Here is a 69,597-nt window from a genome sequence, read left to right as displayed (position 1 = left end):
AGGCCTAGTAGCTGTGAGATATAGAAGACTCCCCACAATGCTTCTGTATAGCTCTTCACTTACTGCTCCACTTCCATCATCTTTAGTTAATTTCTCAGTTGCCACAAGTGGTGTGATCACAGATTTGCACTCATTCAGACCAAACTTGCTTAGTAAAGAACTTGCATAATTTTTCTGATGAATGAAAATGCTAGAATTGGTCTGAATTACTCCCATTCCAAGAAAATGATGGAGAAGACCCAAGTCTGTCATTTCATATTTTCTCTTCATGTCTTCTTTGAATTCATCAAGCATCAGTCTATCACTTCCAGTATAAACTATGTCATCCACGTAAATAGAGACAATCAGAATGTCTTGTCCCCTTGCTTTGATGTACAGTGTTGGTTCACTCAAACTTTTCTCAAAACCACACTGTGAGAAGTATGTATCGATTTCTCCATACCAAGCCCTTGGAGCCTGCTTTAATCCGTACAAGGCTTTATGCAATCGATAGACTTTATCTTCCTTTCCCTTGACTACATATCCTTCAGGCTGATCCACATAAACCTCTTCTTCCAATACACCATTCAGAAAAGCTGATTTTACATCAAGTTGATATAATTTCCAGTTCTTATGTGCTGCCAAGGCTACAAGGGTCCTGATAGTATCCAATCTTGCCACTGGAGCATACGTTTCATTGTAGTCTAGACCTGGCTTTTGAGCATAACCCTTTGCCACTAATCTAGCTTTGTTTTTTAAAACTGATCCATCAAGATTCAACTTGGTCTTATAGACCCATTTAACTCCAATAACAGGCTGTTCAGTTGGTCTATCCACAAGCTTCCAGGTACCATTCTTCTCAATCATGGCTAATTCATCTTCCATTGCCTTTAACCATGATTCATCCTGAGCTGCATCTGCATATCTTTCTGGTTCCAGAATGCATGAGTTGCATTGAGCAAGAACATCATTCAAATTTCTCCATTTTAGAGGTGAGTGATCATAAGCCTCTGAAATTTGTGCAGACTTAGGAGTGCCACTTTCTTGTTCTTGTGTATGAAAAGAAGAACTAGGACTGAGAGAACTTCCTTCAATCACACTCATCTCATATGGATTCTCACAAACTACATTCTCAGGTTGATCCTGAATGTAAGTTGCAGCAGCTGAACTTTGTGAACTTTCTTTCCAATTCCAGGTCATAGATTCATCAAAAACCACATCTCTTGACAAGATTAACTTGTTGGTACATGGATCAAATATTCTGTATCCCTTTTCACATGTAGCATAACCCACAAATACACCTTTAACACTCTTAGCATCTAGCTTCTGTCTTGTCTCAGTAGGTATATGGACATAGCACAGGGAACCAAAAATCTTGAGATGTGCAAGACCTGGTTTTCTGCCACTATAGGCTTCAAAAGGGGTTGTATTTTCTAGTGCTTTTGTAGGACACCTATTTAGAATATATACAGCTGTGTGTACAGCTTCAGCCCAAAGAACATATGGCATACCTCTATCATGAAGCATAGTCTTTGCCATTTCAACCACAGTTCGATTTTTCCTCTCCACTACTCCATTCTGTTGAGGAGTATAAGCCATGGTGAGTTGCCTCTGAATGCCCTCAGTTTCACAGAATTTAGTGAACTCAGAAGATAAAAATTCTCCACCCCTGTCACTCCTTAGACTTTTAATTTTGAAACCACTCTGCAGCTCCACCATTGACTTGAATTTTTTGAAGTAATTGAATGCATCAGATTTGTATCTGAGAAAATACACCCAGATCATCCTTGTACAGTCATCAATGAATAGCATGAAAAATTTGTTTCCAGCCAATGATGCATTCTGCATAGGACCACAGAGATCAACATGTATAAGTTCCAGAGGACAGCTTGCTCTCCAGGCTTGATCTTTTGGAAACCATTCTCTGTGCTGTTTTCCAAATTGACATCCTTGACATACATCCTTGGTTGCTTCTAGGTATGGAAGACCATGCACCATATTCTTCTCACTGAGTTGCTGAAGCCCTTTGAGATTCAAGTGGCCTAGTCTTCTGTGCCAAAACTGAGTAGAATGCTCCAAACTAGCCTTCAAAACTAACTGATTATTTTTTACCAGAGAAAGAGGATAACATCGATTTTCCTTCTTCTTAACCTTGATGATAAGGTTTTCAAGTGAAGGTCCATCATATATGCTGCACAAACCTCCTCCAAACACTAGATAATATCCATGCTCATCCATTTGTCCAACACTCAATAAGTTTTCTTTTAAACCTGGCAGATGCATGACTTCCCTGATATACCTTTTACCTCTGTTAGTGTCAATCTGCAATGAACCCATTCCAGCCACATTCACTAACACACCAGTAGGCATTTGCACCTTTCCAGCAACATTTGTATTTATGTCAACAAGGAGATCAGCATTCCCTGTCATGTGATTACTACAACCACTGTCAACATACCAATTTCCATTGATATTTGTTTCTGAGATTGCACTATTAGCATAGAACAGATTTCCTGACACTTCCACCTGATTTGCAGAGTTTGCCTTTTGCACAATCTTCCCTACAGTGCATTCTCTAGCCCAATGACCAAACTTATCACAATTATAACACTTAGGCTTCCCCTTATATCGACATTCACCAAAATGATACTTAGAACACACTCTACACTGTGGTTTGACAGTCTCTTGACTCATTGACTGTGACTGATATGGATTTGGTGCAGGACTAGTGAAAGGTTTCTGTTGGAATCGAGGTTTCGAATCCCATTTCTTTCCCTTAGCATTCCAATTCTTCTGGAATTTTGATGAGCCAGATTGAACTCCACTTCTATTTTGCCCCTTTGGACTTACTGAGAATGATGCAAAAGCTTTCTCAGTGGTATCAACATTATGCAAGTCAAATCGTTGTTCCTGACCCTTCAAAATCGCAACAACTTCTTGCAGCTCAACAGACTCTAGACACTTTGTGTTTTCTATAACTAAACAGATGGAATCATAAGGCTTACTTAGACTAATCAGAACCTTCTGCACAAGTCTCTCATTAGAAAGGGATTCACCAAATGTTCTCATCTGATTAATTAACTCATTCAATCTTGTAAGATAACTAGACAGAGATTCATCATCTCGCATTCTAGCATACTCAAATTCTCTTCTAAGATTCTGAAGTTTTACGGATCTAACCTGATCACCACCATGATATTCTCCATACAGTAGATCCCATGCCACCTTAGCTGAGTCGGCGTTGGCGATCCTAGGAAAAATTTGATCAGAAACCGCATTTTGTATAATACCTAGAGCCTTTGCATCTTGCATATATGCTGCGACCATTTTCTCATCGTCTTCTTCTTTTGAGCTTCCTTCAGCCTTCTTCTTCTTTGACTCTGAGATCGTAACCCCTTTTTCAACCAATCTCCATAACCCATGAGATTTGAAAATCGTCATCATCTTAATCCTCCAGAACTAGTAGTTCTCACCGGAGAAGATCGGAGTTCTCACCTCAGAACTTCCAGACCCAGCCATCTCTTAGCTTAGACAAGACGAACACAAATCGAAATCGGAATCTATGGAGTTTCGGCAACTTCGCTTGAGCCGGAACGAGCTTAAGTGTAGTTCAAATTCTTCACAGTTTACGCCCAGATCTCAAATGATCAAACCTGGCTCTGAGGCCATGTTAGTGTAACTTGAATTTGATAGATTTTATCCGAGGAGGAAGAGCTGAACAAAAAAAATGAAAACAGAGATGGAAGAAGCTGAAACGAACGTTTTTCTTTCTTGTTTTCTCTTGCAAAATGATGCAGAGGAATATTTTCAATGCTCTAACAAAAACAAAGAGCACTAACTCTCCTTTACATTAATTGGTGGCCTTAGCTTTAGGACCACACAAGACTCAACTTTTAATCTTAGTCACTCATCTATCTAATTACATGGATCACACACCACATGGCTCTCATGGCCTTACAACTTGTAACTTTACACTTGACAGATATGCTCAAGTGAATACACACATTAAACTCAACTTATTTCTAATACTCAATCAGCTAGAGACTTATAATTCAACAAATAATGCCCGCTTCTGTCGCTGAGAAGGAAGAATCGTACAATTGGCGGCTGGAAGTTTGAGTATGGTTGCCATTGTAGCGGAGGGTTCTTTGGGAGTTAGGGTTTTAGGACAGACTACAGAGGACGTCGTCGTCACTCGTTAGGGGATTTGGTTCTATTTATAGAGTAGATTCCTTCTTTTTTTTCTGCCTTCCCCCCATTTCTTATTTAAATGATCACAGTTAAGTTTTGTCAATATTTTATATTAATTTTGTAAAAAATATGTAAAGATAAAATAAAAAATATAAGAAAAGATAATGAAAAAAGAAGGAAGAAAATCTTAATCCTAAAAAAAGATAGAGTCAGAGAAAAGATTGCACAAAAAAATATTAACATAAAGACGTTATAAAATACTTGTAAAACGCATAATAAATATATGGCATTTGCATTTTCAATTCATATAATTTAAGAGAGATGACGGGAAGGGGAAGACGCATAATTTGAAAGAGCCAACAATGCCTGCCTTGGATGCCACTCCATTCCAAAATGCCCAACAGTAAAGTGACGAAACTACCCTTATTAAAAGATATATGTTTTTGGCCAGGACCATGTAATTGAAAAGGGCGTTACTAGTTAGGGTAAGAACGTCATTTGCAGTAGCGTCTTGTCTTAGAATTGGACAAGCTGCTGTTGTTAAATAGCAGAGGTTTTGTTTGTGCAGCTGTTTAAGTAGGAAATGAATAACTTTGAAGTCGGAAAGAACGAGAACAACAATTCAAAAGATTAAAGAGAAAAGGAAGAAGCTTAGAATCAAAGTTATGTATATAAACATAACAACAACACACCACAACACGATGGACAATACACGTCCTTCATGTGATACACGCAAACACACACATATATATATATATATATATATATATATAAATTGTTCATTAGAATTAAAAATGATTGATTCAAATCAGGACTCTGATCACGTTTATGCAATGCTGCTCAGAAACCAAATCCTTGCCTCTAACCCTGCTCTAGCCATGCAAGCAAGATTTGCTCAATAGCCATGAGACGGAAGAAAGCCAAATATTCCCCTTCTTATTCTTTCTATTTAGTCTTAAACCAGTTGGATTTGGGAGACGGAGACAAGCAAAATATTCCTTCAATATAGATTTGCAATTGTACATACATTCATTACTCTTGTCTTGCTGCATCTGTATATCGTGATGGTTATCTTGCAGCGTTGTTTTCCCTCCGTTGTTAGCATCCGAGCAAAGTTCCCCGTTACTGCATCAGATGGTAGTATTCACGAAAACCGTTCCCTCAAGCTTCCTTCTACTACTCTTCCTCCGAGCTTCTTGATATCCAATTCACACCAGTCTCAGACTCCAACTTTGTTGTTTCCTCCAGCCAATCAGGTTTAATTAAATTCCTACTTAAATCATGCCAATCAAGCATAAACTCTGAGTCGATTTAATTACCTCTAAAGGAAATGCTAGTTTGCGTATAGGATAAAATCTTTAATCAATTCTTGTTTGACAATATGGTTAGATGGTTCATGAGCATCAGTTAGATTACATATATCTACATTTATTCATGTCAGAGTGTGGCAGCTGTTGTGTTCGGGGATGGACACGAGTCACAACTTTACCCGCTGACAAAGAGAAGATCAGAAGGGGCGATACCTATTGCAGCAAATTACAGGCTCATTGATTCAGTTGTGAGCAACTGCATTAGCAGCAACATAAGCCATATATACGCTCTAACACAATTTAACTCTACTTCTCTCAATTCCCACCTTTCCAGAGCTTACTCTGGAGTTTGTCTTGGGAATGACGGCTTTGTTCAAGTCATTGCCGCGTATCAGAGCCCTGGCAATAACGGATGGTTTCAGGTCTGAAATCTCTCATGTTTTGATTCTATCCCTGACTTTTTTTACTTCAGTAGTTACACTTCAGAGTCTTGAAATTCTAATAACTTGATATTAGGGAACTGCTGATGCTGTGAGAAGATGTCTGTGGATGCTGGAAGAGTATCCAATGACTGAGTTTTTGGTCCTTCCTGGTCACCATCTCTACAGAATGGACTACCAGAAACTCATCAAGGCCCACCGAGACAACGACGCTGACATTACAATTGCTGTATCTGTTGCCAGGAGACTTCATGATCCGGGATTTGGCTTTCTAAATGTGAATTCTCAAAATCAAGTTGTAGATTTCAGATTGAAGTTGGAGGGAAAGCCATTTAATGTTGCTTCAGTAAGTACTATTCAACAGATTCTTTTTAAGCCTATTGTCTTCCAGAAATGTCTCTTCATATGGTATGATTTCCGGTGTTTTCTGAGTCAGAATGAATCTGAAATTTCAGGCCAAAAGCTCAAGTAACTCCAACGATACTGCTCTAAGTAGCATGGCAAGTATGGGAATCTTTCTCATCAACAGAGGTGCAATGAAAAGGCTACTGGAAGAACATTTTCCCAAGGCAAATGACTTCACAAGTGAAGTAATTCCGGGTGCCATATCTATTGGAATGAAGGTCATACCTACATGCGTAGTGTAATATGTATTTACTCTTCTCTTGTGATATTTTACTTTCAGACCTGTGCTTTTTGTGTGAGAGTTCAGGTTCAAGCTTATGCATTTGATGGATATTGGGAGGACCTGAGGAATATTAAAGCTTTCTACGAAGCAAATATGCAAAGCACAAAGGATGCAGATGTGGGATACAAGTCAGTAACTCGAGCTCATACGTATAAAATATAACACACACACACACAGTAATGTGCAGGAAAGGCTGAAAGGTGCCCTATTACTATTTTGGAGCCCCCAGTCCTCAATGTCATTGGCTAACACACAAACTCGGTGGTTGCATATATATATAGCGCAGCTTCTACGACAGAGAGAGCCCAGTCTACACATTGCCTCGGTATCTGCCTCCAACTCAAATAACAGACTCTGAAATTACAAACAGTGTAATTGGAGATGGTTGCATCCTCAATGTAAGCAGAGCATTGTTCGTGTAGGATTTTGAATTGTTTCTTCCAGTTTTGTCGATTGGATGTCTCCAAAGAAGTAGTACATACTCTACTGATGTAAAACTGAATGCATGGGCGTTTTGGACTTGTACAAGAGTAGGGATGCAGGATCAAAGGCACAGTACTTGGTATGAGGACGAGAATCGGAAATGGGGCTATAGTCGAGGATTCAATTATCATGGGTTCAACTATGTACCAAGTAAGGGCTAAGGAAGGATCCATCTCTTTGACCTTTGTCGTTGTCTTTCTTTTTTCTCTGTATGTTATTATATATTGACGGAGAGAGTGAGAGTCGCAGACAGAAGGGAAGAGGAAAGGCATGGCGGGTGCGATCCCTGGGATGGGAATTGGCGAAGATACTCAAGTAAGGAAGGCTATTATAGACAAGAATGCAAGAATTGGCAACAATGTTATGGTATGTATGAATGTATACTAGTATTTTCCATTATCTTCAAATTTTGATTACAGCATGAGTTTCTATTGGTGAGTCAGGGCTTTGATGATATTATTGTGGACTCACTGGACTGGTGTGTGTTTGATGCAGATCATTAATAAAGATAATGCGAAAGAAGCGGACAGAGAAGGTGATGGATATGTCATCCGTGACGGAATACTAGTCCTTCTTCCGAGTGCAGTGATTCCAGATGGCACCATTCTCTGATCTGATCATTCATTCATTCATTTCATTTCATTTGATTGTCTAGTGTTACAACACCAGTCAGTCTCCAGTAGTGACAGAGAGATAGCTAGTCAGATGAAATAAAAGATATATAAATAAATAAAGGAAGTTGGAATATATTTGCTTAGCCTTCCCTTCCTTCACTCCACTTCTTTATTAGGCCATCTCCAACCGAAGGGTCCAGAGGACCAGAGGACCGAAAATAGCCCTAAAACCGTCTCCAACCGAAGGTTAGGCCAGAGGGCTCGGGAATCTGGGAGGGCCCCACGGGATCGGAGAGGGCTGGAGGGCTGGCTGCTTTCGGCCAGCCAGCCAGCCCCGGGCTGGCTATTTTTTTTTTTAATGTTTCTCATTTCTATCGGTTATAACCGACAGAAATAACAATTTGAATTTAAACTTCCAACGGCTAGCGCCACTAGCCGTTGTAAACCTTTTTTTTTTTTTTATGAATTTAAACCTTTTTTTTTCTTTTTTTTTTCTATAACTTCCTATAACTTCTATTTTACAAAATTTGTTTCAATTTTTTTAATACTATTTTTTTCCTATAACTTATATTTTACAAAATTTGGTTCATATTTTTTTCATATAACTTCTATTTTACAAAATTTGTTTCATATTTTTTTTTAAATTCCATTTTTTTCCTATAACTTCTATTTCACAAAATTTGTTTCATATTTTTTTTAAATTCTATTTTTTTCCTATAACTTCCTAAACCATTATACAACATTAAATTAAATTAAGTAACATGAAACAACATTAAACAATATGAAACAACATTAAATAACATTAACCAACATAAAAATTATACAACACTAACCAACATGATTTTTAAATAAAATTAAGTTGTAGTTTTTAAATAATAAATTATGTTTGGCCCTATGGCCCTTTGGCCCTCGGTTGGAGACGGTTTTTTGTGACAGGGCTAAAACGAGCCCTCTGGCCCTCTGGCCCTCGGTTGGAGACGGAGGCAAATATGGCCCTGTACTGTTCATTAAAATATTAATATCTTGGAGAATCTTGGAGGGCCAGAGGGCTAAAACGAGCCATTTGGCCAACCATCGGTTGAAGATGGCCTTAGTGTGATGCAAATTGTACATAAACTATATATATAAGATTATAATTCGGATGGATATTCTCATTCTTTCCTTGCGTTGTCGAGGATGGCCTGGGCCCTGGCGATTTACTTATTTTTCGTTCAAACGTGTTCTTGGTTGGCGAGATAAAAGTGCTGTTTTGCACTCGCTTGAAGTTGTATATAGAATCAGTGGGGAAGCTACCCCCTCTCAGTTTATTTACGTACCTTTTTTGGCCAAATTAATTACCAAACAGAGTAAAGGAAAAAGATTTTACAAGCAGAGATTAGGTGTGAGATAGTCCACTGCTGTGCTGCTTCTACTTGTACAAGTCGCTCAGCTTCCTCATAAATCATACGGAATATTAATTTATGTATATATGCTACGGAGATTAAATTTTTAAATCAAATTTAAAAATTAAATAATGTATCACTCATAAATGTGATCAGCGGGCCAAAAATATGACATAGTTCGCTGCTGTGCTGCTTCAACTTATACTGGATTGAATTTTCTTTAAATCTTTGCGTCTCCTGCCGTTTGTGTCGTTGAGGTGAGGAGGAGCTTTCACTAACAGTAACAGGTAAGTGTTTCGATGATTAACCTTTAGATCTCATCTCATCTCATCCAAAGACTAGAATTTTAGAATTATTATTTAGATCTCTCATCTGACATGTTCTTCTTTTTCTTAGAAGAGAGAATTGAGTTGATGTAACTGCTTTTCAAGTTGTCGAAAACAACCATATAAGGGAATCAGTTGTAAACTTATCAATACTATAGCGGAATCCATGGCATCGTATTCGTCTGATGGTAAGCCAGAAAATGTGGATCGGGGTGCTAAGGTGAAGAAAGATCACAAGGAGGAGGAGGGGGAGGATGAGGGTGGATTTGTTGACAAGGTGAAGGATTTCATTCATGACATTGGGGAGAAGATAGAGGGTACCATTGGATTCGGCAAGCCAACCGCCGATGTTACTGCCATTCACATCCCTAGCATCAATCTCGAAAAGGCCGAGATCGTGGTGGATGTGCTCATCAAGAACCCTAATCCGGTTCCCATCCCTCTCATCGATATTAACTACTTGATCGAAAGTGATGGAAGGAAACTTGTCTCCGGGCTGATCCCTGATGCTGGGACAATCCATGCCCACGTGGAAAGTTCCAGTACACTTGGTATACGATGACATCAAGAACACCTACGATGACATCCAGCCTGGAAGCAACATTCCATACAGGGTCAAGGTCGACCTCATTGTGGATGTCCCTGTCATCGGCAGAATCACTATCCCCCTTGAAAAAACTGGAGAAATCCCCATCCCTTACAAGCCTGATGTCGATGTTGAGAAGATAAGGTTTCAAACCTTCTCCTTTGAAGAAACCGTTGCTGTCCTTCATTTGAAGCTGGAGAACATGAATGACTTTGACTTAGACCTCAATGTTCTAGACTACGAGATTTGGCTCTGTGATGTCAGCATTGGAGGTGCAGAACTCTCCAAGTTTGCCAATCTTGCTAAAAAGGGCGTCACTTATGTTGACGTTCCCATTACCTTCAGGCCTAAGGATTTTGGGTCAGCACTCTGGGATATGATTCGGGAAAAGGGTACTGGCTACACCATCAAGGGGAATATCAATGTGGACACGCCCTTTGGAGCCATGAAGTTGCCGATCGTCAAGGAGGGTGGTACTACACGCCTTAAGAAGAACAAGGAAGATGGCGACGACGACGATGAGGTAATGTGTATGTATGTAAACTATGTGTGCATTCTGCATGATTCTTCTAGATTAAATAGTGGATCGTTTATAGTTAATATGATATCTCTTGGATCCATTATGTAACCCAAAACCCTGAAACAAGGATCAACTATTAGACTGTGTGTTATATAGTTAATACTAGCATGGCCCATGCGTAAACAATCAATATGATATGGTGCAACTATCAGTGGGCTCTTTGTATGGTGTGTGGGGTATATTAACTATGAGTCATAATGTTTGCAACTTTCCCATTGAGGAAGCATCATATGCCCTGCAGTTGCAAATAGAACTCATGCGAAATAAGTATCATGATGCTTTGTTTGTTTTCCGGTGAACCGAGTCGCAATACTTTTAACTTGATGCACTGCCTTCTTGTGGTTGTAACTAATTTGAAATGTTGTGTTTGCAGGAGTAGAGAGGGATGTTGGGTTGGCAAGTGAAACTAGTGGTTGACGTGGTCTGTTTATCTGTACTGGTGTTTGAGAATAATAGACAAACAGGCACTTGAAGTTGAGGCATTATATTTATTTATAAATTATAGGTTAGCTTCAGAGCTTGTGGTGGTAATGTATAAAGCTGTTTTGAATTGAGGAGAAATTTGTTGCCGTATAATTGCTGTGGTCGGAACTTGGATGGATCATGGAAGCGAAAGTTGTTATTGTAATAGCTAATAAAAATGCAGTTTGCGGTTTGGGGTAAATAAGTGAATCGATTGAGCAGATTCTCGTCTGAGCATTCAGTGATTGTATGATAATATGATTATTAAGGTTGCTGTTTAAGTTGCGGTGGAAAAGTAGAATCGAACTATTGTTATTGTGTAAATGGACTGAAGAGCTGGTTAATGGGCTGAGATCATGTTGTGGATGGATGGATTGTTGGTTCACAAGGTTGCATCATTATCATCATCATCATCATCATCATAATCTGGATTCTGGATTCTGGTATACAGACAAGTTTGTAGCAAATCAACGTTCAGATTTGAGATGGTATGATGATAGAGTCAAAGTCAAACATTGGAAGAGAAACAAACAAAACTTGAATATTTGTAGTTGTTTGTTGAATCAAAATCAAAGGTTGGTGGAATGGGAACTTGGAAGGAATTAATAAATATGGTAACAATGATAATTCGTTAAACTATTAAATAGTACATTTACTATGTATTTATAATAGTGCATCACGTGTAATATAAATAAGAAATAATATAACATTTTACGTATTGGTTTGTGTTCTTGAGAGTTGATGCATTGAAAAAATCTTTTATACATGTAACTTTAATTGGAGATACAAAATCGAGCGCAATGACGTTCTAGGATTCATATAGCCGACCCCACTTAATGAAAAAAAGCTTTATTATTGTTGTTGTATATGTAACTTTAATTGGAGCATTTGCCTACCAATGTCAATATGCAATATTGTAGGTTTGTAGACTTTTTTTTTTCTAATGGTCGTGGTCGTGTGGTTTCCTTGATTTGCCTAAAGGGCTGCGGCTGCTGGTGCGGTGGAGAATGAAACTGGGTGGCGTGACTGGGGAAGTGGATGGAGCGTGGAAAGTGCAAATAATCTAATCTTCTCAACATTCAAACATTTTAAAAAAGAGAGAGACAAGACTGAGAGGAGGGCATGGCAGTAAGGACAAAAAAAGGGGTTGTATTGTATTATACGTGGGAATTAGATCTCTCCTGAACTTGAGCTCAGGAGCCTCATGATCGACGTAAAAGGATCGTTGAATTTTGATCCGACAGTTATAAACAAATTTTTTTTTTTAAATTATAATACTTGTAATCGTTGAATTTTGATCCAACAAATCGATGAAAAGAATCCTGAACCCAAGCTTAGGAGAGGATCCAATTCCTTTTACGTGTACGAGGAAGGAAATCTCTCTCACTCTTTCTCAAGAAATTGTGGTCTCTCAAGTGGGTGAGTCTCCTCTCAAGTATTGAATGTGATGGGATGGGATTATGGGAAATGGGAAGACACAGAATCAATCAGTGAGTGAGAGAGTTGCATTGCATTTGCAAATTGCATTAATTAATTAAAATTAATTGTATGGTGGTAGATGAAAGATGCATTGAATTGGGTAATGAACGTCCACATCACACATGCATGCCCATATGCCATCATCATGATTCGTCCATAATATATGCTTGTGCCTTGGCTTCATATCAAATCTATCTCCCACCACCACTACGCACACTTTCCTTTTAAGCATGGGCGACCTCATTTAAGTGTTTAGGATTAGATTAGATTATAATACATAGATTGGAAAGAAATAATAATGAATGTAATACATTTTCTTCTTGTGACTAAGGATTAGATTAGATTAGATTATAATACATAGATTGGAAAGAAATAAGAATGAATTGTAATACATTTTCTTCCTTGCGACTAATTCACTGTTCTCCAACTTCAACTTTGTTAAAATTTCAAGTTTTAATATCTATTTTTTTATATTAAATATATGTGGAATTTCACAAGTTAACTTGACATTTCATAAGTGTCAGCTTGAAGTCAATGTATATATGTGATATGAATCATGTGATGCGGCTTGATGGTGACACATTTTGACCCCGATGTCCAGTTGATACTAAATTCGAGACATGCTAGGCATCACCCCGATGGGTGATGAAGCCATAATTGGCAGAACTTCCTCGAAAATAGGGATAAGCTCAAATCAAAACACCTACAAGTAATTACATTTATTTTAAACACATCCTCAAAGGGCCACACTTAATGGGTCTTCGACCCTCTGTCACATGCATGAGAATGGGTTTACAGCATAATTACCAAACATGTCCTATTAATATATTGAGTAAATACCATACTCGGTAAAATATGTTAAAGTTGCTGAAAAACACCTTAACGTTGAAAATGATCACTAATACGCCTACTAAATCATGTGTACGTTGATAAATGATAGGTACATATATACTGAGCCGACACTTATGGGTGGCATGACATACAATATCATCCATTAGCCATAGCTATTGGAAGTTGGATAATATAATCATATCATTGATGAGTAATCTCTAAGCAATGACAAGCTGAGAAAATGTCATTGCTGAGTATCTCGAGGTAATGACAAGTTAATAATATAACTGTAATCATGTCATTACTGAGTAATCTCAAGGTAATGACAAACTGAAAATATAACTTTGGTACCCTAATACACATGTAAGCTGATACACACACACACACACACACTAGCCATTTTTGTTTCTTAGTTCATATAAAACAAGATATATACAATATAGAGGAAGATCTAATTATGTTAAAAGAAAAATCTCATAGTAATAATAGTTTTGAGCTAGCCATAACTTTAAATTTTGGTTCGAATCTAATGTGTTAATTTTTTTTATTAAAGCTCGTATACAAGCTCTATTCTTTATGTATAATCATCTAAATACTAAATTTTTAATACAAACTCCATCAATCTTGTTTGATTAAAATTTTCCATGACAATAGAAAACAATATAAAGAACCTTTTATTGTTCACCAATTAATTATACTTGAAACTATTTTTTTTTTAGTTTATTTTATTTTGCTTAAAGGCCCCAGATGAATTTTTGGCTCCTCCTCCGTCAGATTACACGCACACCTATAAGATGCCACTTATTTATTTATTTATTTATGAGCATCAATGTATTGTCATTTTTGTATGTTTGGATTAGAGTTAGAGATGGAGATTAATACTGAGGGAATAGGTTTATCTCCGGATCTTCTTTGTTGGGATTTAAAGAATCAATCAATTATGTTCGTTCATCGTACATCGTATGGTTATAAATTATTTTAAATTTTAAATTAAATATAAATAGTATCAAACGAAAACTGATCATATAATGTACGATGAACGGACACGATTAATTAATCTCTAGATTTTCACAAAAAGGCTCCGAAAGGATACTTGTCCAATATTGAGGATGCTTTAGGCTGTGTATGGTTTGTTTCTTTTAAGACGGTTTGGTTTCTTGAGTCCTGACTATCAAAACTAGTACAAAGAATTTTTCTCATGTTTTGACGGTCGATGATTAGGTAATTAGGAGCAGCGTAATTAGATGAAATGTGTGTGGTCCGTCTGATTGACTGGAATGGGGGGCCCACTGTGTGGACCCATTGCAATTGCAAATGTAATCAAGACTCGAGACTAGCATTCTCCATACATGGAATGGAATGATTCCATTACTTGACCACCACAGATTTGCTATTTGCAATTTTGCAAAGAAAATGAATGAATTGATAGAGTGGACCCAGCCCATCCTCCACTCTACGGGTTGTCCTTCTTGAAAAATAAGATTACTAAAAAAAAAGAAATGAAAAATAATAATAAATAATAGGAAGAGAGAGAAATGACTAATGAGGGGGAGTCCAGGGGTGAAGAACCTTGGGGAACACAGTCCTGATTTTCCAAAACCAGCAACTTGCAACTTGCATGTCAGCAAAGAGAGCCCCACTTGTCTATGTGTACAGTCGAATACACCGAACCAAACCTTCTTTTTCTCTCTCTCTCTCTCTCTCTCTCTCTCTCCATAAACATAATCATAAAACAAACATTGGGAAACCTAATAAAAAAAAGTAAATTACTAGTAAGGGAAAATAGGAGAGGGCAGCAGCAAGAAAGGGAAATACAGGTGCAGTGCATCAAAATTCATTTCGTTCCCTTAACACCTTAACCCTTTTCTTTTGATTCTAACACCAACACTGGAACACATTGTTAATCCAATCCAATCCAACCCATCTTCTCTCTCTCTCCTTGTTTTAGTTTCTCAAAGTAAAAGGGCGAGGGAAAGGCACTCAAACTCAAACTGATGAGATGGTAAAAGCGCACAACAACTCTGTTCCTTGTTGCTGTTGCTGCTGAATCCTCATCCTCATCATTTCAGAAAGATTCACAGGTAGGTAGGTAGGTATGTATGTATGTATGTGTTGTATATATGAATATGAACCTTAATTTTATCCTTGTGGTGCTCAATTTGGTTTTGTGTTTCCGCACGGCATACCCTCAGCTTTTCTACCGTTGATTTATTTGTTTCATCCCCTCTAAAGTCATTTCATTTTATGAACACTTTTTTTTTTCTTCTTTTTTTTTTAAAAATAAAAAATATAAATTGTGGTTCATGTATATCAACATCATCTCTTGAGTCTTGATGGATTACGATTATGGGGACTTTTCTTTGTCGGATGGAATGGAAGATGGATTTTAATTTTGAAGGGTGACGGAGTGAAAATCTTCATCTCTTGAGTCTTCTTGATTTCCCTTTCAAATTATGATTCTAGATTATTCTCTTCTCTATTCTGTTGGATTTTATCTCTTGATTGCTTTGTTAGTGTTTTTGCATTGTATTGCATTCAAGGACTTCAAGGAAGGAAACAAGGAAAGATCAACTAATCCTCTTCTCTTTTTCTTTCTTGCCGTTTGTAGCTGTATCTCAAAGCCAAGTCTGAGCGTCTTACTTTGCAAGTTGAGATCCTCCCAGGACAGCACAAAGCGAGCGAACCAGATCGGGGGAATTGTGGCTTACGTTCTCCATCGCATTGATTGCCTCTAGTTGCTATAGTTGAATAAAACCAGCATTGGTCAAGCATTGGGGATTTTGAGAGATTTTGAGTTTTAGGCTGAAAATTACGTCTGTTCTGTGCGGTGCTGTGCTGTGATTTGATCTAGGGGAGGGGACCAACGCATCAGTAAATGAATTTTGATGTTCCTGAAGCAGATCGGCTAAGACTAGTACTGTCACAGGGTTTTATTCATTTGCCGGATCGCTCTTCAACAAGTTGCGTTATGGATATTAAAACTAGAAAAGTTTCTGGTGCCCATACGCCAGAGCCCTCCCCAACGGATCATGGACAGAAAGTGCAGTATTATCATCAGATCCAGAGACAAGGAAAGGCAACAGAATACCGGCGAACCTTATCTCACGGTAGAGGGACTGGCAGAAGACTGCTGCCGGCCAGCTACTTTAGCTTGGAGTCGTTGCTTTTGCTTGTATGCCTCACAGCGACTCTGCTGATCCTTCCTTTGGTACTTCCGCCACTACCTCCCCCGCCTTTGATGCTGCTGTTGCTTCCCATTGGCATTTTAGCCGTGCTTATGATCTTGGCTTTCATGCCGTCTAATGTGAGGGATTTGACTTATACATACGTCTAGCAAAGTAAAATGAATGAATGCTTGCGTTGCGTTGTCTCCACGACACTTAAGATGTTAACTTTTATCATACAATTTTTGTACTACTAAAATGTTCAATACAAGAAACAACACTCTTTTGTTTTTATTTCTTTGTCCCCTTCTTTAACCAGACACTCAACGCAAGTGAAGAACAAAGACAACTCTAAGCGTCATGCATTACATACGGAAGATTGTCTATGAATGTCGGTTACTAGGGGAGGGCATGGGTTGGTTTGGGTCGGTTATGGACCAAAACCGAAACCAAACCGACATAGTCGGTTGGGCCAAAATTGTAAACCAAAACCAACAAAACCTGTGTTTAAAATTGATCAGGTCGATTAATCGACAATGGATGGTTGGTTTGGATCGGTTCTTGGTTTGTGTGAAAACCAAGTTTTTCTCCTAAAAGTTACATAAAATAGCACTAATATGAGTGATTGCTCAAAGAAAGCATAAATGAAGCAACCCAAGGAGAGCACCAAAGCATCTGCTGCCTTCTCCAAAGCATCTGCTTTTCTCCAATGAGACTCTTAAACTAATTATGAATAAAAAAATTAATTAAACATATGCAAATCGGTTCGGCTAACTGCACCTTAAGAATTTTGAAACCGATTGTCAAACCAATTAAGTCGATCCGGTTTGGTTTAACAACCGAAAACTAAAAACTAAAAAAAGAGCCCAAACTAAACTAAGTCGCCGGTGCGGGTTGGGCAGTTCAACCGGTTTATTTTGTTTTATTAAATGCCTAGCCCTATCGATACATGTAACATTGCGCATTTCATTTCATGGAATCACATCTTAGATCCATCCTAGGGGTGTGTTTGTTTGGTTTTCCTAAGTTTCACCGGACTGGCTTGGTTTAGCTAAGAATGTTAGTTTGTGTTTGTTGTGCACCAGGACTCAATTTAATGAGACTAAGGGATGGTTTGGAAGTGAGGTGTTTAGAAAAAAAAAAACACTCATGAAAAAAAGTTGTAAGAGTTTTAAGTGTTTAGTAAATTTAAAAAAAAAAAGCTTATTTTGGAAGCTACTGTGAGAATAAACTGAAATTAAAGGAAAAAGTTGAAGCTGCTATTTGCAGCTTTGGAAAACTGGGTTTTTTTAAAACACACGAGGCTACAATACTCCTTTAATGAAGAGACCCACTATCAGAATTTTTTTTCCAAAAGTACTTTTACAAAAATGATTATCAAACACTCTGCTGATTTATTTCACAATCGCTTATTCTCACATCACATCCGTTTATTCTCACAGTTTTTTTTCAAAGTACAAAAATACCAAAACAGCCCTAAGTCTAATACCAAAACAGCCCTAAGTCTAAATGCTTCACTGGGAGGTCTTAGCGAGACCCCTTGAAAAGTGGTGGACTAGCGAGGACCTCACGCCCTCATCTGTTGTCTGCTTGGCACCTCATCTGAAACTAACATGCATCTCTCAAAGATACCCAGAAAACCAACCCAACACCAACCCACATGAATCTACATCTCAAAGATGCCAGCAGCATCAGAAATGCTTTAACCGACCAAGGACCTCAAAAATCCTAGAAAGCCAACAAATTTTCATCATCGATTACCTCATAAATTCATGCCGGTTGTCCCCAGAAGCTTCGATATCAGCATCCAAGATGCTCGAATTAATTGCAAAAACCCAGTTCAAAACCTAGATCAACCAAGTTGCCCAAATCAACCTCGTCGCCCAAATCAACCTTTACACTAACTCCGACACAAGATCCTTGGCATTTCTCTAAATCCGGCTACAAAAATGAAGAATTTTGATATGGGTTTTTCACAATAAAGATGATTTGAGCTTTTGAGAGAGATAGGATGTTGGATGGAGTGCTTGCAGTTGTATCATTGAAGAAGAAGACCAGAGGATAATGGAATGGAATAAAACTGGCAAAAGTGGGTTAAAATATCGTAAGAAGAATGACTAGATGATGATGGAATGAATTAAAAAAAAATGGCAATAGTGGATTAAAAATGGTAAAAGTGAATAAAAAATAGCAAAATATTTTAGTCCAGACTTGTTTGGCATTGCATAAAACACTTCATTAATTTTATCCCACTTAGTCAAAGCTAAACTAGTCCAACTTAGTTCCTGAAGCTAATCCAGTTCAAAATAATCTGATGCAACAAACACACCCTGGATGGCTAGGACTTGTCCATATAGTTGCTCTGAAAAATAACTATCCCGACCAAAAGTAATTATGATTTTGTATGCTGTATTATTCTTGTCAAAATCTTTCACGCCAGAGAACCGCGTTTCAAGTTCTCCAATCCCTTCCTTCTCGAAAATATGCCAATAAATCAACTGTAGAATACATCAAAGGTCCTTATTTGTTTCAGGAATAATTCCACTGCCGACTCGCGGTCAAATAAAATACCCCATGTGGAATATCACATCGTTACTTTTCAGTTGGGCTTGAATTAGTTTCAATAAATAATAAAGGCAAGGGAAATATAAGACTCCCAATTCTATTCAATTCCATGTTTTGGTCGGTGGCCCGCTGGCTGGCTCCTACATGCACACGAAAGAAAGGTGGCAAAGAAAAAAAGGGGCCGCAGCTGCTGATGGCATGAGTACCACTTCATCCAGTCCGGTCGTCAAGGTGCAGCGGCATTCCATTCCATTTTGAACTCGGAGCCGTCTTTGACAAATTACTTTTCTACATTCAAACACATTAAGGGCAGCATACAAAAAAAGAAATAAAAGTTAACCCCCCCCCCCTAAAAAAACAACCATACGATACATGGCAAACGAATTAAAAGTACAACTGGAATGGAAGTGTCTAGAACTCATATCAGATAGCCAAATCTAATATACGACAGGTGCATCAGATTTTGACAATAGTTTCTTTGTCTTAAATGATAGATCAACTCAACAACATGCACATTTAGAAACATATATGCGCCACGTACATGAACTAAATTACAGGGTAACAACATATGATGGATAGAAAATTGACAAACCTTGGCTTTGTCACCTGACCCCATCTCTAAACTGTTGTTATCATCCATTACATATTTATCAGATAGCCGAGGACAAATGGAAGCTAAGTCCCAGAACAAATACGAGCAACGCCTTGCTGCACAGAGCTAGGCAGATCAAGTAAAAAATGGAGGGAGATGATGCTCCAGAAGAGCCAATAGCTCTTTGCACTGGCTTGCCCCTTCTAAGACTCCACCACCAAGCCTTCTAACTGCTTCAACAAGCTGTCCTCTCAGCCTTTGTGACAACAAACAGCCACCCGCCCTCACACACTCCCTATACAGTGGCAGGTAACCGATTGCTATCCCTAGAGGGGTTGGAAGATCTCTTAAGCAGATAGGAGATTCACCCCATTTTAAAATCCTCACAATGTTCATGTAATGTTCTTGTCCTTGTCTAATTCCATCCAAGAAGGCTTCCTCTGACCAGTGCCCCCAAAGAAAAGCCTTTAACTCAGGAGCTACACCCTCATCATCAGACAGAGCAATACTGTTGGCAACAGCATAAGTAGCTGCAGGATCACCCAAGAAGTCGGAATGAAGAAGAAATGCAACACCATCAAGAGAACCACCACTTCGTTCACCAGCAGCCTTCAGAATTTCAATGCTTAGTGCAGCAAGGACATGATGAGGAACATGAGGGAGGAGATAGGCAGCAATGTCAACTTGGCTGCTGGAAGTTGCAGCTGTGAGAGCAAGGCAGAGCTCCATGTCTCGGCAACCCCTTTTCACAAACCACTCAACAACCTGCATACAGCCCCTCTCAGCAGCTCTCATCAGAGGGCCCAAAAAAGCTATCGCATTGCCCTCTTCCACAAGACATTCCATAGTACCAATCTTGCAGTAGTGAGAAGCAAAACCCAAAGCCAGGTCAACATCAACATCCAAACTGTTCCTTTGGGCAATCTACCAACACAAAACAAAACCCATATGCCAAAAGAAAATGAGAACAAAGATGCCACACAAACCATCTATCATGAAAGAAAATCTTGGATCACGATCCTCTTCTCAAAATTGTCCTTGTTTGTATACATAACCAAATCATATAACCAAGAATGCATACTAGAAGCATAAAACGAAAAACGTCAATGTCAACAATAATATTGATATTCCAGATTTACATAAATATTAGTAAAAAATAAGAAATGATGTAAATTTACTTTAAACATAAAAAAAGGAAGGTATTCAAATTTTAGGAAATGTTAAACAGACAAAAATGCATTTATTAAGCATGAGAGTGGAAAACAACGTGCACTACTAACAAACATGTGCTTGAAACTTGAATATCAATATACAAAAAGATCTTTGCAATGACAATTCAAAAGAATGATGGTTATAGTCATAGAGCTAACAATAACTATTGTTCTTCCTAATTCTTATTTAGGGTTTAGTAAAATAACTAAGTATTGAACATTGATCATAAACCAAATACAGAAAAATGATATGCAAAAGCTAGGAACGCAACTAAACATTAACATGATGTACAAACGTATTGAAGTCACCTGCAATAAGATGCGCACAAGCTCAGTACTCCCAAAACGAGAGGCTTCAAGGAAACACTGATTGACATTGTCTGCACCTCCCTCCACCAACATACCCAGCAAACCTTGAATTGCAGTTGCCGATATCCCAGATGCCCAGCCAGAATCGAATGAACTAGAGAAGAGAGTTAGGGGGAAGCAAGCAGCATCAAAGGCCTCGGTGAAGTCCTTCCCAGAAAGCTGGTTACCAGCAAGATCTATGAACGCCTTAAATGCTGATAACTGGAGTTGGATCTCAACCAATGAGCTGTTGTTAACTCTATCCTTGCTACCTTGGGAACGAGAATGAAAGCCTATACATTTCAGAGCCCATTCAGTAAACTTTTGAACCTTAGCAGCAGCTTCTGCCTTCAAGACCTCATCTCCATTGCATTCCCGGAGGCGCTCATGCAACCTATAAAAAAAAAGGGTAACCAATAAAGCAAATGGCACATCAATTCCAGGATAAAAGGAAATAGACGGGCAAAGTGCTTAGAAGCCACAGTAAACAATACCACGCTACACTCTCGTAGCTCAAATAAAAAAGGTCGTACCCAGTGCACAAGGCTCCCGCTTTACGCAGGGTCTGGGAGAGGTGAATGTCGGCTAGCCTTACCCCCATTTATGGAGAGGATGCTCCCAAGTCTCGAACCTGAGACCTACCGCTCATGGGCGAAGGCACTTGCCATCGCACCAAGTGCGACCTCTCGTAGCTCAAATAAAATAAATAAAAGGAGGGGACATTCAAGGATTTCAAGGAATGAAATTTGATGCATCTTAAGCTTTCTTGTAGCAAGTAGGGCACTTCCAAACCCACCAAGCTTTCTATTTTACCCAGGGTGTCGCCAAAAGACTAATTCTAATTCGTGTAACACCCAGGTTTTCTACATGTATGTTCATGAAAAGATTTCCGGGTAGCTTATGAGCTGACATGGAAAGACTACATAAAATCAACCTGAGCTTGCTGACATCATTAAGGAACTAGATTAATTTTATTCTATCTTACACATTCATTAAGGAACTAGTTTAATCTTATTCTACTTTGTAAGATAGATAATGCATCCTATTCTGCCTACTCCGCCCCTTTAATTTAAAAGTCTTCATTTTCCATTCTGGAGAAGACTTCAGTAGACTTTATGGACCCATTTACACACACCCATACAATTTATCGCTATAAAATTGTTAAGTTATCAGGAAATACACAGCTTGACCGTACCTTTGGGCCATTACTGTGACTGTATCAGCAAGACTCATTGTTCGACTCTGACAAGCAGAAACACACGAAGCAAGAAATGAAGTGCGCAAGGCAGCTCTCGTGAAGTCATATGCACCATTGATAATGATCTTCTTAATCAATCCCGTTATCCCATAAAGCTCTTCGTGAGTGCTCAAGAACCATATTGAATCCAAAGTCATGCACAAAGCATCATTCAGGGTTTGCGGATCAGCCACCAGGATCAACCTCTCAGCAACTTCCCAATCATGGGAACTCACTGCACCCTGAAACATGCGGCCCAATTCAATCCTATCTTGTCTACTGAGCTTCTTCTCTTGCCCAACTTTATCCTTCCTCTCCGGGTTGGGGTCTGCCGCATCCACCTGAGATTTGAGTTTCTTGGCACTGCAACTACAACTAGTGGGCATTCCCGACTCCTTCCTGACAAGAGGTCCTTCTCTAGAGGATACCACATTACTTCCCTCTCCTTTGTCCGCTGCAAAACCTTGAATGCCATTCTTCGGACTATCAATCACATACTCCTCAGTTTCCATTTCGATATATATGGGGTCTTCGGAATTAGTCTCATTCACCACAATCCAACCATCATTACCCTCAAGAGGTGTTATCCCCTTTTCCATCCTCACCTTTTATATAGACAATGCTATCCCCACCTTCTCCCCTACTTTCCGTAATTCAAAAAATAAGATTAAAGGGGGAAAAAATCTCCAACCAGATAAGATAATCACATATATCGCCCAAACAGCACCATCAAACAGCTTAAAGTAGCAACTACAAATCGCGGAAGAAACCGATTGCTCGCCAGTGGGATTCCTGTTCCAACAAAACCAAATGATTAATGCACGAACGGGTTACAAAATTGCCTTTTATCTTTTTTTGTTTCTCCTCCGCCTTGGATGACTGCTCCGCTCGGAGTTATGCAAACGAATCAAAAAGTAAAGTCCCCATCTCCAACAGGCAACAGGCAGCGAAATTTGAACCAGCCCTCAATTCTCAAATTCCTACGCATGTTGGTGGGAAAAGGCAATCCAAAACAAGCAAACGAGAGAGACAAGTTCAAATCTAGCAACCATACATACCAGTCAAATATCAAATATCAGATAAGACCTCAGTCGCAATTACATAACACTGGAAAACCCTAGACTGGAATTATGGAACCCCCTCCTTCCTTCCTTTCAGCGTATATAAAAGGGATTCCGGCAATAGAATCAAGGATCGAGAAGAGAACCAACCTACAGCACCACCCACAATCTTTTCATCAACAATTTAACAAATTTATAAAAACTGAAAAGAATTCGTTAGGGAAATGAGAAAATAAAGGAAATGGAGTAATAAAATGGAAAATGAGTGCATAAATAGTAACAACCAAAATAAAGAGTGGAGCAAAACTAGAAAAATACATGAAATATAGATATAGCAAACCTCTGATTAATTGTGGTGTGGGAGAGAAAGACTCACCACAGAGCAAACCCCTGTCATATTTATTCATTTTCCTCTCTTTTTTTCCTTTTCTTTTTAATTTATTTGTCTACAAAATTATCACAAGGATTTTTTTTTTTTTTTCAGTTTTCATGACAAATGTTCCCCAAAGTTTCTCTAATTTATTATTTTGATCCCTCACATTTCAATTTGAAAAGTTTTAAATGGAAGTCCATTTAAGTGTAGATGTGTTAGTTAAGGAAATAAATGATGATATTTGTAATTGTAATGATATTATAAAGTATTCATGAGCATTCGTTGACCATCATTTCAAAGTAATTAAAGTCATAATCACTGCATTCCCATTTTCTAAACCCTATTCTTACAACTACTAGAGGATATATCATAAATTCCTAATATTTTAATTTCATTCTCCTCAAATAATTAGGTTTGTCTTATTAAGAACTATTCATGGTGTTTCACCAGTTTATAAATCTCTATTTAGAGCACAAATTTACAGACCACCAAGTTCGAGCATCAACCCACAAAAATAATGTAATTAAACTTATGTTTTGAGGATATTTGAGACTATTCAAGTACATTTTTGCTATATATGAAATTTTTTATAAGAAAAAATTAAGTTTTAGGTATTAATGATAAAAACTCATCCAAAATATAGAGAATAAAAAAGTCTTTAAGCTTTTCCTAGTTGACACACAAGTATCCATCTTGTAGGCTGTAGAATATAGCAATCAGACCAAAAAGAAAAATAAATAAAATAAATAAAGAAAAGAAAAGTAGCAGGGGTAATATATTAGTTAGTGCAGTTCAGAGACATAGATAGACATGCGTGAGACAGTGAGGAGCGTTGTGACTAAAACCCTAGAATTGTGTGAGAAGTCTGATCCGTTGCGTTGAGATCATAGGATAGGATAGGAGGAGCGACTGAGCGAGGAGGAAATGGACGAAGAGTATGACGTCATAGTGTTGGGAACGGGTCTGAAAGAATGCATCCTCAGCGGTCTTCTCTCCGTCGACGGCCTCAAGGTCTCTTATTCCACCACTCTCCACTCCCCCCTACTCTTTCTACTATTTCTTCTCTCCTGACCTTTTCAATTTCAACATCAAATCTCATCACCAATGGACTTTTTTTCTGTACATTTCCTCTGTGATTTCATTTCGTTTGATTTGTATGGGTGATTGATTTGCCAATTGGGCCGACGGGATCTATTTGCAGTTGGAACCGGAGGGATGTAGCTTCAATGTTTCAAACCACCTTCGCCTTCTTTTCTATTTTCATTGGATGTTATATTTGATATTTCATGTAATCTAAATGCATCAACTGATTTTGATCTCAACACATGAATCCAACGCTCACGCTCCTTAACCTTCAACCTACTATCAATCTTATTAGACCATAACAAAAAGGAAAGTTTAAAAAAATAATAATAATCTTACTTGTAATGATGAATATTCATCTGATTAGTAATAGGTTTGGTGGCTGCGTTTGAAACTTGGAATTTGGAATTTCATCTGATTGCTTAGCGACTACATTATTATCAAGTGTATGCCATGATTGCTATCATTTAAAACCAATGCTTTGTATATTTATCATTTCTTTATTTTCCGTTGAATATGACAGAATGTTGATCAAAACACTTGGGTACTTTTATTGTTGATACTTGTATTCTGTGAACCAGGTTCTGCACATGGATCGGAACGATTATTATGGTGGAGAGTGTGCATCACTTAATCTTGTCCAGGTCCCCTTCTGCCGTCTACTTGAAAGCCTCCGATGAAGTATCACATCTGTACTTATGTTGCACTGTCTCTCTCTCTCCCCCCCCCCCCCCCCCCCCCCCAATCTTCTCGTGCCCACTCGGTCGGTCTCTCAAACTTTATACTCTATTATTAATTTTGATCTTTAAATTATCATTAACTTGCAGCTATGGAAGAGGTTCAGGGGAGATGATAAGCCCCCTGCACATTTGGGATCTAGTAGGGATTATAACGTGGACATGGTCCCTAAGGTATGTTTGTGTGTTTCCTTAATTTTTGCATTGTTTTTGGCCCATTATTATTTTGTTTGTTTTTCTTTTAAATATTTGTTTTCATGTTTTCCTAATTTGTTGTATTTTTCCTTGTCTAGTTTATGATGGCCAATGGCACTCTAGTGCGTGTCCTCATTCACACAGATGTCACCAAGTATTTGTACTTCAAAGCTGTGGATGGTAGTTTTGTCTATAATAAAGGAAAGGTAGTTCTGCTAACTCTTTGGAAAACTGCATTTAGTAACTACACTCACAAAGACACTCACACACTGTCCTGTATAAATTTCATCTTAAAACTTATGGGTGGGATCTCAATTGTTGCAACAGGTTCACAAGGTTCCAGCAACTGACATGGAGGCCCTTAAATCTCCACTCATGGGTCTGTTTGAAAAGCGCCGTGCACGCAAGTTCATCCTATATGTTCAAGATTATAGTGAAACTGATCCTAAAACACATGAGGGAATGGACTTAACAAGAGTGACAACTAGAGATTTGATCGCGTAAGTGCTAGGGCAATAACCTTTTTGCAAATGAACTCTATAATTATTCTAAGAAGAATCATAACTTGCGGTCTTTACAGTCTCATTGGTACCAATGCTGTGTCTCTGTTTTCTATTGTATAGGGTTCCTTGTAGAAAAGAAAGGTGGTCTTATTTTGATAAAGTAACAATCCAAGAACATTTGTTTATATTTTTGTGTGGTTGATGTTTTGACAGAAAATATGGTCTCGATGACAACACTGTTGACTTCATTGGGCATGCTTTGGCACTTCATAGGGATGATCGCTACCTGAATGAGCCTGCTCTAGATACCGTGAAGAGAATGAAGGTAAATACTGGTCGAGGTTCATAGATGATATTTTTATGTCTTGTTTTTAAATTCTCATGTATTAATGTTCATTTTTGTAATTGAGTTTAACACGTGGTTGTGTCATAGCTTTATGCGGAGTCATTTGCACGTTTTCAAGGAGGATCACCATACATATATCCTCTGTATGGATTAGGAGAGCTTCCCCAGGTATCTTTCTCTCTATTTAATTACAGTATTGTATTTCATCTCAAAGTTGGTAAAGATATTCAATTTTGTTTGGGGTGCTTCATTTAGGCATTTGCACGACTTAGTGCAGTTTATGGTGGGACTTATATGTTGAATAAGCCTGAGTGCAAGGTAATCCTTACACATTTTTCTTGGTTTTAACACTCTTTCATTTTGCATTAGTTTGTGTTTAATTCCTGTCTAGACACTGAGTTTGATGCATGATGCCAGGTAGAGTTCAACGAGGAAGGGAAAGTTATCGGTGTCACATCTGAAGGGGAAACTGCTAAGTGCAAAAAAGTTGTCTGTGATCCTTCTTACTTGCCTAACAAGGTAAACCTTTATGAGTAAAGTATTTAAAGGTGGTGGGATGTTAATATTAGTTTTCTGTTCATCTTGTGCCTTACAAGTACGCATATGGTCGTTTTTATTTATAGGTCTGCAAGGGACACAATATCTTCTCTGTTCTTCTGTATCTTGCTTGAAGGGTGAAGAAAAATGCTTATTCCCAAACACTTACTGAAAATTTATGCATTTTGACAGGTTAGGAAGGTTGGTAAGGTTGCAAGAGCTATTGCCATCATGAGCCACCCAATTCCAAACACCAATGAGTCTCACTCAGTGCAGGTTATCCTGCCACAGAAGCAGTTGGGTCGCAGATCAGATATGTGAGTTCTCTTATCTTTTGTTTGGGACCAATATTTATTTTGCAATGAATGCCGTGTGCATATTTAAGAAGATCCTTTGTAACTGTTGCTTTAGAAAAAACAATCCCATGACTAGGTTGTTTTATGCTATGGCAAGGAAATGGGTTTTCTTTAATAGGAAGAAAGGAATGGTATAGTTTATATGCATACAATGTCTAACCACAATTTTTAAATTCTGTTGTGTAATTGGATATGCAATTGCAATGTTATATCGGGTGGAGGGTATAATAAGTTATATTATTCTATAACTGTTGGAAGGGTTTTGTGGTAACACTTGCTTGATGCATATAAATATTATCCTACTATCATTTCGACCCCAAACTACTACCAAAAGGAGAAGACAGTGGTATTTAGAGCAGGCCTCTGGGGAACTCGTGTATACTTTGAACCAATAGCTTGTTGGTGGATATTTATTCATCCCGAGTTATCCCTGTTTCTTTTTTGTTGTATTTTCTTATTACTGGAGGCCAATTCTTTGGTGCTTTATTGACTGAACAGGTATCTTTTCTGTTGCTCCTACTCTCACAATGTTGCTCCAAAGGGAAAATTTATTGCATTTGTATCAACAGATGCAGAGACTGATCATCCCGAGACTGAGCTAAAGCCAGGGATTGACCTTTTAGGGCCTGTTGACGAGATTTTTTTTGAGACTTATGATAGATATGAGCCTGTTAATGAACCCGCTTTGGACAATTGCTTTATATTAACCGTAAGTCTTATTCAAGCATTGACCTGTACTGGGCACTCTTCAATATAATTTATGCGCACTTGACAAAAGGCTTCTTCTTATGTTTAACAGAGTTATGATGCCACAACACACTTTGAGTCCACCGTCTTGGATGTACTCAACATGTACACCTTGATAACAGGGAAGGTAAGAAATACAATTTTATGCATCGCCCAATTAGTTTGGTTCTGTTGTTTTCGATTTCATGTCGTCCTTAAAGTCGATGGACATTTCCTTGATTAACTAACTTGCCTTTGTTTCTGTTTACTGTTTCATAGAACCATGTCTTTCATTTAAGGTTTCACCAAATTTCCTGGAATGTTTGAGCAGGTTCTTGACCTCAGTGTGGACCTAAGTGCTGCTAGTGCTGCAGAAGAATGAATAGCAAAGCTTCATGTGGTGCTTGTAGTGATAATTGTGCTTTGTTCCAAATACACTGAGCTGCTTAAGTTACCTTACCCGTGGCGATGGTAATCCTCATACTGTGGAGGATTCTATGAGTTATAACTCATTTTTAGTCATAGACTTGATATGTTATATATAGTCATTTAAATGTAGTTCAAGTTTCAAACGTCGTTTCAAATGAAAACTATATGTCTAGATTTCGGCCATGCCCTTGTGTTGGTTCAATGTATTTTCAGGTTGCAAGCATGCGTGGAAAGCATGTAAACAAAATGATAACTTGTCAGAGAACTATTTCTTTCAAGTTAATGATGTGTGGGGTGGATTTGGTTCTAATCTTTGCCCCTTGGGAAAGGCTTCTGGTGGACTGGTACTGGTAAACCATGCTTTAGGGCAAGGGCAAGGCTCTTTTTAGCCCCTCAACCTCAAAAAGGGGCTCCAACGGTCCAAATTCAAGAGGGCAGTTAGTGGGCCATGCCAAGCCTGTCCAAATACCCCAGCGATATAAGCCCAGCCTTGTGCCACACATTTTATGATGCAGAACGAATTAAAGTCAAATGAGAAATGAAATATAGAGTCCACTCTCTTTCTGTGAGGAGAGAGCTGAAAATCCGAAAGAGCCTATTCTAGTACTAATCTTACAAGGCTACAAAACTGTTGAACTAGAAAACAAAAACTGTCAATCTCACAATAGAGGCATGATAGAGAGAGAAAACTCTGATAATTTATTTCATAAAAAACGTCCAAATCTGTCACACCAGAAGTGGGTTTAATGGGAAAGAGATCATCTCTAGAACCTAATCATCTTTATTAAACAATTTGGACATTTGAAATTTGATCCAACAACTAAAGTTATTATAACTGTTAAAGTGGGCCTATATTTTTAGCCGTTGGATCAAATTTCAAGGGTTCGGATTGTTTGATGAGGAGGATTAGGTGAAAGGGATCCTCTTCGGATCCCTTTCTGGTTTAATGAGACAAGGATCCTCTTTGTAGGGATTCAGAGATCAATCAATCATGTTCGTTCATCGTACATCGTACGGTTAGAAATTATTTTAAATTTTAAATTGAATATAAATAGTATCTAATGAAAACTGGTCACACAATGTATGATGAATGGACACGATTGATTGATCATACGAATCCCCACAAAGAGAATCCAAGGAGGATCCTATTCCGGTTTAATGAGCACTTGTAACTCAGAAATTGAAAAGACAACAAAATTAAAATGATAAAAAAAAAAGTAGGATTCTCTCCCCTCTTTTTTTCCCTCCCCTTAATCGAACGGTCACAGTTAAGCCGCGTCAACATCTTATATTATTTTTTTATAGCAAGAGAAAAACAAAATAAAAGAATATGAGAGGAGGGGATGGAAGGGGATGGAAAGAGGAGGGGAGAGAATCCTAATCCAAAAAAAACAGAAAAAGTATGTAAAAAAATGGTAATAAGATCGGTTTATCTCTGAACGCTCCATAGATGCACTGACCAACTAGTGATTTAGATTCCTTAGAACATTTTCAAGGGAAATGTCAAATCCTAGTTGAAAATGTTATTGTGCATATTTGACATAAAAATTCTTCCAACCGAAGTGTTATTTGCTGACTAGATTTGAAGCTTTTGTGATTAAGAGTCAAATTTAACATTAACATCAAACTTATTTTTAATTAATTTTAGGGAGTTTTAACAAAACACTCTCGGTACTGTTCACTTTTAATGAAAAACCACATTTTTACCTTTAACTGGCACTATTCATTATACATTTAAAAAATACTTTTCGTTAAAAGAGAAGTTTTTTTTTTACTTTTCGTTAGTTTTCCTTTAATTTTAATGGTGGATTACTTATTCCACTAACATTTTAACCAATAAAAATTTTGTTTCAACGGTTTTTTTAATAAATACAATCATTTAAAGTTCTATATTAATAAGAAAATAACATTTAATAATTCAGTTGAAAAAATACAAATTTTAATGGTTATAATAATTTGACATTTCTTTTGTAGATGGGTCTTATTATCCCAAGAAGAACTGCTCAAGCTTGCTCTTGCATCGCGACTCTTCTAAATGTAATGCACATGGTGGGTTGACAGGAGGAGTGCTTCCAGGCGATATTTGGCAATTGGCACCATCTTCTTAATAACATACAGTTAATTTAGAAGCAATACACTGAACAATAACACATAGGCTATGTTCAACTACCAATTCTGCTTCTTTGTTGACTCCTCCGATTTCATCTCTCTTTTAAGGTCATTAGTCTATGGTGTTGGCTATGTATCCTCTGTAACTCCTGACGCCTGAGGTTATGGGAAGAAAAAAGGTTGGGGATAAAGGTCCCCTCTAGTTTGTTAATTCTTTCTTTCTCTCAGGTTCAACATGACTTTTCAAGAATGCAGAGATGATGTGATGGAACAGATACAGAGGTAGACACAGATGAAGGCGGAAGGCCTTCTTTTTCTTCAATAGCCAAGGATGCCCCTTTTTCTGGACAAGGAACTTGCTGCCAGTGGGTTTACTAGGAAGGATCAGGAACACATTGAGAAGGTATCGTATCGTTGTGAAGCATGGTAGATTCATGCTACATGCTTGATGTATACTTGTGGAGCCTACATGATACACCCATTTAAATTTCTTTACTTTTGCATATAGTATGTTCCACCCTTCTGTAAAAAACACTTCCCTGGGTTATCAAGTGTATATTGCATGTTGTGGTTACAGTATGCCTTGTCCAATTATTTGTGATCAATTTCATTTAACCAAAAATTCTTTTTCAATCATATGCAAGACATCTGTGAGTCCAATATTTGTTCACTTTGGCTTTTTTTGTATGTTATAATGTTCTCAATATCATGTTGTTACATGCAGTTCATTGAAGGAGGTTTTGATAGGGATGCTAGTTCTTGTGATGAAGAAACTGAAGATGACACACACCTCTGTGTTAAATGAAACGAACATAGAGGGTGTTGATTCATTGCGTTTGCTAGATCAGGTACATTGTTTACTTGCTGTCATGTCATGAAGAAATGGAAGTGTCTAGATCAGGTACATCGTTTACTTGCTGTCATGTCATGAAGAAATGGAAGCGTCTGAGCAACAATCTGAGGTTGAAAGTGATTATTTATGTACAAAATGAAGATTAGTGAAATCATCACTGATATTTGCAGAGTAAATTGGAAAGTTCTTGTGTTCGTATAATAATAATGAACGGCTTGTGATAAAAATGACTCTTACAGTCTGTCTTGTATAATCTTATCTTACTTGGAGAGGCATTCTGACAAATTCACTTCGACCGAAAAAAGGGTTCTTTGTTTATGCAGTCCTTGTTTACTTGGAGATGCATTCTTGCATCATGCATTGCATTTGCAAGTTCGTACTTACAATTTTGCAATATATCAGGATCAGACTTCAAATTTAAATCATGAAGAGAAAGGAGTGGATGACGGTCTAAGAAACTGTGAAGCAGGCCCAAGCAATAAACCTGAATGTGAAGATGTGAGTGACAAGGTAGGTCTTGAAATTGTTTTTATATTGTGCTTCCTACATGGACTTGAAGTTAGGATCTATCTAGGCCTGGTAGTGTGCTGTCTATCATGGCGTAGCAGATGTTAGGTAGCTTATGTTTACGACCTCATGCGTAAAGATCTTGTGGATCCATACCTTATTGCAGTTGTAATAGGCTAATAGCAGTTGTCTTCCCTTGTGTTCCTGGGGTTATATGTGGAGTGGTCTGTACTAAGGTTACCGTGGGAGTAAGGTCCTTAGGTTTGGTGTCTACAGGATGAGGACATATAACAAGGGACTTTATCTATTGTTTGAGACCCTTCTGCTCGTTTTTGTACGCTACACTCCAATGGTATGGGTTTTGCTTCCGCAGGAGGGAGATAATGACACCGAAAATGACTGATGCTGAGCTGATAAAGTGCTTAAACAAGCAGGCACGAGGTGCCATAACAGCAGCGCGTGGAGGCCGGAAGAGTCTTTCCTCCAGAAATACCTACAAAGATAAGGGCGATAGATCCTCTTAACAATTCCCAAATCCAGAAACAATTCAGCAGCTGGAAGAATATATGAAGTCCCAGCACAAAATCCAAGATGTCCGTACAATCTGTGTGCCAAATCAATTAGATTTGCACGCCATGGAGGCTACCTGCATTCGTATGAATGAGAAGATTGTTTATGTTCATTAATCAATATTGAACATCGGCTTTGAAACTGGTTATGAAATTCAGCTTTGAAACTGGTTATGAAATTTCTTGCCAATGGAGGCTGCCTGCATTCGTATGAATGAGAAGATTGTTTATGTTCATTAATCAATATTGAACACCGGCTTTGAAACTGGTTATGAAATTTCTTGCCAGTATTTATATAGCAAGATCGTGCATAACGTATGTATATATTTGAATCTATGAAAATTGGGGCATGATTGAAAGTTAAATTTACAAGAAACACTAGATGACAAGTCAAATCTAGGTAAGTTATGGATAACAATTTAGGCTTTTACTGTTAAATAAATATTGGGACTGTCAAGGGCCAAGTCTTTTATTTTCACCTAAAATGAGCGATGCGTATTTATTTTTACAGAGATGAACAGTGCACACGTCCAAAGATTTTTAAAGTGCTTTATATGTGGCATTGTCGGTGGCAAACCTTCTTTCACATTGTACGTTTAATCCAATCGGTTTTTACCTATAAAAAGCTACTTTATGATGGCATTTTTGATAGTTTTGAGAGGATGAAAGCTCAAGTAATGTAAATTCTTATTTTTTATCAGTAGTCACATCAACAACCGGAAGTAGAAAGAATTATTCTGAGAGTAAAAGGCTTAAACAAGAAGAATGTTTGTTTTTTATAAAGCATCATAAAAGAATGAAAAAAATGACACTCAACCAATAAAACAAAAAAACTTTAAAGCTTTGCAAGCTTACCTTTTTTTTTTTATTTAAATTTCTTTTGTAATCCAGTTTCTTTGTACTTGTATTTATGTTTAAAGCTTTGCTACATTGCCTGTAGTATCCATTCTCTTTAAGAAATTTTTTTTAAAGCACTTCAGAAGCATGCAAATTAGCCCGACTAGCAAGAAAGTTTGCCTGACCAGGTCTAATCTATGTGAGAATTGCATACTAAGTTAAGCCAAGAGTTAACCAATTTGTAGTTATCACTAGAAAGTTTTGCATGCGCGTTGCTGTGGGATTAAAAATTGTAAGAAAAATCATGTTTCAAAGATGTAAAGACTACACCATAGAAGATTAAAACTACTTATATTGAAAATGTTGGGAAGTTTTCAGAATAACAAAAATATGACAAAAGTTGCTTATACTGCACCACTATAAGTTTTCCTCTGGTAGTGTTGATTGTCAAGGAAGCATCCTAGGCAAGGAAAAAAAATTGAAAAATATGAAATAAATTTATATGACAATAGAATTACATCATAAACAAAATAAGGATAAAGTATGGTTACCTAGTGTTTTTATGCATGGAAAGGAATGCGGTTTGCATGAATTGGAGATGACCTTTTTCCGGCAATTTTATAGCACCTTATCAAACTTTTGTGCGTTTGCTTTGTTTCAGCATCTTAAATGTATAACAAAGATTGAAAAAGATAAATGTATATTAGATAAAAGCTGGATAAAACATAGGAAAAAATATTGTTTAGTAGGGTGCTACCGCAAAGTTATATTCCTGTCCATCAATTAGGGTAGCAAAAGTTGTAAACTGAGATTTCAATTTAAGCATTCTATATCACTGTGCATCATTCCTTTCCTAGTTTCTTTTAGGTCAATCTAAACCAATCAAAACAAATTATATATTAAATATGGTTTATTATCTCTCTTTGGAATTAAAAAAATATGGTGTTATGCTAAATTCAATGAGAAAAAGAAACGAAAATGTTGAAGTTTATGATAGAAATTCAATTAGCAAAGCCAAGCCAGTGATTGTATGCATTTATAAATTAGATGTACTCACAGATAAATAATGATCTTGGTATTTGCAAATGTGCGTATGCTGATCTTGAAGTAGAACTTGTAGTATTAGTCATGAAACCTGTAAATTACCAACAATTTGTTAGGGAAATATTATTTTGTTTCTTCTGTTAATCCAGATGAGGCAAACACATGCATAGGTTTAACAAATCAAAGACAAATCTACCTCATATTAGATCAAGGTTTAAAACTAAAACATGTCAAAAGTTTTGTGTCTTTGAAGAAAACCAAAGAGTTTTATGGACCGTGAAAAAAGATTTTACACGATTGGATATCACAACCAGTTAGGACAATAGTGATACAGAATTTGCACAACATTGAGTGGCATATCAAAAGAAAGACAACATCGAAACCAACAAAATAATGTTCCATAGCAAGAACAACATATCCTAGTATCCTACCTAATCAACGCACATGGCTCGCTCTTCGAAAGGTGAGAATCTCTTGCCATTTTGGTGAGTTGAAGCTACAATAGTTGCTCAGAGCATAACAATTTCGATTACTTAAAAATTAAAACGTAGTAATAATGTATTAATAAGTAGTCAATCATAAACTTGAGAACTTTGTGGCACATGTTTGGTTGCTGAGAAAAAAAAAAAAGGAAAATCTGAACAATCAACTAAAACTGACAAAGAAAGCTATCTAACCAATTTGAATCGGGATTCGGGCACTCATTTCTGAAGCGATTAATGAGAATCTCCAAAGACCGTCCATTGCTAAGATCTTCAACCATAGCTCAAGTTAATTTTGGACACCCAAATAAATTAACGAAAAATAGGAAATGGAAAATTAGAAATTAGTGTCTACTCAAAGAAATTGAATTCTGTTTTCAAAATTTGGATAAAATTGGAATTATCTAACCTCTGATTTTTCTTGGTAGGGCGTGCCTGTAAGCTTCATCTCAAGTTCCTCCCCTCCATAATGCATGCGTTTTGTAAAATGGAAGTTTTGAAAATAATATGGCATTGGACATATTTATAAGCTGCTAAACCAAACTGTTACGGTTTCGTTCAAATGAACACAAATTGAAAATAAAAACTCATATATAGTTGTTGTAGAATGTACAACCATAAAGTCTAAGATAACCTAGAATTTGAATACTGAAATCTTCAATTTTCTCAGACTTTGGCAGATTTTCCATCACTGATTTCAATAACCCCAAATTATTATTATTTTTTAATATAAAGGGTAAGTATGTATATTTAATAACTCTGCAATAATAAAAAAAAATTAACTATTTATTGATCCTTATTCATAAATCTGAAAGATAAAAAAAAACATAAATATGTACTAATCTTAGAACTTGAAAAAACGGAAAGAATTAAAAGGTGGTGATTGTAAATATTGCAGCTTTATTACCATGAACCTAAAGCATTAGACAAAAACACAACTTAGCAAAAGACCGAAACTCGAAGGTATACAAAGATTTAACAAATGAATATCAAGAGCTCTTTTAGCTGAATAACCAAGCAACCTCAATAAATTCTTATAGTGGACATGGCCAATCGCTTCCATGGTTGGCTGGTTTGGTATTGCTGTGCTTTTAAAAAAAGCTGATGTGAGAATAAGCGGCTGTGCTGTGAGAATAAGCGGCTGTGAAATAAAGCCAGTAGAGTGTTTGGTAAACTTTTTTGTGAAAGTGCTTTTGGAAAAAAAAGTAGGATGATAGTGTGTCTTTTCATTAAAGGAGCACTGTAGCTTCGTGTGCTTTGAAAAAACTGGCTTTTTTTCAAAGCAGCAAATAGCAGCTTCAGCTTTTCCTTTGATTTTCAGCTTATTCTCACAGCAGCTTCCAAAATAAGCCCCTTTTTTTCAGTTTACCAAACACAAAAATGACCCTCAGCTTTTTTTCACAGTGGTTTTTTTTTAAAATCACCTCAATCCCAAACGGGGCCTTAATACGCTGAACTCCAGCACAATTTCTAATGGTAGAGTTAGACCTAGTTTGGGAGTGAGGTGCTTAAAAAAAAACACACATGAAAAAAAGCTGTGAGGGTTTTAGGTGTTTGGTAAACTGAAAAAAAAGAGCTTATTTTGGAAGCTGCTGTGAGAATAAGCTGAAATCAAAGGAAAAAGCTGAAGCTGCTATTTGCAGCTTTGGAAAACTGGTTTTTTTTCAAAGCACACGAAGCTATAGTGCTTCTTTAATGAAAAGACCCACTATTAGACTGCTTTTTTTTTTTTTTTCCAAAAACACTTTTACAAAAAAGTTTACTAAACACTTTGCTGATTTATTTCACAGCCGCTTATTCTCACAGCACAACCGCTTATTCTCACAGCAGCTTTTTTTCAAAGCACATCAATACCAAACCAGCCCTTAGGCTGCTTAGCTTCAATACCACTGCATTATTAAGCATCCAAATATGGTAATAGTCATGTCTACATTTTTCCTCATATCGACTACTTGTACATTCACATGGTGTTGAGAGAATAACCTTGAAAATAAAGCACTACATATACACAAAATATGTTCAGTAATAAAAGCAATAAGAAACTAATGTAGTTTTCATGAAACTATTGTAATTTTTAGTTTCTAACTTATTCATTTGATCAATATCATCCGAATCAGTGTAATTTCGTCAAATTCTAATCCATAGGTTACTTGTGTGCCTAAAAACTGATCGACTGTAACATCCCACATCGCCCAGGGGAGTGATCCTTAAATGTATATTCCCATCCCTACCTAGCACGAGGCCTTTTGGGAGCTCACTGACTTCGGGTTCAATCGGAACTCCGAAGTTAAGCGAGTAGCGCGCGAGAGCAATCCTATGATGGGTGACTCACTGGGAAGTTCTCATGTGAGTTCCTAGAAACAAAACCGTGAGGGCGTAGTCGGGGTCCAAAGCGAAAAATATCGTGCTACGGTGGTGGAGCGGGCCCAGGACGTAGACCCCGGACCGGATGTGACAAATGGTATCAGAGCCAAATCCTGACTGGAAGTGTGCTGACGAGGACGTCGGACCCCTAAGGGGGTGAATTGTAACATCCCACATCCCTCAAGGGAGTGATCCTTAAATGTATATTCTCATCCCTACCTAGCACGAGACCTTTTAGGAGCTCACTGGCTTTGGATTCAATCGAAACTCCGAAGTTAAGCGAGTAGCGCGCGAGAGCAATCCCATGATGGGTGACCCACTGAGAAATTCTCGTGCGAGTTCCCAGAAACAAAACCATGAGGGCGTAATCGGGGCCCAAAACGGACAATATCGTGCTACGGTGGTGGAGCGAACCCGGAACGTGGTGGACCTCGGGTCGGGATGTGACATCGATTCTTGACAGCAGCACATAAAAAATAGGGTAAAAGACTGTTTACCACCCTCATGTTTCGTGGTTTTCAACATTTAGTACATCAAGTTTTTTTCGTCCCAGAGTCATACCTAAAGTGTAAATTTTGGGACAGTCTCATACATCTGTTAGTCAAACTGTTAGTTCTCCCGTTAAGTGATGACGTGGCGCCCTGATTGGACGCCACGTGTCATTAAAAAAAATTTATTTAAATAAAAATAATATTAAAAAATATTTAAATAAATATTTAAATAATAAAAAAAAAAAATTCCTTCTTCTCTTCTTCTTCTTCTTCTTCTTCTGGGTTCGGTTCTCTCTCTTTTTTTTTTTTTTTCTTCTTCCTCCTCCTCCTTCTTCTTCTTATTCCTTCTCCTTCCTCCTCATTCTTCTTCTCCTTCTTCTTCCTTCTTAAGAAGGAAGGAGGAGAAGGAAAAAAACAGAAAAAAAAAAAAACCGAACCCAGAAAAGAAGAGGAAGAAGAAGGAGAGAAGAAGAATGAGGAGGAAGGAGAAGGAAGAAGAAGAAGGAGAAGGAAGAAGGAGGAGGAAGGAGAAGGAAGAAGAAGAAGAAGGAGAAGGAGGAGGAAGAAGGAAAAAAAAAAAGAAAGAGAAACCGAACCCAGAAGAAGAAGAAGGAGGAGGAAAGACAAGGAAGAAGAAGGAGAAAGAAGAGGAAGAAGAAGAAGAAAAAAAAAAAAAAAAGAGAAACCGAACCCAGAAGAAGAAGAAGGAGTAAGGAGAAAGAAGAAGGAGGAGGAGGAGGAAGAAGGAAAAAAAAAAAAAAAAAAAAAGGAAACCGAACCCAGAAGAAGAAAAAGAAAAAAAAAAAAGAGAAGAAGAAAAAAAAATATTTTATTATTATTTTAATATTTAAATATTTAAATATTTTTTAATATTATTTTTATTTAAATAAATTTTTTATTTTTTTAATGACACGTGACGTTCAATCAGGGTGCTACGTCATCACTTAACGGGAGAACTAACAGTTTGACTAACAGATGTATGAGATTGTCCCAACATTTACATTTTAGGTATGACTCTGGGACGAAAAAAACTTGATGTACTAAATGTTGAAAATCACGAAACATGAGGGTGGTAAACAGTCTTTTACCCTAAAAAATACTTGGAAAAACGAAGTTGTGTGCCTAAAAGCTTCGTTTTAAATGACGGAGAAGAGCAGAGGAACTTTACCTTAGGAATTTTCCTGCCTACGCTCAACCTTTTTACCCACTCTAAAAAATGCTTGAAATCCGATCCCCCTACTAAAACACACCCCCCACAAAAAAAAAAAAAGCTACCTAATAAACTTAATTATATATGATCATTTCACCACATAATTCAAATTAATTGGTGAAAAAAAATTAATTAATTAAACTGAGTTAAAAATTAAATATAAAACCAATAATAATTGTGATTGTCCATTTTCTGCTCCTTGGGCTTTCCACTTGGAGTTCAAGATAGCACGAAACCACCAAAAAAAAAAACTATTCAATTTCTAAGACCAGAGCACAAAACCAAGCAAACACCGCCACCTGCAACAAAAACAACATAGTAAAACAGAGTTCTAGAGAGAAAAAAAAAACAGAGGACTTTAATTTTACAGCGATCAAGCAATCGATCTAGACGAAAACCTTAAACCTCGAAGACCAAGATTTCCTATAATGAAAAATCGAATTAGATGGAACAGCCACACACAAATCATTGAAAAAAAAAATAAGAAGAGATTTGAAAGAAAAAATTCACAGACCTTAATCAGAAGGGGTTTGCAAGGTTGTACACAAAAAAAACCCTAAAATTCGCACACCAATTTTCCTGAAACAAAAAAACCCAATCAGATTAAACAACCACATTGAAAACACAAATTTTCTTCCCAATCAAAGAAAAGACAAAAAAAAAAAATCCGAGAAACCACCTAAAACAGTGCAATCAGCCGGAAAAAGAAACTCTTCACACGACACATGATCGACGCAGAGAGAGAAGCAGGGAAACACAAAGGGTTGAAAAGCACATAAACAGAGAGGAAAGAAAGGGAGAAGCGACGTAAGAAAATGGAAGAGCCTTCGAGCACATTCCCCACCAAAAACGAAAAGGAACGGTGGAGAACTCTTCGAATCAGACTAACGTGTCAACATCGCTTAGAAGCAAACAGGCAACAGGCACGTGTAGCACGTATGATGAAGGGCAAAATAGACAATTTACTGCACAATCCCACTAAAGCTGAAGAATCATGAAGAAAATGAGGGACGAAACCGGAACGGCACTGTTAATAAACAGTACCAATCCCCTGAGTTTTAGTAGATATAGAATTTGGCAGACATAAAGAAAATATTTAAAGTCCTTTCCAAAACATTGCATTAAAAAAAAATTAAAATAATAAAAAAAAAACCTAACATGGATCTTAACCTCATTCATGGCACGATCGTTTTTATTAAAAACTCAGTTTACTTATGGTGCGGTTTACATTCAAATAACATTACAATTCAACATTTAAGTTGGTATATGCCAACAGTGGCGCGCTTGATATAACAAATCACTTGTTTAGAAGACCCTCATGCCTACTTAAAGTGTTGCAAGCATTTTAAACTGATAAGAGTTAAAAACACTCGCAGGGAGAATTGTATCAACAACATCCACTTTGATAGCATAATGCAGTGTATGCCGCAGCATATGATCCAATCGCAATGCTTGATTTCTCCGGCAGGTTTATTGAAGTTTACTTTGCTGTATGAGTGGCTGTTGGGGCTCAATTTCTCCGGCAGTCACAGCCGCAGCCGCACCTGTAGAAGTAGTGTCATGACGTTGGAGAGAAGATCCCTCCTTGTTTCCAACTTTCAGTTTTTGAGCCAATTCAAGTGTCGCTGAAGCCTCTTTCTCTTTCTCTTTGAGACCTACACCTACACCTACTTGAGTAGAACCAGCACCAGCACCAGAACCAGAACCATTCGCATTAGCTGCGTTTCTCAACGCCTTATTCTTTTTGGCCGACCGAGCCCACCCAACAAGCCCCTCTTGTATATGTTCTTCAAATATAGCCTTCTTGAACGAACTTCCCATCTTGATTTCATTACAAGCAGTAGACATAAGATGGATAGAGCAACAAAGGAAGGAGTGCAATTGCAGCAATAACTCTTCTATGTGTGTGTGTGTGTTTGCCCGCAATGCAACTCACCTGTGTGACAATTGCGTAAAGTGGCAAGGTACTGTAACTGCAGACGAACTGAACGAATACTCTTGAGACATTGGCATTCGGACGAGAGAGAAGAAAGAAAACATGTTAGCAGGTTTATGAACATGTGTTGGAATACGAATATATCAAACATTTATAGTTAATGAACATGGTTTTATACCCAATTACAAGCCTTGGGATAACATAACCAAGTTCCCCCATCATGCAGGAATGAAATTTATACTGAACCTGCAAGAGATTGAAGCACCAAATGTGAAATATGAGAAAGTAATCTACTAGCACTCGCATTTTGACCTTCAATTTGATGATTTTGAAGAAAAATGTTACCAATATCCAGAAGAAAAATGCGAGTTCAAACGAATTTTGGAACAAGATGATATGAACGAGTAAGAGAACGAGTCTGGGCCGGTGGAACCAAAAATGATCATCTGAAGGCTGAACAACCAAGTCACCTTCGATTGCAATGTGTTTCTCAGCAACCTCATGGGCCAGTTGACTTATTACATGCTCCAACTTGGTCCCAACCGCAAGTAAAAGCTGCACACCAATTCATAGACAATCAATAAAATTAAGAAATAATCACAACAGATGAAACAACCTTAGATTAAGTTACCTGCTTAGCCTGTAGATTTGGGGAGACAAAACGAGAACTAGTGCATTAATTTTACGAAGTATAAATTTGTCAAACTTACGATGAATGGAATGAATGCTATCCAGAAATAGGCATGCCAACCTGCATACAATTAAACATCACAAGTATGTGTGAGGTGTCGGTAATGATCTTCATGCGATGCAGCAGGTTCAAATTCTTGCCAATAAAACTAATACAATCCCAAAATTGTAACAGCTTACCCGACACATTCAGCAACAAGAAGATGACCACAAAGATCCAAAGATACCAGCTGTCATTGCAAATAAAAACAAAAAGTTAATAGAATCCTCAAAGTAAGAATGCCTTGTGACAGCAGAGGGAACATTCCAAGGACGATATATTCCAATATAAAATCTCATGATCCTCCAAGTCCACGAGTATGGAAGTGAGCTAATTAAACAGCTAGCAAGAAGATGCAGCTAATGGAACTATGAACATGATACTTGTGAATCTATGATGTTATCGGTTGTAAGTGTAACTAACCTTATCCCAACGACTCTTTTAAAGTCTGCTTCAAGGGCACGAATCATGTACTTGTGGAAATTAAAATTTGGATTTGCCTTGCAATGGGTCTACAGAAGAAAGAATTACTCTGAATTTCGAAACAGCAAGTGTAATTTGAGTGGAAACATTCAAAATGTGCAATATCGAGCACCACAAAGAGAAAAGAAAATAATAAACGAAATCAACTTACGCTGATGAAGCCTAGTCGCATTGTCATATAATCTGTTTTGGTCACAGAGCCATAAAATTGCTTGAAAAATGCATGCTGAAAAAGAAGGGATCCCTTTAACTCAGAATTTGATATTATGATGTAGCACTAGCACTAGCAGGCAGATGCAGATGTAGACGCAGACGTAGAGAGAGTAAGTTGATGAAGCTTAGCTAATTAAAGGAAAAAGGATTGTCGATACCCTGGATGCGCATTTAATTTACTCCTCAAAAAAAGGAAAAAGGATTGTTCATATTGATATGATGACTCACCAACCAGCCAAGAATAGCTGAATTCTTTCCAATACCACGAAAGCGGCCCCTAATAAAATCATGATCGTGGACGTGGGTGAACTTCATTGTCAAAACTGCACACATAATATTTCATTAGTGAGGAACAATTATCCATCTGAATCCTGATCAGTGGTGTAAACATTACATTAACTGTGTTACTTGTTAGTTAACCAGCAGTACCAACAGTATGTATTAGTGTTACCTTCTTGTGGGTTGTACTCCTTTTTGGTGATAGAATCCTCCCAAAGTTTCCATTGACGTATCTGCTCCATCGACAGTAATATAATTGATGGTATATCCGTAGAATGATTAGTGAATTAGATGGAGAACAGGAAGAAGACAATTAAGAATAAGAAATCAATTAAAGATGACAGTTAGTTAATTAATATTACCTTTGCTCCTCCAAAAAGAATGGTTAGAACACAGAAAGTCACATGCACCACAGCCAGCACAAAAATGAAGATGTGAAGATGATGCAATGCCGTGGTGGATAACAGAGGGACCTTCCCCTGGAAAAGAATTAGTTAGATTAATTAGATATACATACATATATTATAGAGTCGGTTAGATTGGTTGAGTTTTGATTGTCATGTCAAATCATCAGGTGGAACAACTCCAACATGTGAAAGTAGAGGTAGCTAGGTACCTCTGAACAGGAGCCGGACGTGGTGGAAGCAGAGTCTTCAGCAAGAAGACGACGGGCAGCACTGCTCCAGGGAAAGAACACGGTCTGGAAATGGGCACTGGTACTAGTACTGGTGGTCTCTTTCTTGCAAGGCAGCCATTGACCGGCCTGTTTTTCGGTTATACAGATTTTGGCTATACGTCCTTGGAACACCGTCAGCAGCAGTGATATAAACCCCAAAAGCATCAACTCTGCATGCATGGCGCACCACCAATTGGATTCATCATATAAATAATTCAATAGTATCGATTCATGAATGAATAAAATGGAATTTGACCGACCTTCTTTGATCTTCTGCAAGGCCTGAAAGAGAGGTTTCTGGTTGTGTTTCTTGAGATACTGAAGCAAGCAAACAATCAAGGAGGGTTAACTTGATTAGTTGTAGTCTCTTCTCTTATTCAAAATTGACATCATTGCTACTGATGGATAGGATTGGATTGGCTTGCCTTGCCAGTGTAGTGAAGGGTTCTCTCGAGGAAAAGTGATAGGATGACTATGACACTAGACACCAAAGCCACCACCCAAGTCGGAGTGTACTCCAAGGTTGTTCCTCCTTCTGCCATGACGGATTGGAATGGATTGGATTACGTGCAGCCTGCTGGAGATCACAGCGGAATGGAATGCGTGCCGGCCGGCAGAGGCAGCCTACTACCTCTATACGCGGTTTGTCCTGTGGCGGCTATATCTGTCTGTTGACTGAGTAGTGCCGTGTCGTCCCATGAATTAAGCGCGTCGCATTAAAAATGGGATTGGTACTAATTAGTCCGTTAAATTATTATTAGGAACAATGTCCAATTCAAAGCCAGGGAGACTAGTCATTAAAAATATAAAATTTATAAAAGTAAGGTTAGGCTAGGCTTTAAGCCTGTAAGGATGGATGTAAGGCTGTAATCGTATTTACATGCGCAGAGTGAGAGTGACGATAAAGAGGAGAATAATTGAGGAATTAGGTTTTGGAAGCTGTTAAAGCAAAAAGCAGCTAGAGGTTTCGAATGCTATTAATTAGCAGATGATTAATTCCCTTTTGGCCTACCTGCTTCTCCGTTCTTTCTTGTGAATTGCGTTTCTAGAGAATATATTATAAGTGATGATAAACTCACTGCACTGTCTTATTTTTCAATCTACATTTTAATACTAATGTTATCCTTTGTAAAATGACATCTAAGACCAAAGAAAAAAAAAAAAAAAAAACCCATTGGCAGGTACGTTCTTCAAGGCTTGTCTATCTACAATCCATATATAGATTGAGTTCGATTCAAACAAAACAAAATCCAACCACTTTGTAGATGAAGTGGTAGAGGTTCGAGTCGATATTGTGAAACCCCTCTCAAATTTAGGGTATTTTCATATTGTTGTACTTTTGAAATTACTTTTTTACCCTTGAGTTGACATTGTTGACCGTCTCGTTGAAACGCGTAGGTTTAATTTAATTAAGTTATTCTTGTCGTACTCATCGGCACAAACGCGTAGGTGCGAACGGTTTCAAATTCGGATTTATAACGAAGATTCTACGTTCGAACATCGAATGTTTTTCGGATATTTTCATGTTTCGTCTTTAGTGACCTTGTTTTGTGAGCCACTAGGGCCCACATGTTTCCTTCTTTTTTCCCTTCCCCGTGACTCTTCTCATTCTTTCTGAAAAGCAACTCACTCCCTCTCTCTCATAACACTCTCACTTCTGTCCTTCTCGCATATATCTCTCTTTCACTATTCTCTCATTCTTGAGGACCAACACACTCACCCACCCACTCATCACGACGGCAACACCCCTACTAGTGTCGACCTTCTCCATCCCCCTCTCTGAAGCATAGAGAACCCAACAAACCTCTCCGGCGAGGTCCGACGGCTTCGAGCCCATTTCCCGACCACTTCCAGGCCACGATTGGACTTGAAAAAGGTATAATCTTAATCTACGTTCTTTAAGCTTCATTTTGGTGGGTGGATCGAGTCCTATGTTTGTGTATTAGAGTTGAACGGAGCTCGGAAGGCTTCGGCTTCCTCTTCGCGAAATTGGCCTGAAAGCTGGGTTGACCCAACTCGGTAACCCTAAACCCGGGTCTTTAGGCTGTGTAAACCTGGGCATTCGGCCCACTAAACCTAGCCCAAGTCCAATAGCCCTAAAGCCCAAACCCAAGGCTTTTGGTCCTATCTGAACCCAAACCCAAACCTTTGGCCCAGACCCATTGAACCTTTGGCCCAACCCATGTGGAACCAACCCAAATCCCATGCCACGTGTGAGCCTATGTGTAGGGGCGCATGGGTGCCTGCTTATGTTGGTGCGTGGAGCACACACGCCTCCACTAGAGGCACTGTGCTCTGTCATCCACTGTCGGCGGCGCCGATAACTTTTTAGGCAACCCATCTCAGCGTGTTGCCATTGGGGGAGGGGTACCTGAGGTACCCTTATGTTTTTCAACATCCTAAATCCATTTATGATGTCCGTTTTTTGAAATTCAATCGTTATGGTAGAGATTTATTAATTGGACCCTTTATGTGCTTAGGTACGATTATTAACGGCGTTTTTGTCCCTCCTTGTTTGCACGGCTATTCGACGACGAAGTATCAGTGAGTGGACCCCTTCTAAAATGCATGTTTTTACTATTAGAGAATGCATACATGAAAAGCATGATTTAATGGTTATGTTTTATGAAATGTTTATGAGTAAATTAGATTTACACTTTATGAGATAACATGCTTTATTGAGAATATTTTGGAATACCATACCTTATCGATTTTTACGTTCTTTGTAGTATATATGATTGATAACTATATACTATGAAGAGGTTTTAAGATATGATGTTTGAGCTACTGAGCTCCGTTGAGACATATGTATTATGTTTGGAAATATTATATTCAATGATTTTTGTGCTTCTCTGATGGTCACTGTTCTGCCTACGAGAGATGATATTTATATTGGCTTCGGCTGTAAGATACTGATATATGATACCACTATTAAGCACACTATATGATATATGTTTTTCGAAAACCTATTACATATTATATTATTGAGTTTTCATAAAATTTGGGGATTAGTACGTTGTTGAATAACTATGTTAGTACTACTTATATATCAACTTCGTCCAATCATGTTTGTTTTGCACCCCCTCAGGACCTAGGAACGAGGCATTCCCCTACCAGTGATATCGTGTCATCCTCTTTGCTTTTGACATCACTTGTAATAGCACTTTCTGTCACACATTTCACTTGTATTCTGAATTAGATGTATACTCTGAACATGTCATGCATTATCACTATCATTTTATGGTCGAATGAATATTATTATATTATTTTGGTAAGGTTTGTATTAGAATATTACATTATATAGTTCGTGCGAAATTTATATGCATGTTTCACATGTTCTCGACATATGCATTCACAAAATGGCTTGCGTCACCCTCGGGTGTCGGCCAGCATGTGGCCATCCCGCTGTCCCCTGGACATCGGGATCAGGGCGTGTCAGATATGGTAGCGGCAGTTGCAGTGGGAGGCGCCGATGAAGTGGAAGACAATGTTCTTAGTGTGGATGGTGTGCTGGAGGACGAAGAAGACGCATGAATTGTGTAAAATGTAATTTACGCAATAATTTTTTTTTTGAGTACATTGATATTTTTACACTATAGGGAGGCGAAGTTCGGCTAAACCACACAATGGGCAACCTAATTTGGTATCGAAATTGTCATCCACGAGATTCGAACCTAAGACTTTTCACTTCCAAGTGAAGAGGAATACCACAAGACTGCAGTACTGAGTGGCTTTATGCAATAAAAATTAAAAAAAAAATTGAATATTCTAGAGGTTATTTTAGGAATAATAGAGGTGAAAAACTAACATTTTAATTTTTTAACTTATTGTGGTGGGTGGAGAAATAAGACATTGGGATGAGTATAGTAGCACTTTATATTATAGGAAAGAGAAATTGCCAAAACTGAACCATTTTCTTAGTAAAAAGGCTTAACCAAACTTTTTCTTAATAAAAAACCACTTAATAATTTTATTTAATGAAAAAAAAACATAAATTTAATAAAAAAATGAAAGTTTAATGTAAAGAAAAATAAACTACGTATTAATAAAACACTCAACCAAAATTCTATGAAATTACCAGTATAATTATATAACGCTCTAATTAAAACTGAACATAAATAAGTAATATGGACATAAATATAATTTCACACAACCAAATTTTGTTGTTCTTTTTCAAAGCCTCACCTAAATGTAATCCTAAAATATTTCTAATTAAAAAAAAAATCTTTTCACTCTCACATTCTCTATCACTCTCTTCCTATCTTGTTCTACTTCAAAAAATAAAAATAAAAATTTTTCACACACTTTGTGTGTGCCCATTATAAAGAAAAACAACCTAAAAAAATTGGCAGCGAGTCAAGCCTCCTCCATTTCCATAATACATATCAGCCAACTTAATTAACAAGAACCCCATTGACATCTTAATCATATAATTAATTTTATAGATCATACAGTAAATCTGGGCTGGTGTGAAAAAAGTAGACGAGTGAGTAGAGGAAAGAAAAATACAGGATCAAGTGTTTCCAGTTTGCCGCCTGTGCGTAAGTGCATGTGCGTGTAGGGTCTGAAATATAGCATTTGTTCTCGTCATTAAATAAACTTGTTATATTGGCATATTATTTTGGTTAAAAACTAAAGTCTTGAAGTCCTTGTCATCACGTTTTTTTATATTATATAGATATTTTGGTTAAAATTGTTCTTGTGACGAGCATAACTTCTCAATGTGATTTCTGAAATTTGAAATTAATAGTAGTGGTTCCTAAATTTGTCCAGTCAATCATTTAAGTATTTTCGTAAAAATTTCTGTTAAATAAAGACCAAAATAACAAAGATATCCCCAATTTAATAAACAATAAGCCAAAATGATTTGACAAAAATTAAAATATTTTTGTCATTTTATTCTTATTTAACAGAATTGTTTTGTAGAATTACCAAAATAATTGATATTGGACAACTCAGCACTAGTTCTATTAATTTAAATCTTATAAACCAAAATAAGAAGTTATATCGATATTTGAGATTATTTTGACTAACAAGCCTAGGATATATAACTAATTACTTATTAATTAGCAGATGCAGATGATTAATTCCGCGGAGGAGGCGACCTGTGGAGATGCGGCTGGCCATTGGCTAGCCTGCTTTGTCTTCACTCTTTCTTGTTGACAATAATCTTCATGGGTTTTCACGCGGAAGACGCGGGCAGTGGGCACCACCACCTCCCAAAAGAAAAGAAAACAAAGAATTAACCGTCAGTTAAGACTGAAGACCAAGACCGATAAAAGCAGAGAGAACAGAACGTGTTGACTGTTGTATTTTAGGTAAGATCCCTAATGATACGTAATTCCGTGTATTCTCATGTAGTCACTTGTAATTAGTTATCTTTCCATTTATGTTAGGGTTGTACACTTATAAGTACCTCTTATTGAAAAGAATATATAACTATTCAAAGCATTCTCTTCTTGGCACCAGAGCCAGGTTAAGAAAAAATTTAAAAAATTACTATCGCAATTTGTCCGAAGAACCCAGCACCAGAAATCCCTGTGCAGCTAGTTGTGCTGCACACTGTGAAACCAGAGAGCGACGCTATCGTTCCTGATCCAAGTCCATTGAAGACCACCGCGCATCCAGTTGTGTAGCGTGCCCGTCCGACCAACGAGTGACACCGTTGTTGCTGATCAGAGTTCACCGAACCGATCCCTGCATCCACTCGCCATGACCCAGTACTGCATCACGTACCCACGAATTAAGACCCAACCCAGAAATCTTGCCGCTGTAAGAGACAAAACTTGCTAATTCGTCGTCGAACCAACCCATATTTTTTACCCATCATTGTTGAGTCGCTCCAACTGAAATCGTTCTCAGCAGCACAGGTTTTGCGATCATCACCCATCCTTGTCATGCAGAATCCCGTAGTCCCCGTCTGCCAAAAGACCCAATTTCGTTGAACCTGGTTGAAGCCCATCTCCGAGGATTCTTTGCTTATTCCTCGTTGCTATTGTTGTGGCTGCATAATTGCTATCTTTTCTGCAGTGCAACCCTGCACCTTGTTTTTATTATTAAAAAAAATGAAAGAAAGAAAAGAAAACAAGAAAAGAAAAAAAGGAAAAGAAGAAAAGAAAAATAAAAAGGTCGTTTGTTGTTTTTTGGCTACTATTCTATTTTAGCCCACGTTACATATTTTTTTGTTGGCCTAAGAATTTGGGCCATATCTTTTCTCACTCAAATTACTTGGAGCAGTGGCATTTTGGGCTCATACCACTATGCATCGATCTGATCAAACTGAACAGGAAAGTAGGACCAATCGTGACCAGTTCAAGTTGTGTGCATTGGTTGCTGAAACTAAGGTAGATTCTGACCATACAGATAATGATGGTAAGGCTTTTAAAGTTTCTGCATCTGTTATGAATAGTACATGGATAATTGATTCTGGTGGTACTGAACATATGACTTGTGATTCTAGACAGGTACAAACGTTAAAACCATCCACCAATACTATAGTTAGTGTTGCCAATGGTAATGTTGTCCCCATTATTGAGGAAGGTGATGTCTCCCTCTCTGATACCCTGAATCTTGACTATGTACTTGTTGTTCCTTCCCTTGACTATAATTTATTATCTGTTGCTCAAATAACTGTCGCCCTACATTGCCTTATTATTTTTTGGCCTTCCTTTTGTGTTTTAAATGACATTCAGACTCGTAAGACAATTGGTTATGGTATTCGGATGGGAAAGCTCTATTACTTGGAGTTTACATCGAACAGTTCTCGAAATTTGACTCAAGCTCTTGCCGTGGAAGGATCTCATAGGGAGAGGGATAAAGCTTCGGAGGTTTGGATGTGGCATCGTCGACTTGAACATGCTTCTTTCGGCTATTTACGAAGGTTGCTTCCTAGCCTATTTGTTAAGCATGACGTTTCTAGCTTTAAATGCGGTGTTTGTGAAATGGCTAAAAGTCATCGTACTTCGTTTATGCCTAGTTTGAATAAAAGTTCAATCTTGTTTATGATAATTCATTTTGATGTTTGGGGACCATCTAAAACTACTACACTTGGTGGTGCTTATTAGTTTGTCTTTTATTGATGACTGCACACGTATGACTTGGGTTTGTTTGATGAAGTCAAAAAGTGAAGTTACTTCTTTGTTTTAGCGGTTTTACAAAATGGTACAAGTACAATATAAGTCACAAATACAGGTTCTTAGGAGTGACAATGGCGGCGAATATGTAAACTCTGAACTTCGTGCCTTCCTTGATCATCATGGTATTGTTCATCAGACTATATGTCCATATACTCCACAACAAAATGGTGTTGCAGAACGCAAGAATCGTCAGCTTCTAGAGGTTGTTCGTGCTTCTTTGCTCGAGGCGCGTCTCCCATTATCTTTTTGGGGAGAAGCTCTCACCTCAGCTGCGTATCTCATGAATCGTGTTCCATCTCGATCAGTCGACTTTCAGACACCGCTACAGACCATATCTTCATATGTTGATGCTCCTACAGTTCCTAATCTTCCACCTCACGTGTTTGGCTGTGTGGCCTTCGTTCATCTTCATAAACAGCAGAGAAGTAAGCTTGAGCCTCAGGCCTTACGATGTGTGTTTGTGGGGTATACCTCAAATCAGAAGGGGTATCGTTGTTATCACCATCTGACGAAAAAATTGTTTGTCACTGTGGATGTTGCATTTCATGAGAATGATATGTACTTTGCCAATCCTGAGTCTTCACTTCAAGGTGAGAATCAGACAAAAGTTTAAACTCTTAATTATACTATTCTAGATATAGATAGTGTGAATGATTTGGATTTAAGTGGTGATGTCTTGGAAATAAGTAGTGATCATTCACATGAAAACAATGATGTGAATGAATTGGAACTAAGTGGTAATGTCTTGGAGACAAGTGGTGATCATTCACATGGAAACAATGTTGAAAACCTTGAAAGGGACGAGTCGACATTGCCAGATAGCTCACTGCCAGTTTCCTCACCACCGGACAATCCTATGTCGCCAATTATCTCACAGTCGATCTCGAGTCCTAATAACCATAATCAATCGTCTTCAATCCCGGATGCACCACCACCACGTCGTCTCCCTGATCGCGTTAATCGAGGTATTCCTAAACTTACTTATGAAGCCGACCCTAAATGCAAAACTAGGTATTCGATGAGTAAGCCCAACCCTGAGTCTAATGTGTTATACCCGTTAAGAAATGATGTGTCTACCAGTCACCTGTCAGAATCAAATAAGTCATTTGTGCATCAATTATCTATTGTATTTATTCCTAACCGTGTGCAGAAGGCTTTAGCTGATCCACGTTGGTAAGCAGCAATGAATGAAGAGTTGAAGTCTTTGAAGAAGAATGCTACCTGGGAGATCGTAGACTTGCCAGTCGGTAAGAAACCTGTGGGATGTAAATGGGTTTATATTGTGAAGTATAAAGCTGATGGGACGGTTGATCGCTTCAAGGCAAGACTGGTAGCAAAATGATACACTAAAAAAATTTGGAATTGACTATACAAATACATTTTCTCATTTGGCCAAGATCAACACAGTTCGTGTTTTGTTGTCTTTGGTTGTAAATCTTTATTGGCCTTTACAGCAGTTCGATGTGAAAAATGCCTTCTTGCATGGAGATTTGACATAAGAGATTTATATGGATCTTCCACCTAGATGTAATGCTCTAGATAAATACAAAAGAAAGGTGTGCAGATTGAAGAAATCCTTGTATGGCTTGAAGCAGTCCCCTCGAGCATGGTTTTGAAGATTCACAAAATCTATGAGAGCATTTGGTTACAGACAAAGTGACTCTGATCATACTTTGTTCCTGAAAAGATAGAATGGGAAGCTTACTGCACTTATTATGTATATAGATGATATGGTGGTAACAGGTAATGATCTGGAAGAACGTGCGGCCTTGCAAAGATACCTGTCTATAGAATTTGAAATGAAGGACCTTAGATCCTTGAAATATTTTTTAGGGATTGAGGTGTTGAGAAGCAGTTCTGGAATTTTCTTGTCTCAAAGGAAGTATATTATTGATTTGTTGCACGAAACTGGCATGTCAGCTTGTCAGCCAGTAGCTACACCATTAGAAGAAGGATTGAAGCTTAATTTTGATCCTAATCAAGTACCAGTTGACAAAGGAAGATACCAAAGGTTAGTAGGCCATTTGATATTTTTTGGCACACACAGGACTGGACCTTGCTTATGCCTTGAGTGTAGTGAGTCAATACATGCATGATCTTGGAGAACAACATATGAATGCCATGATGAGAATATTGTGATATTTGAAGGGAAGTCCAGGCAAAGGAATTTTGTTTAAAAGGAATAATCACTTTAGTGTTGAAGGTTATACTGATGCAGACTGTGGATGCAAATTTCTTCCTCTTTGATCTTGGACAAAATTGCACCTACAAAACAATTAACACCTTAGGTTAAGGCCAAGAGCCTCACGCACCCACGATGAATAGGGTGGGGCTTTGGCTGAAGAACCTTCGATGCCAAAGTTAGAATTTAGAGAGAAAAAATGTTTGAGAATTCTAGAGAATTTTAGCAAGAGTTTGAAGTCCTTTTTGGGAGAGAATGGTGAGCTATATATAGGGATATGGCCGGCCCTATTAGGAGAATAGGGACTGGCCGTTTATGTATTTTTTTTTTGGTGTAAATTGTGGTTAATTAGCCATTAATAGATTAATCAGGTAATAAATTTATTAATTGACTAATTAACATATTTTGAAAGAAATTATTTGGGGAGTTATGGAATGATTAAGATAATTAGCTAAAAGAGGGAAAATGAGGTAAAAAATATATGGAATGAAATAGGTTTTGGGAGTTACCTTGTAGAAGGGATTTGATAAGATAGGTTTTGAATTGTTACCTATTTTGGGCACTTTTGACTTGGTTGAGGGATGATTACCCGCTGCTCGCGCGTAGGAATCCTGTTATGCCTTAAGGGTATTTTTGTCCTCTTCTGTCTAAAAATCCACGTGTCGCCTTGTGATTATTTTTGTCTCCACAAATGCCCCCACACTTGTTGAGCTGCTTGTAAGAAAGGTCAACAGATGTAGATATCTTCTTGCTTTAGGGAACGTATGACTGCTTCCTATTTTGATGTAGATCCTATCTTTAATAGGTAATTAGATCATTCTAGGAAAAGGAAATAAATTTCTCTCAAAGCCTATTTAAGTCCACCTTAAGTGGGTTATTAAATCAACTTTGGAGAACGATTTATTCTACCCTACAAGAGATAGATAGCTTAGAGGATATTTGTTCCCCCTCATCTAGCAATCTTCTACATCTTGCCCGTGCAAAAGACCGTATTTCGTTGATTTCTTCGTCTTCTCTATGCCGCGCCGATGTAAAAAATTTAATTTTTCTTGTTTTCTTCTTGGATAGTGCTATCGCGGGGCAGCCGTCGGGGTGGTGCGGCACGTCGGTTGGTAGGGGCTAGGAGTTGGCTCGGCATAGGCTAAGGATGTGTTGTGGCAGGGACCATTGCTTTAGGCTGCTCAACTTAGCTAGAGCCATAGACAGCTTGTGCGGCTAGGGCCGCGGATTGAAGTGCTGGGATGTAGTGCTAGACGGGCTGCATGACTCATGTCTTTTGGGCTCTTGGTCCTGACACGAGCTAGGCCGATGATTGAAAGAAAGAAAAAGGTCGCGGGCCTCATGAGCGGCTGGAATGCTAGACATGTAGGCCTCTTGCTTGCTGGAATGCTAGGTTGAGCTCCCTTGCTGAGTACCATGAATGACGTTGGTTGCTTAGTTATCTTCACCGGGAGAAATGTGGACTGCTCCGGAAAGATGAGGTAAAAAGGATCAAGGCGGATGCATTAGCTCGTCTGATCACTGTCGTGGAGCCTACTATGAATGAAGGTGGAAAGAAGAGATCTTCCACGCCTGCTCAAGAGATGTCGGTTGAGAAAAACTAAAGACTTCATCCACTGCTCATGAGGGCCTGCCTGCTGCCGAGATGCATGTGATTGACATAACTTCTTCCAATGGGAAGAAAAACTGAGGCTGCTAGATCTTAGCCTGTGGCGCCTGCCATGTCGAGAATGGCTAGTACGATTGCTGATAGGATTGCTTAGCGTAAAGGTTCTGTCATGCCCCAAATGCCGAAGTCTATACCAAGATGTCTGTTGGGAGCTAAGTCTGGTTCACCTTTGGAGAGGCTTGCTACTATGAATAGCGATAAGGTGGACTCTGCTGCTAAAATGGTGCTAAGGCTCACTCCCTTTGCTGCTGAGACTGATTCGCCTGCTAGGAAGGAAGAGACTGCTCGCGTGGGCAGCTATGAAAAATCCATTAAGCCTGCTTCTGGGGAGGCTGCTGAGATCTGTGTGCTTTTGAAACTAGATTTGCTTGAAGACATGGACGCTTGTGCCAATTTTGTTGATGGCGGTAGAAAGGTTGTTTGCCCAAGTTCCTTTGCGAAGCATATGACCCAATATAGAAGGATTGCTCTGCTTGCTATGATGCATATATAGCAAGGCTGCCAATGAGGTAGTGAAAACTATGGCAGCTGAAACTTATTCTTTAGCCGAAGAGATCAAGAGGTTGGATTCTGAGCTTGTTGCTTTGAATGGGTCTAATATTTCTACCCCCACTTCTCTACAGTTTGAGACCGCTCGCCACGAGATCGTTGACTTGAAGACTAGGCTTGACGCGATACAAGTTAAGTATGAAAGTGCAGAGAATGAGATTGGATGTTACATACCTTAGATTCAAGATCTTGAGTTTGCAGTTTCTGAGCTTCGTTTCGTTGCTTATGCAAATGATGAAGAGTTGATTACTGCTTATAATCAAGTGATCCACTTCAAGAGAATCGTCAATAGGCTTGAACCCCAAGTGTTAGAACTTCAAGGTGTATTGAAGATCAACGAAAGTTTGAAGAAGGAAGTGGATGTGTTGCAGCGCGTCCGTGTTGGTCTGCTTGAGAAGAATGAGCAGCTGAAGGGTGAGAAGGATGGGCTTGAGGTTTCAAGACCTTATCTATTTCTCCGGAAGACTTGCTTGCTTTTACTTTTGAGGCTTCCATTGGTGAAGTAGTTGGAGAAGTTAGTGCCCAGGCTGAGGCAGCCAGGGGAGAAGCACCGGATGATGCCGCTGCTAAGAGCGTCGCGGCTGCTGAAGGTGTGGCGACCAAGTAGTCGTGGGATGTATAAGTTGTTGTAATCTTCTAGGTAGCCTTTATAATTTTATTTGTTTTTCCTTGTAGCTCTTGTTTTGCTTGAATTTCTTCGGCCTTTGCTAATTGTTTATAAACATGCTTCCTTCGCTTTTCTTCATCTTCGCTTCTTTTGTTCATGCCCTAATCTTTAGACTTGATAGACCAGTGGTAGGCATGATACTTTTTTAGAAGTAGAAAAGCTCGTGTAGCCTATGCAGCCGTAGGTGTTGGTGTAGAACTTTGCAAAGTTGTTAGCTATAGGGTTGGCAACCAGATGCCTTACTTACAGAAGTAGACAAGTCCGCGTAACCACGAGGCTGTTAACCTTGGCTTTCTCCAATTCCATAGGTTGCGTAGCAAGTATCACAACACTTTAGGACTTGGTGTAGGTTGTTCCGCGCTTGGCAGAGGTAAAGCTTATCGACTACGTAGCATGTTGGCAGTGGATAAAACTTCGTATATGCATGCTAGCTTGTTTAACCTTTCACAAGAATGTGCGGTTGTATAAGTCTAGCGTGGCTTTACTGCTTGAATGGCAAACCGTAGGCAGTCTTCCGGAAACCCTAAGCTACCTTAGTGCACTCGGTAGCAGCTTTAGGGTTCCAGGGCAGCCGTCTGTAGGGCATACTGCATAATGTGCCCCTTCGTCTCTAGGGCCCGGTTCCCCACGGATTAGGCCAGAGACCCAAAATCCTTCAGCTAACTAAGCTTTGAAAAAGACCATTGTGGCTACTTCTAGGAATCCCGACGCAAGCCATCGTGCATCTAGTTATACTAGGGCAGCCAGGCTCATCCATGTCTGGATATTCGGAGTGTAAAGTTTATCCTCCCGTCTTGGAGAGCTGACCCATGTGGGTGTCCGGGAATTGGTTTACCCTATCGCACTGGAGAGCAATTAGTTTACCCTCTCGCACTGGAGAGCATAGTTGGTCAATCGGGGGGGGTATAATTCCTGCGATGAGTCCCTAAGAAGGGCGCAGTCTTCTTTTGAAGTGCATGAGTGATCAATTGTTGTAAGCATACAGCCAAGCCAAGTTGTGATTACTTCTGAATTCCTCATTGAAAAACGAATGAAACGAACGAGAACTTAGTTGTAAGGTATGAACTGCATAACAACTGGATAGTCATCGACTTGTGAGGTGGTGCATGTTGAGCTTCTTGAGTCTTCGGGCTTTGATGTAGCGGGAGGTCACACATGGTACTTCTTCAGATTGTAGACGCTCTACTGGTTTTTTATCTTTTTATCGTTTCATGGTGGCGATGGTGTAATTACTCTTGCCGCCTACTCTGCTGATCTTGTAAGGACCTTCCCAGATGGGATCCATCTTTTTGGAGCCTTCTCTGCGGGCAGTGATGAAGGTTTTTCTTAGGATTAGATCTTCAGGCTGGAACTGTCGGATCTTAGCCCTTTTGTTGTAGTTAGAAATGAGTTGTTACTGGTAGGCTGCGATGCAGGTGATGGTCTGCTCGCGCTTGTCCTCTACCAGATCTAAGTTTGTGGTCATCTTCTTACTGTTCTGCTCAATGCTTAGTACTAGTGCGATGATACTTGGCTTGATGACATTAGGATGAATGATTGCTTCTGAGCCAAATGCCAAAGGGAAATAAGTTTCACCGGTTGCTCGTCTTTTGGTGGTGCGATATGCCCATAGACATCCGGGGAGTTCATCTGGCCATTTTCCCTTCTTGTTGGTAAGGATTTCTTGAGGTAGTCGAGGATCATCATGTTGGATGCTTCGGCCCGCCACTGCCTTGAGGTTATCTTGGTATGGACATATGCTGCTTGATGCTATACTTTGGGAAGAACTTTGCCACATCTTGGCCCACGAATTGCGAGCCGTTGTAGGTGATAATAGACTAAGGGATGTCAAATCGGCAATTGATGTTCCTCCATATGAAGTGCTATATGTTCGTCTGAGTCGTGGTCATCTTGGGCTCTGCTTCTACCCATTTGGTGAAGTAGTCGGTTGCCACGACCATCATGCCTATGTCCTCAGTAGCACGTGACATAGTTTTTACCAGGTTGATTGCCTACTACATGAACGGCTAAGGACTCGTCTACGGGTGTAGCTCGCTGGCAAGCCGTGCTGGTACCAGCTTGTAACGTTGGCAACGGTCGTACTTTTGTACTAACTCCTTAGCGTCTTGGTGCATGTTAGGCTAGTAGTAGCCTGCGTTAAGAGCCTTCTGTGCTAAGGGTCGACCTCCGGAGTGATTTCCACAAACGCCTTCGTGGATTGAGCTTAGAACCTTTAAGTCATCGGGAAGCGTTAGGCAGCAGATATGTGGTCCGGTGTAGGATTTTCGGATGAGAATGCCGTTCCACATGTAGTAGCGTGTTGCCTTGATTTGGAGCTTTCTAGACTCCAATCTTTTCGTGGGGAATATGCCATTGACCAGGTAGTCTACGATGAAATCTTGTCAGTTTGGAGTTGTACTAACCTGTGACACCTCGGCTGCTGGCTTCGCCTCTGTGGTCGGCTCGTCTAGATACTCCACCGGAATAAAACCTTTGAGTTGGTGGTCAAGGGTGGAGCCTAGGCTGGCTAGTGCGTCCACGTGAGCGTTGTCTGCCTGTGGAACTTGAGTGAGGGTGTAAGTCTGAAACACTTCAAGCAGTTTTGCTAGCGATTGGCTAGGAATCAGAATGAATTGCGAGCTTTTTCACTGCTAAGTTTTTTGCCATTTGGAAGCCTGCTAGTAGGGTCTCGTATTCTGCTTCGTTGTTGGATACTTTGAAACCTAGGCATCTAACTGTCTGGATGACAAGGACTACGCCTACTCTTGAACCTTTGTAGTTGGATGCGCCGTGGACATGTAAATGCTAGAAGTCTCTATCGGGTGGAGCAAGTGCAGCTAGGGCGCGCTTGGCTACCTTCGGGGTGTCGTTAGGCAGCTTTGTTGCGTCATGAATGCGTGGTAAGGAGCCGTGGAGCTGGGGTCATGTTACACGCAACATGAGATGCTCAACTGCTGGTATTGGACCACTTTAAAGTTGAATTATGAAGTAAGGGTCAGCTAGGACCGTGTGATACGTAGTAGGAAGTGGTGCTGAACTGCCGGTACATATTGCTCTATGTAGAATCTTTAAGGCGACAAGGACAAAACTTGCTTTCGAGTGTGTCTTTCCAGTGTTCGTCTGCCCTTGGCGCGTCTGTTGGGCCGAGTTGTTGCGTTCGTCAGAAAACTTTGCATTCGCCAGGGTCTTACGTCTTTATCGTCACGTGTCTGGATTAGGCGAAATAGTGCGTCATGAGGATGACTGCATGCGTTTGAAAGTAAAACTTGAGCTTCTAGGTTACAACAACTATCGTCAAAGTTAGCTTTTGAATTTTTAATAGCATCGATGAGAGCTTTTGAACTGTAGAATACAGGTAGTCGGGCCCCCAGCTCTTCTCGTATAATGGTAGAGCTTATTGCTGCTTTAGATATCATCAAACATGCGAATAAGTCATTCGCTGCTTCCGGTTTGGATAGTAGAGAGGTGATGTCGGGTATTTCTTCAAGTCCTTGAATGTGCATTGGCGAGCTTCGTCCCAAAGTGCTTGCTTCTCTGCCAGAGCGAAAGAGTCTGTCAGAGTTAGATCTTCTTTCATGATTAATTTTCCGAATAGCGGGTGGTATGCTGGAAATCCTTTTTAGAATGCTGCTCTAGCTATCGAGTCGTTGCATCCGACTATCCTTGCCTTTTCTGCTTTAAACCTTCTCACATAGTCGCGAAGCGACTCTTTTGGGTTTTTCTTGACGTCGAACAAATGGTCGGACTTCTTTTTGATCGAGCGATATGATGAATATTCTTTGGTGAAAACCAAAGAAAGTTCATTGAAATTCCAGATGGATTGTGGCAGCAGGGTATAGAACCAATCTTGCGCCTCACCTTGTAGAGTGGTGGCGAATATCTTGCACATGAGATCATCGTTGTTTCGATAGAGGATTATTGCGCTTCGGTAGTGTTTTAAGTGTCTCTCCGGGTCTTCATCCCCCTTTGAAAGATGTGAAATGTGGCATGCTGAACTCCCGTGGAGGCTGTGCCTGCTCGATCTCATCCGTGAAGGGTGACCTGCTTATGTTGGTCATGTTCCGTCGTAGTGCCTCGTTGGTGACCTCGTTGCGTTGGAAATTGCACAATCGCTTGGTCAAAAGTCTTTATACTTTTTCCTGAATTTACCTTTGTTGAGGTAGTGGAGCTTTCGGCTACCTCCAACCGTGACTTGCTAGTCTAAGTTGCTCTTCTATGTGTTTAGCTCATCTATGCCGCTGATGCGATGCGTGTAGCGCGTTCCTAGCAAGCGAGCGAGTTCTTCGCAGGCTGCTGATTGAACTTGAGCCGGATTAAATGACTGCTTCTCTCTGTCCGTCCTGCTGCCTACTCCAATGTAAGGTGGATGATGGTCCTTACGGGTTAGCCGCGAATGAACACTTCGCCTGGAAGGTTGCTCATGTTGACTATCAGAGTGTGACCCCAACTGTGAATGTATGCTCGTCTGTAGGCCTAGTCGAGAGTGCACACTCATCCGCGCTCTAAGATGGGAGTATACGCTATCTCGGGGGCTTAATCGGGAGTGTACACTACCTGAACGCTCAGTTCGTGGCTGGTCGAGTGACTGTTTACAGGGACGCTGCTGGAGAGGTTCTTTGTCTGCCCTTGTCCTACTTCGGGACACCTCGTCTGGGGCACGTTGCATCTCGGTGCTCTGCAAGAGCTGGTTCACCAAGGTCGTCTGTTGTGCGAGGGCGCTCGTCAACTCTATGACTTGTCGAGACAAGTGTTGTTCTCCATTTGGGTTGGAATAACTTGGAATGAATGCGTCTTCTTGAGCAGTGGAAGTGTGGTAGACTCCGGGCCCGAGATTTGAGTTGGGAAATGCCAAATCTACATAACAATATGGTGAAAATGCTCTTGGTTCGATCGTTAGTCTGGCAATTTAGAGCCGGGATAATTAAACTAATCTTGGATCGATTTGGGCTACTTGGAAGGCCACGAGAGCAGACTGGGCCGTGGAAACAGGTTGGGCCATGTGAATAGGCTACTCGGCTGGAGCAGGCTGGGCCACGGGAGCAGGCTGTGTCACGAGAGTGAACTGCTCGGCGGAAGCAGGCTGGGCCACGAGAGTGAGCTGCTCAGTTAGAGTAAGCTGGGCCATGAGAATGGGCTGCCCAGCGGGAGCAGGCTGGGCCACGAGAGTAGGCTGCTCGAAGTGTGATGCACATGGGTGCGAGGCTTGGGCGAGGCTTGGCAACGCGTTGGGCTTGGAGTGACATGGCTTGGGCCGTGGCCTTGGTGATGTGAGCCTTGGATGGCACTGCTCGGGCCGTGGTGAAGGCACCATGGATCTCGCCACGGGTGGCTACCGAGGTAGCCACCGCGGTGGTTCCCGTGGTGGAAACTCGTGGTGGTGGTGCCGTTCCACTTATTGTCGCATTTAGCCTCGTGGATCGCCGTGGTCCCATTCCTTGGTTATTGGAATTTTCTAAATTTCTAGCCATTGTATTCTTCTTTTACATTTTATCAAAGAATCTTTGCAAATAAAAAATTCTAATAATAAGAACGTACGAAAAAATACAAGTAGACTAGAAAATAGAGAAAAACCTTTTTTATGCGAGAGTCTTCTACGAGTGTAGATTTCTTCTCTCAATGAAAACACCAATTTGTGGATGCAATTTTCTTCCTCCTTGATCTTGGATAAAATTGCACCTACAAAACAATTAACACCTTAGGTTAAGGCCATGAGCCTCACGCGCCCACGATGAATTGGGGGGGGCTTTGGCCGAAGAACCTCCGATGCCAAAGTTAGAATTTAGAGAGAAAAAGTGTTTGAGAATTCTAGAGAATTTTAGCAAGAGTTGGAAGTCCTTTTTGGGAGAGAACGGTGAGCTATATATAGGGATATGGCCGGCCCTATTAGGAGAATAGGGACCGACCATTTAGGTATTTTTTTGTGTGTAAATTGTGGTTAATTAGGTAATAAATCTAATTTGGACCCGGCACGACCCTTGCCCATCCCTAATGCCATCGCCATTTGGAGGCAATTGCAATTGCCACACATTATTAGTAGTTACTCCTTTTGGGCAAATGGTCCGTCCCTTGATTTGCAAATCGGGATCTAAAATCTGAAAGAAATTTTAGAATCTAGTTACATACATGATACATACTACAACACGAGAAATTATCGTTTATATCCAAAATTTATGTCTTAAATTCAAAATTGTCAGTTTTTATAAAAACTATCATTTATAGCCAAAACCTCACATCAATATACCAAATTACCCTCAAAATGGAAAACAAACGCCAAAGAGATTCTCTTTGTGTTCTTTTTCATTTTAGGGTTTAATTATTTTCATATCTCAATTCGAATCCAAAAAGATAGAAAGAGGAGCCTGATGAAATTAAACATTTAATAAAGAGGTATTTATTCTAATGGAAATTAAGTCAATCAAATTATCAAATTTCATTTCTTAATTTACAAGCCTACAACGAAGATCATGATAAAAATTTCACATAACTACAATTTTTGAATATTCTTGTGTGATAATTAATTGATATTTCTTAGAAAATTTTGTTAGAACCATTAACTTCTGGATATTTTTAAAATTGTATTCGGCAGGTAATTTTTTTTTATGAAACTGCGATTGCATGTTCTTATGCATTCTGCATATGATCTCTTTTAAGTAGAGGGTTACCCAAATTAGGCATTTAATTAAGGGAAATTGAGCATAATATGCACAACCGGTGAATCAATTTTAATATGGATCTGTAAAAGGCAAAAAGAAAAAGAGGGAGGCAGGGGAAGGTCTTTGCAGCAAATCACTCCAGACAAGTGCATTGGAAGATGAGAATATTTTAGATTGATTTTATGGTGACGAGGAGAATCATATATATGACGATTCAAATCCAAAGTCTAAGAAAATTGATGTTGTTGCCTCTGGATCCCAATATGGCAGCAATGTTACTGGGGAATAACGATGCTTAATTAGGTTTTGGTTTTAGGTGTAATTAAGTTTTAATTTTGAGGGTAGTTGGGTCTATTCAAGTGAACTTTTGGCTATATTTGAATTGTTTTATAAAAACTGACATTGATGAATTTGTGTGCTAAATTTTGGCTATAAATTATAAATACCCCTACAACACTTCTGCCGTGTGTCGGTGACTCCCTCACTTTCTCTCCAGACTCGCGGACTCAGAGACTTGCCAGTGGGAGGTGGTGGGTCTCTACTCTATTCTATCATAGATTACAGGTCTGAGTAATCTTCTCATCGACAAGACAAGACGCAAGCAAGAGAAGGAAGGATGAAGGTGATAGAGAAGATCCAGGAGTCATTGGTGGATGAGAAGAAGGTGGTCTTCTCCTTCGAGTTCTTCCCGCCAAAGACGGAGGATGGCGTGGAGAACCTGTTGGAGAGGTTGGATCGGATGGTGGCCCACGGCCCGGCCTTCTGCGACATAACCTGGGGTGCCGGTGGCTCCACGGCGGATCTGACGCTGGACATTGCCAACAAGATGCAGAACCTCATCTGCGTGGAGACCATGATGCACCTCACCTGCACCAACATGCCCGTCGACAAGATCGACCACGCCCTCCAAACCATCAAGTTCAACGGCCTCCAGAACGTTCTTGCTCTCCGGGGCGACCCGCCCCATGGCCAGGACAAGTTTGTTCAGATCCAAGGAGGCTTTGCCTGTGCCCTGGACCTGGTTCGTACCTTCTTTATTAGTTGATCATCTCTTCTTCTTAATCTTACTGAAATTCTCGATGACGATGATGATGATGCCATAATTCCCCAGATATGTCTGACACATTCATTCATCTATTGCTTGCGAATTGCACATTGCAAATTCACTGTAAATTCCAAAATCAGTAAATCACCCATTGCAATTGCAGGTCACCCATATCAGAGCCAAATATGGTGACTACTTTGGCGTCACTGTTGCTGGTTATCCAGAGGCTCACCCAGACGCCATTGCAGCTGATGGCCTCGCCTCTCCAGAAGCATATCAGAGTGATCTATTTTATTTGAAGAGAAAGGTTGATGCTGGCGCCGATTTCATTGTTACTCAGTTATTCTACGACACTGATGTTTTCCTCAAATTCGTGAATGACTGTCGCCAAATTGGAATTACTTGTCCCATTGTTCCTGGAATTATGCCCATTAATAACTACAAGGGTTTCATACGCATGACTGGCTTCTGCAAAACAAAGGTATTATTAGTCGCCTTTTTGCTCTTCACTTTTCTTCCTCATCACCCCACTTTACAAACAAGAAAATGGCACACTGTAGATACCAGCTGAGGTTACTGCTGCCTTGGAGCCTATCAAAGACAATGAAGAAGCTGTGAGATTATACGGAATTCACCTTGGAACCGAGATGTGCAAGAAGATTTTGGCTCATGGGATTAGGACATTGCATCTTTATACTCTCAACATGGAGAAATCTGCATTGGCTATATTAACGGTTTTCTCTTTATATCTTTCTTATTCTTCTGACTTGATTTCAGATGTACATCAGAATAATATGAGTTGCTTGATTAAAACTTACCACCAAATATGTCCCCCTTACAATTGTACTAACTACTTTGGCAGAATCTTGGTCTGATTGAAGAGTCCAAAATATCAAGGCCCTTACCTTGGAGACGCCCTGCAAATGTTTTCCGTGTTAAAGAAGATGTTCGTCCAATTTTCTGGTATGCAACCCAACTGCTCCCCCAAATACACACACCCCCCAAAGAAAATATCTAATCGTCCTGGCAATTGATGGTAGGGCTAATCGTCCCAAGAGCTACATATCAAGAACCGTAGGCTGGGACATGTACCCACATGGGCGGTGGGGTGATTCCGGTAACCCTTCATATGGAGCACTGACTGATTATCAGGTACAGTAAACACACAAATTTGGTCTTGGGGCCTATAATTTCGGGATGGATTTGGGTGGATTAGTCAACATTGTTAAATACTTGAGCATTCCAATGGTGTTCTCTCAGAGAAAATTTTACTTTTATTCCTAATCCAGTTTATTTCATGTGATTAAAGTTTTTCACAACCACATGTTCTTTCTTACTTTATATTTTGCCTTTGCACTAGAGTTGGGTATGCATGACTTTAAGTCATAATTTTTCAACAGTTCATGCGGCCACGTGCACGTGACAAGAAACTTGTTGAGGAATGGGTTGTCCCATTGAAGAGCATTGAAGATATCTACGAGGTGAAGTTTCCATCTCACTCTGTTTTTTCTTAGCTTTGTCAGCAAACTACCTATGAACTGACGTACTGGAATTGCAATCATATCAGAAATTTAAGAAGTTATGCCTTGGAAAATTGAGAAGCAGCCCTTGGTCTGAACTAGATGGGCTTCAGCCAGAGACGAGGATCATAAACGAGTTGCTAGGAAAAATTAACACTAAAGGTTTCCTTACCATCAACAGCCAACCAGCGGTAAATGGGGAAAGATCTGACTCGCCGTCTGTTGGTAAGCAATAAGGACAAGTATGTTTGTCTGTTTGCGATTATGATAACCATTCGAAGATTCAATTTGTATCTCATTTTTTGCAAGTGAGGCTTTATCTTAATTAACTTGATTTTTATCATCAAGAGTTTTTATCAGGATCACTGAAATCACTTGATAATTACAGGATCGCAAGTCTAGGTTCAGCGGAAAACTAGCTTGAACTTGATAATATGACACATTATTTTATTTTTCAATCATGAAGATCGGATTGAATTACTTTTTCAAAACTACAGCACAACTAAGAGATTTATTATTTTTTGTTTCTCTTCTTTTCCTTGAAACTAATATTTATATTTGATGATTATCCTCGTATGAGATCTTGAAAATTGCATATTTATCTAGACTCTAACATTTCTACCTTGTTTCTCAGGGTGGGGTGGCCCTGGAGGATATGTTTATCAGAAAGCCTATCTAGAGTTTTTCTGTTCGAAGGAGAAGTTGGATGCTCTTGTTGAAAAATGCAAGGCTCTTCCATCTCTAACTTACATGGCCGTGAACAAAGACGGGAGCTGGATATCTAATATTGGCCAGACTGATGTGAATGCAGTAACATGGGGCGTCTTTCCAGCAAGGGAGATAATCCAACCAACTGTCGTGGATCCTACGAGTTTTATAGTTTGGAAGGACGAGGCATTTGAAATCTGGTCAAGAGGATGGGCCCGCTTATACTCTGAGGGTGACTCATCTAGGAAATTGCTCGAAGAGGTTTGTGTTTTTCATTAATGTCTCTTCTTGCCTGTTAACATATTTATGATTTGATTGTTGAAATGTACCCCACAACCCCAACCCCCAAGACACCTTTCCACTCGATCTTTTGATGGAAATTGAGTTGGTAATATTGACACGATCTTGTTCTCAACTTTTGCAGGTGCAGAGCAGCTACTTTTTGGTCAGTTTGGTAGATAATGACTACATCCACGGTGATGTTTTTGCTGTTTTTGCTGATTTCTGAATGAGCTGTTTCGTCAACTCTTCCATTTCTTAAATCCCTTAAAAGCGGTGCTTTCGTTGCAAGTTTTGTCATTAAGTTGTGTAATAATACCTCATTGGGATTTTTGATATCCACCCTGTTTCATGCTGCAAATTGCATCTGCATTCGCGATTGATCACCGCACCGGCGTATATCATACTCTGTCAGTGTGTGGCTTAATGGATACGATCTGGTTTTTTTGTTGATCCGCTTCTCGTATGTAGTTGTGACAATGTAATCCACATTATATGATTTATACATGATGTTATCTCTTTATTAATATATTTTGTATCCGCTTCCTACATTGTTCTACTCGAAAGGATCGTCCAATCCTTTATTATTATTATTATTATTATTATTATTATTTGGAGAAATCCAATCCTTCATTATTAAAAAAGAAAAATTGCTTTGAACCGTGTGGTGGGAGGAAGAATGCACAATGGGATGACATAAAATGTTAACCCAGACAAGAAAAAGACAACCTGGTTAAAATTGTTTAGTTTTTGGTTTTCATGTTGTGTACGATTCCATGTGCATTTGTTCCGCGTCTTACCCATCACCTTTCCTATATCCTTTATCCTTATTCATCCCTCCTGTTTGTTGTAAACATCTATTTCTAGCAAGAAAATAAAAGCCAAAAACCAAAAATGCAAAATAGTTATCGATGGACCCTAAGCTAACCTCCATAGAATAAAGTCTCTGTTTTAGATTTATGGGAAAAAAATCCTATGCCCTCGATCTCACTAATTTAGTCGGCTGCCCAACTAGTGACTATCACCCAGAAGAACTTGTGGATGCAAATTTCTTCCTCCTCGATCTTGGACGATTTTGCACCTACAAAACAATTAACACCTTAGGTTAAGGCCAAGAGCCTCACGCGCCCACGATGAATGGGGGGGGGGGGTTTTGGCCGAAGAACCTCCGATGCCAAAGTTAGAATTTAGAGAGAAAGAGTGTTTAGAGAATTTTGGGATTTTTGCCAAAGTGTTGGAATTAGCTTTTTGGTGAGAATGGGAGTATATTTATAGGGATAGGAGGTGGCTAGGGTTTTTAGGTTTAATTTAGGTTTAATTAGCCAATTTATTTGGCTATTAAACATAAGATGAATGTTTTGGTGGTTTTTGAATTTATTGGGTAATAAAAAGGAAGAAATGGTGAAAAAGGTAGAAAAAAGTGATGGATTAGGTTTTGAAATGGGGATAGCCGGCCATGTGGTGTTTTAGGGTTGAATTGGATGTATTTTGTAGTTATTTGGATATAATGGATGATTTAATTGACAATTAATGGGTTAATTAGGCAATAAACCCATTAATTAGCCAATTAACATAATTTAAAAGGAATGTGTTTGGGAATTACCTTGTAGAAAGGATTTGATGAGATGGACTTTGAATTGTTACCTATTTTGGGCACTTCTGTCTTGGTTGAAAGAGGGTTGCCCGCTGCTTGCGCGTAGGAACCTCGTTGTACTGCAAGGGTATTTTTGTCATTTTTGTCCAAAAATCCACGTGTCGCCCTGTGAATATTTTTGGCTCCACAAATGCCCCCACACATGTTGGGCTGCTCGCAGAAAAGGGTAGCAGGTGTAGAGATCTTCTTGCTTTAGGAAACTTAGGACTGCTTCCTATTTTGATGTAGATTCTCTCTTTAATAGGAAATTAGATCCTTCTAGGAAAGGGAAATAAATTTCTCTCAAAGCCTATTTAAATCCACCTTAAGTGGGTTATTAAATCAACTTTGGAGAGCGATTTATTCTACCCTACAAGAGAGAGATAGCTTAGAGGATATTTGTTCCCCCTCTTCTAGCAATCTTCTACATCTTGCCCGTGCAAAGGACCGTCTTTCGTTGATTTCTTCGTCTTCTTTGTGGATAGTGCTACCGCGGGGCAGCCGTCGGGGTGGTGCGGCACGTCGGCTGGCATGGGCCAGGAGTCGACTCGGCATGGGCCGATGAGGTATTGTGGCAGGGACCACTGCTTTAAGCTGCTCGACTTGGCTAGAACCAAGGGCAGCTTGTGTGGCTGGGAACTCGGATTGTGGCACTGGGGCGCAGTGTTAGGCAAGTCACATGGCTCATGTCTTTTTAGGCTTTTGGACATGACTCGAGCTAGGCTGGTGATTGAGAGAAATGAAGAGGTTGCGAACCTCATGAACTGCTGGAATGTTGGGTTGAACTTCCCTGCTAGGTACCACGAATGACGTTGGCTACTTTAACTCTTTTCGTCAGGAGAAACGTGGGCTGTTCCCAAAAGATGAGGGGAATATGATCAAAGCGGATGCACTGGCTCGTCCAATCACTGTTGTGGATCCTGCTGCAAGTGAAGGTGGGAAAATGGATCTTCTCTGCTTGCTCAAGAGATGTCGGCTGAGAAAAAACCAAAGACTTCTTTCGCTGCTCATGAGGGTCCGCTTGCTACCAAGAGGTATGTGATTGACATGACTTCTTCCAATGGGAAGAAATGTAAGGCTGCTAGATCTGAGCATGTGGCGTCTTCCATGTTGAGAATGGCTAGTACAATTGTGGATAAGATTACTCAGCGTAAAGGTTTTATCATGCCCTCAGTGCCGAAGTCTGTACCAGGACGTTCTTTGGGAGCCAAGTTCGGTTCACCTTTGTAGAGACTTGCTATTATGAAGAGTGGTAAGGTGGACTCTGCTGCTAAAGTGGCACCAAAGCCTGCTCCCTTTGCTGCTGAGATTGATTCGCCTCAGATTCAAGATCTTAAGCTTGCAATTTCTGAGTTTCGTTTCGCTACTTATGCTAAGAAGAGAGTGGATGAGTTGCAGCGCGTCCGTGTTAGTCTGCTTAAGAAGAATGAGCAACTGAAGGGTGAGAAGGATGGGCTTGAGGTTTTAAGACCTTCTCTATTTCTCCGGAAGACTTGTTTGCTTTTACTTTTAAGGCTTCCATTGGTGAAGTAGTTGGAGAAGTTAGTGCCCAGACTGGGGCAGCCAGGGGTGAAGCGTCGGATGATGCCGCTGCTAAGAGCGTTACGGCTGTTGAAGGTGTGGCGACCGAGTAGTCGTGGGATGTCCAAGCTGCTGTAGTGTAGTATTTTAGGTAGCCTTTAGGATTTTCTTTGTTTTTCCTTGTAGCTTTTGTTTTGCTTGAACTCCTTCGGCCTTTGCTAGTTGTTTATAAACATGTTTTCCTTTGTTTTTCTTCATCTTCACTTCTTTTGTTCATGCCCTAACCTTTAGACTTGATAGACCAGTGGCAGGCATGCTACTTTTTTATAAGCAGACAAACTCGCGTAGCCTATGCAGCCGTAGGTGTTGGTGTAGAACTTTGCAAAGTTGTTAGCCATAGGGTTGGCAGCCGGATGCCTTACTTACAGAAGCAGACAAGTCCGCGTAACCACTAGGCTG

The 69,597-nt window shown here is 39.2% G+C and overlaps 6 protein-coding genes, 2 long non-coding RNA genes and 2 pseudogenes across 14 annotated transcripts; 6 read left to right on the top strand and 4 right to left on the bottom strand.

Annotated features, from left to right (window-relative positions):
- The first annotated feature begins 4,774 nt into the window (after positions 1–4,774).
- LOC126600400 (inactive glucose-1-phosphate adenylyltransferase small subunit 2, chloroplastic-like) lies at positions 4,775–7,848 on the top strand. The gene is made up of 9 exons (XM_050266983.1): positions 4,775–5,426; positions 5,612–5,902; positions 5,997–6,266; positions 6,376–6,543; positions 6,633–6,736; positions 6,895–7,006; positions 7,143–7,241; positions 7,341–7,457; positions 7,587–7,848. Exons 1-9 carry the CDS (start codon positions 5,235–5,237, stop codon positions 7,701–7,703), a joined length of 1,470 nt encoding a protein of 489 aa, XP_050122940.1. The 5' UTR covers positions 4,775–5,234; the 3' UTR covers positions 7,704–7,848.
- Positions 7,849–9,557: 1,709 nt separating this feature from the next.
- Positions 9,558–11,759, top strand: LOC126600325 (uncharacterized; annotated as a pseudogene).
- A 3,246-nt stretch (positions 11,760–15,005) lies between these two features.
- On the top strand, positions 15,006–16,162 carry LOC126600409 (uncharacterized). Its single transcript, XR_007615438.1, has 3 exons — positions 15,006–15,168; positions 15,300–15,432; positions 15,960–16,162. It is a non-coding gene; the product is annotated as an uncharacterized LOC126600409 (long non-coding RNA).
- A 64-nt stretch (positions 16,163–16,226) lies between these two features.
- Positions 16,227–16,685, top strand: LOC126587354 (protein AUXIN-REGULATED GENE INVOLVED IN ORGAN SIZE). Its single transcript, XM_050252391.1, has one exon. It carries the CDS (start codon positions 16,227–16,229, stop codon positions 16,683–16,685), a length of 459 nt encoding a protein of 152 aa, XP_050108348.1.
- A 2,298-nt stretch (positions 16,686–18,983) lies between these two features.
- On the bottom strand, positions 18,984–24,014 carry LOC126600243 (ankyrin repeat protein SKIP35). Of its 5 annotated transcripts, none has more exons than XR_007615399.1 (5): positions 23,870–24,014; positions 22,427–23,679; positions 21,193–21,625; positions 19,673–20,596; positions 18,984–19,368 (listed from the first exon to the last, which is right to left on the bottom strand). XR_007615399.1 is itself a non-coding variant. In XM_050266846.1 (5 exons), exons 3-5 carry the CDS (start codon positions 23,065–23,067, stop codon positions 19,808–19,810), a joined length of 1,863 nt encoding a protein of 620 aa, XP_050122803.1. In that variant the 5' UTR covers positions 23,068–23,260; positions 23,527–23,679; positions 23,870–24,014; the 3' UTR covers positions 19,542–19,807. The 5 variants fall into 5 exon arrangements, 4 of the variants coding, with proteins under 4 accessions (XP_050122803.1, XP_050122782.1, XP_050122793.1 ...); XM_050266846.1 differs by lacking the exon at positions 18,984–19,368 and having other exon boundaries at positions 19,542–20,596; positions 22,427–23,260; positions 23,527–23,679; XM_050266825.1 differs by lacking the exon at positions 18,984–19,368 and having other exon boundaries at positions 19,542–20,596.
- A 675-nt stretch (positions 24,015–24,689) lies between these two features.
- Positions 24,690–28,997, top strand: LOC126600288 (guanosine nucleotide diphosphate dissociation inhibitor 2-like). The gene is made up of 13 exons (XM_050266877.1): positions 24,690–24,913; positions 25,567–25,629; positions 25,813–25,896; positions 26,016–26,123; positions 26,245–26,417; positions 26,634–26,745; positions 26,854–26,934; positions 27,022–27,084; positions 27,184–27,285; positions 27,496–27,620; positions 28,158–28,368; positions 28,459–28,533; positions 28,717–28,997. Exons 1-13 carry the CDS (start codon positions 24,827–24,829, stop codon positions 28,765–28,767), a joined length of 1,335 nt encoding a protein of 444 aa, XP_050122834.1. The 5' UTR covers positions 24,690–24,826; the 3' UTR covers positions 28,768–28,997.
- Positions 28,998–34,021: 5,024 nt separating this feature from the next.
- Positions 34,022–38,783, bottom strand: LOC126600379 (uncharacterized; annotated as a pseudogene).
- A 611-nt stretch (positions 38,784–39,394) lies between these two features.
- LOC126600416 (uncharacterized) lies at positions 39,395–40,123 on the bottom strand. 3 transcript variants are annotated; one of them, XR_007615441.1, is made up of 4 exons: positions 39,960–40,123; positions 39,795–39,859; positions 39,679–39,703; positions 39,395–39,579 (listed from the first exon to the last, which is right to left on the bottom strand). It is a non-coding gene; the product is annotated as an uncharacterized LOC126600416 (long non-coding RNA). The 3 variants fall into 3 exon arrangements; XR_007615439.1 differs by lacking the exon at positions 39,679–39,703; XR_007615440.1 differs by having other exon boundaries at positions 39,395–39,859.
- A 318-nt stretch (positions 40,124–40,441) lies between these two features.
- LOC126600279 (MLO-like protein 1) lies at positions 40,442–44,356 on the bottom strand. The gene is made up of 14 exons (XM_050266867.1): positions 44,023–44,356; positions 43,858–43,915; positions 43,538–43,767; positions 43,284–43,400; positions 43,094–43,154; positions 42,871–42,965; positions 42,581–42,655; positions 42,370–42,458; positions 42,087–42,136; positions 41,927–41,967; positions 41,562–41,771; positions 41,395–41,462; positions 41,217–41,277; positions 40,442–41,101 (listed from the first exon to the last, which is right to left on the bottom strand). The coding sequence occupies exons 1-14, from the start codon at positions 44,137–44,139 to the stop codon at positions 40,751–40,753; spliced, it is 1,623 nt and encodes a 540-aa protein (XP_050122824.1). The 5' UTR covers positions 44,140–44,356; the 3' UTR covers positions 40,442–40,750.
- Positions 44,357–62,876: 18,520 nt separating this feature from the next.
- LOC126600269 (methylenetetrahydrofolate reductase 2-like) lies at positions 62,877–66,513 on the top strand. Its single transcript, XM_050266857.1, has 9 exons — positions 62,877–63,453; positions 63,641–63,958; positions 64,038–64,211; positions 64,340–64,440; positions 64,518–64,629; positions 64,878–64,958; positions 65,045–65,222; positions 65,632–65,966; positions 66,130–66,513. Exons 1-9 carry the CDS (start codon positions 63,049–63,051, stop codon positions 66,211–66,213), a joined length of 1,788 nt encoding a protein of 595 aa, XP_050122814.1. The 5' UTR covers positions 62,877–63,048; the 3' UTR covers positions 66,214–66,513.
- Positions 66,514–69,597: the final 3,084 nt, after the last annotated feature.

Source organism: Malus sylvestris, chromosome 2 (genome assembly GCF_916048215.2).
Source record: "Malus sylvestris chromosome 2, drMalSylv7.2, whole genome shotgun sequence".
In the NCBI taxonomy this organism is placed as follows: Eukaryota; Viridiplantae; Streptophyta; class Magnoliopsida; order Rosales; family Rosaceae; genus Malus; species Malus sylvestris.
This window is presented reverse-complemented; position numbering and strand designations above follow the sequence as displayed.

Bases quoted from the DNA above. Each gene is read 5' to 3' on its own strand.
- LOC126600269 (XM_050266857.1), top strand. From the start codon at position 63,049: ATGAAGGTGATAGAGAAGATCCAGGAGTCATTGGTGGATGAGAAGAAG. The intron at 63,454-63,640 runs GTTCGTACCTTC...TTGCAATTGCAG, and splicing joins TTGCCTGTGCCCTGGACCTG to GTCACCCATATCAGAGCCAA. The intron at 63,959-64,037 runs GTATTATTAGTC...GGCACACTGTAG, and splicing joins CTGGCTTCTGCAAAACAAAG to ATACCAGCTGAGGTTACTGC.
- LOC126600400 (XM_050266983.1), top strand. From the start codon at position 5,235: ATGGTTATCTTGCAGCGTTGTTTTCCCTCCGTTGTTAGCATCCGAGCA. The intron at 6,737-6,894 runs GTCAGTAACTCG...TATATAGCGCAG, and splicing joins GATGCAGATGTGGGATACAA to CTTCTACGACAGAGAGAGCC. The intron at 7,242-7,340 runs GTAAGGGCTAAG...TGAGAGTCGCAG, and splicing joins TGGGTTCAACTATGTACCAA to ACAGAAGGGAAGAGGAAAGG.
- LOC126600279 (XM_050266867.1), bottom strand. From the start codon at position 44,139: ATGGCAGAAGGAGGAACAACCTTGGAGTACACTCCGACTTGGGTGGTG. The intron at 43,916-44,022 runs GCAAGCCAATCC...TGCTTGCTTCAG, and splicing joins CCCTTCACTACACTGGCAAG to TATCTCAAGAAACACAACCA. The intron at 43,768-43,857 runs GTCGGTCAAATT...CCATGCATGCAG, and splicing joins CTTGCAGAAGATCAAAGAAG to AGTTGATGCTTTTGGGGTTT.
- LOC126587354 (XM_050252391.1), top strand. From the start codon at position 16,227: ATGAATTTTGATGTTCCTGAAGCAGATCGGCTAAGACTAGTACTGTCA.
- LOC126600288 (XM_050266877.1), top strand. From the start codon at position 24,827: ATGGACGAAGAGTATGACGTCATAGTGTTGGGAACGGGTCTGAAAGAA. The intron at 25,630-25,812 runs GTCCCCTTCTGC...ATTAACTTGCAG, and splicing joins CATCACTTAATCTTGTCCAG to CTATGGAAGAGGTTCAGGGG. The intron at 27,085-27,183 runs GTAATCCTTACA...GCATGATGCCAG, and splicing joins TGAATAAGCCTGAGTGCAAG to GTAGAGTTCAACGAGGAAGG.
- LOC126600243 (XM_050266825.1), bottom strand. From the start codon at position 23,067: ATGGAAAAGGGGATAACACCTCTTGAGGGTAATGATGGTTGGATTGTG. The intron at 21,626-22,426 runs GTACGGTCAAGC...TTTTTTTTATAG, and splicing joins GTCACAGTAATGGCCCAAAG to GTTGCATGAGCGCCTCCGGG. The intron at 20,597-21,192 runs GTGACTTCAATA...TTGTGTTGGTAG, and splicing joins TTGTGCGCATCTTATTGCAG to ATTGCCCAAAGGAACAGTTT.